The following is a 72,089-nucleotide window of genomic DNA, read 5'->3' on the forward strand; positions in this document are numbered from 1 at the left end:
AAGGCTGCAGCTCTTGCACTAAGTGGTTGTTTTGCAGACTGAGCTATGACTAGGACTAGAAATGCTCAACTAATCCTGAACCAGCATCCACTGCAATAGGCTCATAAAGGAGGTGTACCAAGGAAAAGCACCAACAAACAAACGCCATTGTTCATGAGCCTTCTGCCTTGACGCCTACTGTTTTCTTCTGGTAAAGTGGGCCGGACCAAGTGAAGCCAGAAACCTCCTTTTGCCTAGAAGCGGTGCCCTGAGGTCTGGACAAGTTCTCCAGTTTGGGCTTTTAAAATCCCCACAACGGGCTTCCCTGGTGGCGCAGTGGTTGAGACTCCTCCTGCCGATGCAGGGGACGCGGGTTCGTGCCCCGGTCCGGGAAGATCCCACGTGTCGCGGAGCGGCTGGACCCGTGAGCCATGGCCGCTGAGCCTGCGCTCCGCAACGGGAGAGGCCACAACAGTGAGAGGCCCGCGTACCGCAAAAAAAAAAAAAAAAAAAAAAAATCCCCACAAGTCTGAAGAAGCATTCTTAGAGGTCTTCAAGTTCTCAACAAGAACTTCTTGATTTTGAGTTTCCAGTTCAATAATGATTATAAAAATTAATATAAACATATTTGGGATTAACTTCGTGACCTCCTTAAAATTCAGTACTGCCCAGCAGTGCCAGTGTTGTCTTTGTTTCCAGTTTCCAGTCACATTGGTAGCAAGTAGTACTTTGTTGTCATGAGCTAATGAGGGGGGGGGTGGGGAACAGAAAACATATGCAGTAGAAGTGATTCTCCAGGTGGAGTACTCCTAAGCACTCCAGTAATGCTGGAGTACTTAGGTAATACAGTACAGTAAGTCGCTAGGTAGATAGTATTTCAAATGCTAAGGTAATTCTAAGGTAATACTAATAGCCATCAGGAAGAAAGAGCTGCATCCTGCTTTCATAAATGACAAGACAAATCTATCTCGGTCAGAAATGCCCCCAGGGGAGAACTCAGAAGACACAGGCAAGGCAAGCAGGAGAAAATGTGAAGAGCACAGGGGTGGCTGATGGGTTCTGGCTAACAGCATCAGAAGCTAAAGTACACAGGGGGAGAGGAAGCCAGAGTTCTGGATGGAACAGAGGATGAGAGAAGAAGTGCTTGGGAGGCCTTAATACAGAGCAAGAACTCTGTCCTAAAGAAAGTCCTTCGTGAAGGTAGGATTTAACTTGATTTTTTTTTCTCTGAGCTTCTGCGTTCTTAGGGGTTCTGTTGCTTGCAATCCATAATACCTAGATTTGAGTTGTTTTTCTTACAATACATTTGTAAGGCTAAGGTAACCTTTATTATTAGGCTAGAAGACTTTCGTGATTTGTCAGGTTCTGCTTGTGTAACAAGGAAAAGCATCCACCTCAACAGCATCCCCAGGACAACACTAAATTTGTTCATTTACTCACAATATGTTTACTGGCCATCTTTTCCATGCTAGCCACTAGGATATAGTCGAGAACAAAACTGGCTCAGTCCCTGCCCCCATGCAGCTCTCTGCAGTCTAGTACTCTAATGATCACTGGACCACGCTTAAAGGTGTAAAATCTCCTCCCCATCCTGACACTGCATTTATGTCTTAAGTAAAATAATGAAATAGATGCCAATGTACTGGCAAGGTCTGTTCTCTGGTAGGTCCCTCCGCATTCACCTGGTTCCTGTTCCAGCAGCAGCAGCAGCAGCACCTGGGAGCTTTTAAAAAGGCAGAATCCAGGTCCCATCTCAGATCCTCCCCATCCGAACCTGCATTCTGATTCCCAAGTAATCCACGTTCACAGCAATATTTGAGAAGCACGGTTCTCTAAGACAGTTCTAAGAGAAACGGCTGCCTTTTATCCATGAAGGTAAATCTGCAAATATTTTATATGTATTTTTTCAAAAAAAAATTTAGATTTGATCATAGTTTCTCTGGATGAGCCCTATTTCAATGGTCTCCGGCTGGCCAAAAAAAGCATGTCTGGTAATAATCTAAAAATAAATTCCCAAGTTCCCTTTAGAACTTCTGCATTTCTCATACTTGGTTTTTTACTTTTACTTCCAAACAGCCTAATGAAGGGAAAAAAGTCTCGATTGCTGTGACTTTTCTTGAAAACGTTATGAAACCTTCAACCCTGGAATTCACATATTTAGAATATTTATTAAGATTGTCTAAAATAATAATCATAAAGCTGATTTACCAATAAAATCTCACATTTGAATCCTTAAAAATTAAGAATGTAACTATCACAAAAGTCTTCTACCAATTGTATTAAAGGTATATATTCCTTTGTATCAACTGTAAAGATAATCAAGGGAATTCATCAGAACTTTATATATATTTTTGTTGCTGGGCGGGGGGATTGGATGAGAAAGAGAGAAACTTTGTTCACCGAACAATGTTAAATAAAATTACTTTAGGACTCTCCCTGCACAATCAAACAACAAGGAAAGTAAGAATTGTTTGGAAAACACTTTGCCAGTTCTATGCCCTTCACTACTTTAATCTCCCACTACTCTTCTGCCTCATGGCTTTCCCCCTACTACTTGTCCAATCATCTGAAAGCCTTTCCCTTCTCACTCACTGGTTGTCTAAATCTCTGATTCCCCAACTTTATTTTCCTTCTTTCCTGGACTTCTACCACTAGCACTCTTATATAGCCAGCATCTCACTACTATCCCACACTTTAATACATTCAACCTTGTCATTTTTGCTGCCAAAATGTTAGGCTCTTAAAGACATTAAGTTAAATTTAAAATATATTTTTTATATTTATAAATTAAATACATTAGATTAGAGATACAAGAAAATTCTGGGCACATAATAGATGCCCAATAAAAATGCATTTGTTGATTGGTCAACTAGGTAAAAACTCCACTTGCATCGAATGAACAAGGATATGAAAAAGTCTTCACATCACTTAATTTAAATGAAGCTGAAAATTATTAGAATTAATAAGATTCACAATGAACACCTGGCCTAAGGTTAAGAAATTTAGGGGTTTCACAGTATTTGGTTAACTCTTTTTTTGTTCAGTTTCCCCTTCAAATTAGCTAAAGAACTAAAACAATTTAGGAAAGGTTGTTTTCAAAATGTTTCTGTACCCACAAATCTTATCAGTATTAGTAACAACCTTATGAGCACAATCAAATGGGAGCTATAAATAAAAGGAACACGGTGTAACAAGAATTCACAGGCACATGCTGACCTCTAAGAAGACACAGCGCAACTTGAAACTTTGTCTACACATGACTCCACAGTTGACCCCCAAAAGCCCCAAATTAATTTTAAAGTTCCCCATCCTCTGTTGTCTTTTTGATAGATTATACATCTTATGCTAAATCTTCAAAGTCCATTAAAAGTCCCATCTCTTCCAGCAAGCTCTCTTCTGCTCCTAAAGATAACTACCACCCCTCTCTTCTACAAACCACAATTAAATTAAGATTTTAAACTACTTTAAAGAGTATTTGTTCTCATAAATGCTTTGGGTTTAGGTCTCATATTTTTAAAACTTTGTTATATCTATACAGAGCTAGGCACATAGGCACACAGGAAAAATTTGCTAGTCAAATAGAATAATTCTAGATATAGTGACTAAAGAAAAGTGATTATTTGCTCATACGTAGTAGGATAGGAGGTTTGGGGAGTGAATTAAAGTCCTGAACAATAAAGGTGAAGATTGGGGAACGTTGGATAAAAATGACAAGTGATTTTGTATCTCACAAATGTTTGGGGCCATACATTTTTCTGAAAGTAGTCGGGCATGAATTGAAGATGCATATATGAACACCCCATCTTCTATGTTGAAGCATCGGCTCTAAGGAGAAGGCAAATGATGTCTCCTTGCAGAACAGATTGAGAGAGTCTAATAAGTTCAGCTCAGAGTTACACCTCTCCTAAATCAGATGCCAAATCCTTTCACATCAGCCAGTCCTCATAAGCCATAAAACAGCGGTCAGTCTATCAAACAGGATGGAAGAATTTTTAAAGTTCCTGGAATAACTGTCATTCTGGGTATATATTTTTTCTTGTCCTACGGGAAAACAACACAGGAACCAATTCTATTCGAAAACCATCACATTCCAAATTTCATCACAGTCAACTCATTCTTAGCACACAGACATGTCCCATATACCTCACCCCACCTCCACTCCCCAGTTCCCAGTGATTAAAAAAAAAAAAAAAAAAAAAAGAACACCCAAGTCCTGCTGACGTCAATGGTGTACTTGCGTGCAAAGATAGTCTTGTGGATGGATTGAAGACAGTGGTGTTGTAACTTTTCTTAAGGCCTCAGTTATTCAAAGAAACCTCACTTCTAAGGGGAAGTGTCAGAAAGCCCAGAACTCTATTTCAAGGAAAAGGCAGCAAGTAAATCTTAAAATAACTGAATGTGTTTCAAAGTACGTTCTTAAACTGAAAGTTGACGTTCATGTCTTGGCAATGTCCTAAACCTCATAGTAAAAAAAATGGTAATCATACCTCCTTAGGGGGGAAATAAAAGGCGAAGAAAAAAAAAGCATAAATAAGAAGAGAATCACAAGGATCCACAATTTTTTATATTGGGGATTTTTTTCCTTTGTTTCTTCAACATTTTACTTATGTGAAATACCGTCTATGAATCTAGGTTCTCACAGAGTCTCCTGAATAATCAGAAAATTAGTACTGGACATTCAGATATCTACAAAGAGCCACTTGCTCAAAATAATAAATTAGTATTTATTAAGAAATAAAAATGTCACGTTGGACTTTGTGCTACATGATGGGGGATGGTGAGTATCTAAAAAAACTAAAGAGAGATATTCTTGCTCTCAAACATTCACAGTCTACTATGAGGAACAAGTATATATATATATATGTGTGTGTGTGTATATATATATATATATTTTTTTTTAACATCTTTATTGGAGTATAATTGCTTTACAATGGTGTGTTAGTTTCGGCTTTATAACAAAGTGAATAAGTTCTACATATACATATATGTATGTATGTATATATGTGTATGTATATATGTGTCTCCCTCCCATCCTCCCTATCCCACCCCTCTAGGTGGTCACAAAGCACGGAGCTGATCTCCCTGTGCTATGCGACCGCTTCTCACTAGCTACCTATTTTATGTGGTATGTATGTCCATGCCACTCTCTCACTTCGTCCTAGCTTACCCTTCCCCCTCCTCCCCGTGTCCTCAAGTCCATTCTCTACATCTGTGTCTTTATTCCAGTCCTGCCCCTAGGTTCATCAGAACTTTTTTTTTTTTTTAGATTCCATATGTATGTGTTAGCATATGGTATTTATTTTTCTCTTTCTGACTTACTTCACTCTGTATGACAGACTCTAGGTCCATCCACCTCACTACAAATACCTCAATTTCATTTCTTTTTATGGCTGAGTAATATTCCATTGTATATACGTGCCACATCTTCTTTATCCATTCATCTGTCGATGGACACTTAGGTTGCTTCCATGTCCTGGCTATTGTAAATAGAGCTGCAATGAATATCATGGTACATGACTCTTTCTGAATTATGGTTTTCTCAGGGTATATGCCCAGGAGTGGGATTGCTGGGTCGTATGGTAGTTCTATTTGTAGTTTTTTAAGGAACCTCCAAACTGTTCTCCATAGTGGCTGTATCAATTTACATTCCCACCAGCAGTGCAAGAGGATTCCCTTTTCTCCACACCCTCTCCAGCATTTATTGTTTGTAGATTTTTTGATGATGGCCATTCTAACTGGTATGAGGTGATACCTCATTATAGTTTTGATTTGCATTTCTCTAATGATTAGTGATGTTGAGCATCCTTTCATCTGTTTGTTGGCAATCTGTATATCTTCTTTGGAGAAATGTCTATTTAGGTCTTCTGCCCATTTTTGGATTGGGTTGTTTGTTTTTTTGATATTGAGCTGCATGAGCTGCTTGTAAATTTTGGAGATTAGTCCTTTGTCAGTTGCTTCATTTGCAAATATTTTCTCCCATTCTAAAGGTTGTCTTTTGGTCTTGTTTATGGTTTCGTTTGCTGTGCAGAAGCTTTTAAGTTTCATTAGGTCCCATTTGTTTATTTTTGTTTTTATTTCCATTTCTCTAGGAGGTGGGTCAAAAAGGATCTTGGTGTGATTGATGTCATAGAGTGTTCTGCCTATGTTTTCCTGTAAGAGTTTGATAGTGTCTGGCCTTACATTTAGGTCTTTAATCCATTTTGAGTTTATTTTTGTGTATGGTGTTAGGGAGTGTTCTAATTTAATACTTTTACATGTAGCTGTCCAGTTTTCCCAGCACTGCTTATTGAAGAGGCTGTCTTTTCTCCACTGTATATTCTTGCCTCCTTTGTCAAAAATAAGGTGACCATATGTTTGCGAGTTTATCTCTGGGCTTTCTATTCTAGGAACAGGTATATAGTCTGCCTTCTTGTTAATTCAAAAACATTTGCTACGAACCAGATATGTAGTATGAAATACTTGAATGAAGCTTTAAACATCAGTCGACCAATAAAAAGTAATGAAAGTTACAGCCAATCCCAAGTGCATTCTAAGAAACATGAGCAGAGGTTAGTGGGTATCTGGGAGCAGGAGTGGATTCCTCAAGAAAACAGTTTATTTGGCCCACCCTTAAGACTATTTGTTTCTTGCACTCTACCCCATTATAGACAACAGGCTGGGAAAACATGTCTGTGACTTGGAACTGTTTTCATTTACAAAACTCTATCAACCAGAAGTTCAAAATAAGAGTGGACTTCTTTTCCAATTTCTATGTGAAAGAGGAATCCTTTCATTCCAGGAAAGAGTGTTATCCAAGTGAGTCACAAAATTGTTGCTTTGACACACTTCCAGATTTGTGGTTGTTAAAAGCAACTTTCAAGCAGAAAATGCTGTCTAATTGTCAAGTAGCTGCCCCTCGGAGTATTTTCTGAAGTGTAGGGTACAGATCAGCTGACCAGTTTACTTCAATTCATCTCAATTCCATAAACGATATGTAAAGATCTGTTCTCAGGGCTGACGTGCCACATGAAAAATGAAGACAGAGCCTCCGCTCCCGTCTCCCCGGTGGACTCACTTCTACACAGAACCTCGTTAGCGCCCTCACACAGCAGGGACACACCAACCAATCTGGTTATCTTAGCCTCTCTAGCTTGCTTTCTTCATGCATAAAAAATACCATTAGAGGGGGATGTTGATAACAGGGGAGGCTATGCACGTGTGGGGACTTAGGGGAAATCTCTAACCTTCAGCTAATTTTGCTCTGCACCTAAAACTGCTCTACAAAATAAAATCTGTTTTTAAAATGCCATTAGATGAGCTAAGTGTTTTTATTCATCATTTGAATTTTACTGCTTTGGTCTTAAAGGATTAACCCACCTACATGGGTGTTATCTTTTCTCTGAATGCTCAGAGAGTTTATCTAGAACTTTCACCAGACTTTGGCCTTCTCTACCCTTCCTGCTCGCTGTTTTCAGGCTAGTGCTAGTGCTGTGTCTGTGTGTTCACTGTCCATCTCCTCCATTAGAACATAAGCTGCAAGAAGTCAGGGCCTCTGTTTTCTTCACCGTGATAGCCCCAGAGCTTGGCACAGCGCCTGCTACCGAGTAAGTACAGAGTTAACCCAGCAAAGTGAATGAATAAATTGTTGGAGAATGAAGCACAGAGCCACCCTTCCAGACTCTGCTCTCCGGGGGCAGGGTGCCTATCGAATGATTCTCTAAAACCTGCAAAATACGCACTAGGGATTCAGTAATTGTGCCATGTATCAGTGAATTGAATCACAGCATCTTGCGTCGGTCTAACCGTACACAGACGCCCTTCTGCAGCATCCCATATGGACGATCGATCATTCAGCCTCTCCTGGATGCTGCCAGTGAGGGAGGCTCAGTACTTCCACCACAATTTCTACCTTTATGTTAACAGAACAAATGAAAAAGAATTAATGATATCTTTATCCAAATATGGTGCTGTTCAGATACATTAAAAGACATGATCCTTGCCTCCCTAAAGGTGCCCTTTTCTAGCAGAGTATCATCACTGAGCCCAAGCTGATGACCACTCTGGGTGTCCCTTGTATGAGTGGATAACCTAAGGCAGCGTCCTTCACAATGTGTACCTCCGAATCCTCTTCGAGGCTCAGAAAAATACAAATGCCAAGACTCCTCTTCTGACCCTCCGAATCAGAGTATCTGGGGGAGGGCTCTGGGTAGACATATTTAGCTAACCAGGACTGAAAAAACACTAAGATAAGGACATTTTTAGTTTCAGGTTCAAGAAAGAAGGACGTTGGTGGCAGAGATCCTTAAATCTTGAGTAGGAGAGAAAAGGTTTGAAGACATTTCTTTGCCCTTCTCCCGAGATGCTTTGGGCGCCCATGAGGACAGCGGAGGCAGAGGTGGGAAAGTTGAGAGATCGGGGACTGGGGACATTGTGACAGACGGAGGGAAGCCAGCATGCTGATGCAGCACATACGTTTGGGGGGAGGTCGGCAGCAGCTGCAGCCACCAGGGAGACAGGCAGGGGACTCAGAACAGCCAGAGGCCACAAGGGGACTGTGGTTGACAGATGGACTTGAACACATGGCAGACACCCTGCTGGGGACTTCCAGACTGGTTTGGGGAGGAGAACGCTGCAGGGAGAGTCATTCTTTCATCTAAAACATATTTGCTGAGCACCTACTATTCCCCAGGCACTGTTGGAAGGTCGGTTACAGGAGAGAGTGGGAATAAACATAGAATCAAGCGCAGGAAATGCGAGTTCTAAAGGCTCATGGGACTGTCAGGGGCTCTGCCTAGTAAAGTCCTGAGGCATTAGGACTGCAATTTAAATAGCTAATGTCAAATCAGATACACAGAGATCCAAAAAAAAGTTACTGTTAGTGAACTAAGCCAGACAGAGAAAGACAAATACTCTATGTTATCCCGTATATGTGAAATCTAAAAAACGAAACAAACGAATATAGATAACAAAACAGAAACAGATTCACAGATACAGAGAACAAACTAGAGGTTACCCGTGGGGAGAGGGAAGGGGGCGGGGGCAAGATAGGGGTATGGGATTAAGAGATACAAACTCCTATGTATAAAATAGATAAGCAGCAAAGATATATTATACAGCACGGGGAAATTTGGCCTTGTTTTGTAATAACTTAAAATGGAATACAACCTATAAAAATAGTGAATCTCTGTGTTGTACACCCAAAACTAACCTAATATTGTAAATCAACTAGACTTCAATTTTTAAAAAATAGATACACATAAAGAGATCAAGAGGCTCTTTGTCGTCCTAGCTTCTTACTTAAAGAAAAGGGAAATCACTTTTTGGCCTCCCTGTATTTTTTGAGAAAGGTACACATGCACAGCAAACGCCGGCACCTTCTCTGGGACACCAGGTATCACCTCTACACGGAGCTGAACTCTGCTCGTTTCCCACTCTGCCCCACAGCGCTCGGGAGAATGTCAAGTGGGGTGCGGCCTCCCCTTTGTTCTGGCCACAGCTGTCTCTGCGGGGATGACCCTCTACCAGCCCAGGGTAACGGTCTTGCCCCTAACTGCTCACGAAAAGCTATGAAAGGCGAAACAGGCTGCCACATGAACACGATGCTCTTTAATTACAAGGTCACCCCCCCCTCCGCCACCCAGTGGAAGGAAGGCCAGCAGACAGGCCAACACATTCCAATTATGCTAATACACCTGGTAAACATCAATTTTTTTTATTCTGAGATTAAAGAGAGCCCGTATCCTCACAGCACTCCTGAGACGACCGTGCATCTCAGGGCTGTTGCCAGTGCTACTGGGGAAACAGGATTTCCTTTGGTTAAAATAGACTTTTACAAAAACAACAGCCTCGAGTCTGGAGGTGGTCAAATGTGACTTCCACTGCAGGCTGTCCAAAATTTCAGTCACAGTTCTCAAAAAGCTTTCAAGAAGGACGGAGTTCGTATTCTCAGAGGAAACTGATTAGCCTCCCCTGTTGTCTTCCAGCCTTTTCCCCAACCACATAGAGCCTGTGGTCGGTTCCCTTGGTTAAGCCTGGTAGTGGTGGGCCTGGAGGCTGAAGTCTGGTTGCCGTGTGGGTAACCCGCCTTCACTCAGTGTCAGCTCCTCCTGGGCCACACACACACACGGATGGAACTAACTCAGCCACATTCTCGGGTCCAGGTCAGCTAGGGACCAGTGGCCTGAATGTGCCAGGTGAATTGTCTGGGTCCCCAGCCACTGGTTCCAAGCTAATCTGAGGAGAGGTGGTAATGAGATTGAAGAAACCCATGCATATGCCTTTCTGAGAGCAGGCCTTCTGGTGGGTCACCATCGTACGACAAAAAAATGTCCTTGAAATTCCTGATTCTCTATTACAAATAAATGTTGGAACAAAGAAACTCCCAAAGGAATAGGTTTTCGATTTGAACCAGTAAAACTCAACTCCTATAAGATGAAAAATCCTACTGAGTGCAAACAACTCCACGTTACAGCAGTAGCTGTTTATGGTCTGCTGAACAGTTGCAGGCAAATCAGTCTTTATAAGGGCATCACAGTTTCAACACCTAGGAGAGTTCAACACACAGAGAAGACAGGCAGCGAATCCTTGAAAACTCTCCTCTGCTGGCATGGACATTCACTTCTAATTTCTCCATCACATTCATTTGAATTTTTGCATATCAGTCCCTCAAAGAGAGTGTTCATGCTACATATTGGGGGAAATTATGCCTTAAGGATCCCTCTACAAAACACAGTCTCTCTGAGATCGTGGAAGGAGGTGATGAGTACCAGTGACTCTTCCACTTCAGGGGCTCTTCCAGCACAACTCCAAGATACTTGGGGTCTACTTGAGCGCTCAAAAGGCAGGAAGCGGGCAAGGTGGTCCTGAGAAGAGACAAACCTGGCTACATCCTCCTGCCTGCCCTCCCCCTCCAACCCACCGTGGGCTTTATACAGATTCAAGTGAAGATCACGGGGAGCACTGAAGGGCAGGTCAGTCAGAACGGCACTGCACAGTGAGAGTGAGAAACGAAAGGCAGGGTCCGTTCCCCACACGTCCCACATTTGGGTGAGGGAGAGCACGACAAGGCGGGGTGATTTAGGCTCACTGTTGGTACCCGGGAAGCCAGAGCATTCATTGCTTTATGCACTCAGTAAACACCCTGCCTACCTAGCTATGATGCAACAGGCACTGGGGTGAGTGCTGGGGTTGGAAATGCGAGTTGGACAAAGCCCTCAGCCTCAAGCTGCTGAGAGTCTGGTACAACAAGTACGCAAGGAAACACATTCAAAAATAAACAATATAAAAGTTCATCATACGGGGCTTCCCTGGTGGCGCAGTGGTTGAGAGTCCGCCTGCCGATGCAGGGGACGCGGGTTCGTGCCCCGGTCCGGGAAGATCCCACGTGCCGCGGAGCGGCTGGGCCCGTGAGCCACGGCCGCTGAGCCTGCGCGTCAGGAGCCTGTGCTCCACAACGGGAGAGGCCACAACAGCGAGAGGCCCGCGTACCACAAAAAAAAAAAAAAAAAAATGTTCATCATAACATGATGTGAAGAGAATACAGAATACAGAGATGGAATAAAGGAGCAAATGATTACCTTGACCTGGGTGGGAGCAGAGTGCTCAGGGGAGGGGGGAGGGGGAGGGCAGTTGTCTAGGCTTTGGTGACATGAGCTAGACCCTAAAAAATAAAAAAAGAAACCCATCAAGGAGAAATGAGAAAATAAAATTCTAAGCAGGGGGAACGATCTGTGGAAAGGCACAGGCGTGTATGATAGCATGGCGCACTCGGGCAACACCGGGGCCTTCAGGATGGCTAACGGTGCTGAGGGTAGAGGCAGGAAGCCAGGCCGTGTGGACCTTTGAACCCCAGGCTAAAGGATCTCAACTCCATCCCATACTCTTGGGGGAGCCACGGAAAGCTGGGGGGTGGGCAACAGAGTCACTTAATCGGCAATGTGTTTTACAAAGATCACTCTGGCTGAAGAGGAGAGCACAGATCAGAGGAAAGCCAGACTGAATTAAATGGGAAGTTATGGCTCAGGTTCAGAGGGGAGCAACGGGGGCTTGCACTAGGGCAGTGGCCATGGAGATGGAGAAAACAAGAGGGGTGGGAGCCAAGTTTAGGAATCAAGTTTATGAGGTTGAATCATGACAGGATTTAAGGAATGAGGAGGAGGAACTACATCTAGAATGACTCCTGGGTTCTTGGGTGCTGGAAAATGAACACAGGAGAGAAGTTTTGAGGAGTGTGTTGGATGATGAGTTGAGATTGGAATATTTTGAGTTTTAGGTTCCTGTGGCTTGTGCAAGCTTGAAATGTAGGAGAGAGGTCAATGCTGAGTAAATATCTCAGAGACTCATCTCTTCCAAAATTGGGCAAAGCCTCAGCACAGAGGCACCCAGGATATATTTTTTAATTAGAGAAGAGTATAGTGAAAAAGTGTAATAGGAATGAGAATGCCAAAGGAATACTAAAGATGAAGAGACTGTCACTCACGGACATGGTAAATCTCAAATTTACTGTATTTGAGTATAAGTACCAAATTCTCATTGTCTAGTAAACTTGGTGAACCTCTTCTAGGTAAAAAAAATATATATCTTTTCTCCCTTTTCCTTAAACTTTATGTGGAAATCACTGCATTAAGCGTGGCAAGTGACCTCATTTCCAATTCCAAATCTGTTTTTACTCTTCATAAAAACTGCAAGTGATGCTTCTGAGAAGAAATGGATAAGCATTTTAAGGCCTGCCTTCTTCTATGAAATCCAGCCCAGATCAAACTTTTTTTTTTTTTACTAGAAATTTCTAATACATTACAAAGACTCATATTTCTTTAAATAGAAAATAAAAGTCCACTTTCCCATCACTTAGATCAGAAAGACTGCTTCTTGTTTGCTGGGGGGTTTTTATAGTTGCAGCTTAAATTCAGGATGATTTTTACGAGGCAGGGAAGACGTACATCCCTCTGCAAAAAGAGGAACTTTCACAATTAGTGAAAACCAAGAGTGCTGATACAAGGGGCTGGGGGAAAATGATGTGACCACAGCAGCGCGGCGAAGGGAAGCGTAGCCCCAGCCGCCTTTCCCAGCCCGCATGCTGGTCCCACACATGCCCCCATGCTTACGGATGCTCCTCCGTGGCCTCCATCTGATTCCCGAAGCAGGTACCACGATAAAGAGCCAAATGCCTGTCTTTGCTTCTAATACTGAAACCAGCTGTGTTTATCCCTCCCTGACTGCCTCACCTTCTGACTGCCCTCGTAGCCTGCACAGAAAAACTGTCTGCGGGCCAGACAGGCAACCTTTCAGCTTCACGGAGCACGTAATTTCTTAATAGCAAACGCCTTCTGTAGGCTTGTTTTCGAAAACTGCAAGTACCAGTAGAAGCCACGGTGATATATAAAAGGATGTTCTCCTCTTAGAAGGAGAAACTTCAAAGCAATCCCTGACATGCCAGAATTCACTGCTTTTCCAGTAAATATTATCTATTTTGGCCAGAGAATTCTAGGTTTGGGGATAAATTCAAAGATGAAGAGCCTGTGTTTGGTGTAGCCTTTCTATTTATATTCTAAGCTGGAAACGTCATCCACTGGGTATGTATAACCTCACAAGGCGGCCGCTCAGAGGGAGTAGAGCAAAAGCTCACTTTGACTTCGCTGACCCTGTCCTTGAAAAGCCATCAGCAAGCATGCAGGCAGGCCCATTGCAGGTGCTGTAGTGATGGATGCAAGAAGCGGGGGTGGAGGGAAGTCTGTGCTCCAAGGAGTGTTCACCTCACAGGAGAAGGGCAGGCACCCTTGTAGAAAGGAAGGATAAGGGATTTGATGCATAACTTTTTAAGATGTAAAAATACTGTAAAATAATTGCTATACTAATTATGAGTACTTTGTATATAGTTGTTATAGAATGTACTTAAGGAATTACACGGGTTTTTGGCTTGTGTGTGTTTTGTGTGTGGGTTTGCTTAATTTGTGCCTCAATTTTCATTCATAAGATGTCCTTTCTGTCCCCAGCCTGGGCTCCAGTTTCACCATCTTTCACATGCTCACCACAATCTTCCCCATAAGCTTCACCAACAGCTCAGTTGGACCACTGCTACTGACACAATGTACCTTTCATTCTGCAGAGAATCAACCTCAGCAAAGCCATGAACATCTTTTTTGGTATTTTTGATGAGAGGAGGGGGATAAAATTGTTCACTCTATGACTTAGGGATCTCACCTGGGGCAGCTCTAACTCTTTACCTCTTCATGATCATAACAAGCATGTCACGCAATCTCTTCTCTACCATATGCAAAATAAACTCTCAAGATTTCTGACACAAAGGAATTCATGAGCCAACCAGATCCAAGGCAGTAAAGAGACAGCATCTAGAGGAACAAAATGGAGGGAAAATGTAGACAGAACCTTGACGCTGATTGCAATAACTGAGATTTAATTGGGCTGAACACAGGATGAGAAGTTAGAGACACGGACAGGTATTTGAATCCCACTTTGCCATTGACTCACACAGCAGCTGCTCGTGTCCCCTTTGCCTCAATCCCTCCATGGTGTCATTTAAATCACCTACCCATCTAGGACACACAAAGTTAGCCACTTTTCTTGGACCAAGTTTTCTTTGTGGTTGGTGTGAAAAGCAGCATTCTTGGGAATATCTACTTCTTAGGAGAAAACTTAAGTCTCCAGTCCTCTTAGTGTCCAAAGACTAGGGTCATCTGTCAACAGATGCCCAGAGGCCCCTTGACCATCCCTGAGCCCCCTAAGCCTAGACAATTTTTTTTCAGCTAAGAAAGTCTGGCTGGGGGTTCCAGATTGAATCTCACAGGTATCAGTCCTTGACGGAGCCACTGCGGGTTCGGAGCTTAGTCTTCAGAAACTAAGCTGCAATCAGCTGAGCCGGTGGCAGCCCTTCTGGAGGCAATGGGCTCATGCTACCCAAACCCACACAAGAGCAACGGTTCCAGCAGCACACAAATGAACTGATGAGCTGGGAGGCCTGAGTGCACACATCTGTGGAGTTTGCCTTTTCCTGGTTGGGTCAGTCATGCAGTAGGTCCATGAGGGAACTCCTGCTTAGTGAGCTCCACTTTCCATCAGGAGCAGCTGCTCGTTGTCAAGGACTAGCTCCTGCTGGAAACACTCTTAGAGACTGCTCCTCTCTTCCCAGGAAGCTTTCTATACCAAGAACTGAGGCTGACTGCCCTGAAATCGAACACATTCTTATCCAACTACAGCTGGATGGACTTCTTCCTTGGCTTGCTTTTTCCTGGCCCTTGTACCTAGCACACCCTTCTATTGCAGGCTAACAATTAGTCAAATTGAAATGCAGCTGAGTAGTGCACACTTTCTTAACATGCTCCCTTTCTGGCTTTTGCTGATAACATCCTAGGATCAGCGGCAGCATTTTAACAAACCATCTCTTAAGGTAATCTCCTTCATTTTCTGTTGATCCTTTCCAGCTTTCGTTTCACAGGACAGGTTTTCTCACCAGGGCCCCAAATTCTGAGAGTCTGCCTTCAGAGCCTGCTACTTCCCAAGAGATTGTCTGTGCAGACATGCCCCTTGGGTGTCTCTGAAACAGAATCAAAACAGGTCTGACATGTGTCACACGCAACTAGGCATCCTTGAATAAGCTACACTGTGTAACAAGAGAAATCAGACCCACCAAGGCTATAGTTAGCTTTTTCTCGGTAAAGAATGCTACACTGCAGTATACCAACAGTATACTGTCCTTGGGAACAGTAAAGAATGTTCCCAAAGGACAGTCTTTGGAAAAATTGATTCAACTGATTAAAAAACTAAGCAACTGTTAAAAATATATATTCCCTGTTCCCCATACCAAACCTACAAATATTACAATCTCTTTGGTAAGATCCAAGAGTCTGTATTTTTATTTTAACTTTCCTAGGCATTTCTTCTTTCTTTTTTTTAGCTAGAATCTCAGTTCTGCTATTACTTAGGGACATATACTGGGGAAGTTACTAAATCTCTTTGAGCCTTGGTTTCCTTCTCTGTAAAATGTTTATAATACCCACACCTTAGGGTCTTTGTGAAGAATAAATGAGATGATATGAGGGAACTACCAGACACAAAGTAGGCACCTTAGACTTGGTAGCTATCAACAACAATAATAAAAGAGCAATGCAAACGAGAATGGCCTTGCATCTGGAGCAGGAAGGAAACCAGGAGGGACTGAGCAACACTGGGTCACACACTGAGGGGCAGATGCTCCTGAAGGTGCTCGGATACCATTCATCCCAACAGGCAGACACAGCATCCAAGTGCAGGCCCAGCTGTCAGCACGAGAAGCCCAACGGGAAAGAGCAGGGATGTCTTGGGACATCCCAGGGAGAAGTTCTTGGGCCTAGAAGGAGGAACCTAGAAGCAAGGAATCCAAAAGCCTCAGAAATCCAGGCCAACATGCAGCCTCAAAGAAGCAGGCAGCCACGTAATCTGGCAATCCCACTTCTGGGTTTATATCCAAAGGAAATAAAAACACAGTCTCAAAGAGGTATCTGCTCTTCCATGTACACTGCAGCATTATCCACAATAGCCAAGATATGAAACAACCTAAATATCTGTCAGATGAACGGGTAAAGAATATATGATGATATATATGCACACATATTACACATGTATACATATTCAGCCATAAAAAAGGAGATTCTGCCATTTGTGACAAAATGGATGAACCTGAAGGACATTATGCTAAGTGAAATAAGCCAGACACACAAAGACAGATTTCACATGACCTCACTTATATCTGGAATCTAAAAAAAAACAGGTTGAACTCATAGTTACAGAGAGTAGAATTGCAAGAGACTGGGGGATGGAAGGAAAAGGGAGATATTGATCACGACACAAACTTTCAAATATATGGACTGATTGACGTTAAGGATCAAAGTGTAGGGACTTCTCTGGTGGTCCAGTGGTTAAGAAACCGCCTTCCAATGCAGGGAACGTGGGTTTGATCCCTGGTCGGGGAAATAAGATCCCACATGCTGCGGGGCAACTAAGCCTGCGTGCTCTGGAGCCTGAGCCACAACTAGAGAGAAGCCCGTGTGCCGCAACTAAGACCCGGTGCATCCAACTAAATAAATAAATTTTTTTTTAATGAAGAAGAATCAAAGTGTAGAATAAAGGCAATACCTGGGGGGCAGGGGGTGGGGGAGGAAAGAAATTGGTGAGGGAGAGTAAGAGGTACAAACTTCCAGCTGAAAAATAAATGAGTCACAGTTATAAAATGTACTGTGTGGGGAATATAGTCAATATCAAAGTAATATCTTTTTGATGACATGTCGTAACTAGACGTGTGATGATCATTTTCAAATGTATAGGAAAAAAATCACTATGCTGTGTAACGGGAGCTAACATTGTGATGTAAGTCAATTATACTTCAAAACCAAACGAACTTACAAACTTGTAGAAAAAGAGATCATATCTGTGGTTCCCACAGGCAGGAGTGGGAGGAAGGGGAACTGAATGAAGGCGGTCAAGATAGGTACAAACCACCAGCTATAAGATAAATAAGTACTGAGGATGTCATATACAACATGACTAATACAGTTAACACTGCTGTATGTTATATATGAAAGTTAAGAGAGTAAATCCTTAGAGTTCTCAGCACAAAACAAAATGTTTTTTCTATTTCTTTATTTACTTATTATTGGCTGCATTGGGTCTTCCTTGCTGTGTGCGAGCTTTCTCTAGTTGCAACGAGCAGGGGCTACTCTTCGTTGCAGCATGTGGGCTTCTCATTGTGGTGGCTTCTCTTGCTGCGGAGCCGGGCTTCAGTAGTTGCAGCACAGGGGCTCAGCAGTTGTGGGCACGGGCTTAGCTGCTCCACAGCATGTGGGATCTTCCCAGACCAGGGCTCAAACCCACATCCCCTGCATTGGCAGGCGGATTCTTAACCACCGCGCCACCAGGGAAGCCCTCTATTTCTTTAATTTTGTATCTATATGAGATGCTGAATGGCCACTAAACTTACTGTGATGAGAATTCCCTGGCAGTCCAGTGGTTGGGACTCCTCTTTCTCACTGCCGAGGGCCCCGGGTTCAATCCCTGGTCGGGGAACTAAGATCCTACAAGCTGCGTGGTGCAGCTGAACACATAAATAAATAAATAAGCAAACTTATTGTGATAATCATTTCATGACGTATGTAAGTCAAATCGTTATGCTGTACACCTAAATTTATACAGTGCTGTATGCCAACTATATCTCACTAAAACTGGGAAGAAGTAAATAGATAAGTCCAATACCCATACTCACCATTGTATGTAGTTTGCTTTTAGTTACAAAATTTTTAGAATTTCTTTCCCTAAAACATTCATAGCAGGGCTTCCCTGGTGGCGCAGTGGTTGAGAATCTGCCTGCTAATGCAGGGGACACGGGTTCGAGCCCCGGTCTGGGAAGATCCCACATGCCACGGGGCAACCAAGCCGGTGAGCCACAATTACTGAGCCTGCACGTCTGGAGCCTGTGCTCCGCAACAAGAGAGGCCGCGATAGTGAGAGGCCCGCGCACCGAGATGAAGAGTGGCCCCCACTTGCCACAACTAGAGAAAGCCCTCGCACAGAAACGAAGACCCAACACAGCAAAAATACATAAATAAATTAATAAACTCCTACCCCCAACATCTTCTTTAAAAAAAAAAACAAAACATTCACAGCAGAGGTATTCATTTCACTTGCCTATTTCACCTCTAAATACCACCACAGTTACTGGGATTACGTGAGGTAAAGGAATAAACCCAATGGTAATTAACCCAACATGGCTATCTGGAAATCTGATAGGAAAGTTACCTACAGCCATGTCTTACAAAGTGCTTAAAAGCTCAACCTGAGACCTAAAATACATAAATTTCAAAGACCTACTGTACAGTAAGGTTACTATAGTTAATAATGTATTACACACTGGAAATCTGCTAAGAGGCCAAATCTCAAGTAGTCTCACTACACCAAAAAAAAAAAAAAAACTATGGGAGGTGATGGATATGTTAATTAATCTGATTGTGGAAATCATTTTACAACGTGTACATATATCAAATCATCACATTGTATACCTTAAATATATACAATTTTTATTTTTCAAAAATACAAAAATCAAAACAAAACCAAAAAAAAAAAAAAAGTAGGCAGTCAAGCCTGGGTGACCCTATTAGGATTCCATAGCAGGATTCCAGTTCCTTAAGACAGAACAGAGGACTGTGGAGTAGGCTTTTTCCAAAGACAGAGACTGTGGTGTAGGCTTTTTACAAAGAATAGGGCAGAAGCCCAGATATCAAAACTCAAGATAAGTGACCCCCCAGAGGACAGGGCCTAGAGCCCGATCAATTTCTTCAGAGAGCGTCGCCCTACGTTTTTGTCATAAATTGGTCTGACTCAGGCAAAAGCCACAGTATGACTACAGCAGCTGAAACAGTGGGGCTGGATGGACCCAGGTGGCAAGTCACTGGGGTCGTCACCCTGCAGGGGCAGCTGGCAGAGCTAAGCTCCTCATCCTGACCAGTGCAGCAGGGTGGGGGGCGGCGGGGGGGCCAGAGGGCAGGTGAGAGTCATGTGATGGGAGAAAATAAAGGACTTTTCTCTCCTGGGATATCAGAGCCTTAAAGCGTTTCTTCATCTGGGGAGGGAAAGGCAAAAAGCCACACCGACATGCTGTCTAGGGAAAAACAGAAGAACTAAACTGTCAGGAGGATGGGCCACGTGACAAACGGGGTGGCACCTGCTGAAAGGTATGAGGCAGACACAAGAGGGGATCACAGAACAAGAAAGCAGGTACTAAGTGAAAGTGATCAGGAGCTGGGGGTGGAGGGCACAGGAGACTGAGGGGCCTCCGAGCCTTTGGGAGGACCAGAGAAGAGGGCGGAGAATATAAAAAAAGAATTGTGAGCTATGTTCTGGAACACTCTCAAATGTTAGCAAGAGGGTTAGACAAAGATGAGAATTCCTGTCTGTGCTTCTTGTAACACAGCACTTTGAGACTGGACCACGTGGGTCCCGGCTGTCCTATGGCTGCGGTTGGCAGGAGGGGCGGCGCTGAACAAACAGCGTAGCCCGGCAAGACCTCTCCCGTTATCACATCTCGAGAGTGAGAGCCGCATGTGTGGGGGAAAAAAGAGCCAGGCGCCCCTGCTAAAGCCTCCTGGGCTGGCAAGGCCCAACCCACCCAATCTCAGCTCGCCCCAAAGTGCCGGCCACACCCCAGGTCTGGTCATGCTCAGTCCTGTTGCACAACCCCTTCCGTTTCCCCCATACTAGGTGTCCTCATGCCTGAGAGCCAGCTAAGCGCCCGTCCTCCCCAGAAGGGAAGTCTGAGCGCTGCTAACCTCAACCTGAACATGAACCTGGCCCAGCCTTTGTCCACTTCCCCCCACCAGCAGCTTCCAGCCTTGGCTTCACTCACCATTTTATTCATGCCCTCATTCCAGCAACCCCTGGAGACTCCAGGAGGTGCCCCCCTCACCCAAGAGCACATGCCGCAGCAAGGTGATTCTGCCTCAGTCAAACAACTAATCAACCAGGAAACCCAACTCCAGACCCAATGGAGAAAACAAAGGAAAAGGAGATAAACTATTCCAGAGGGCAGATTCATTCAATGTGGTAAAGGAAGGGGGAGGATGTAGGCTACACCAGAATCCCGGGTTCTCAACCGGACCACACACACCAGATTCGAGGCAAGAAGAGTAATTCTAGGTCTCACTCACTGAGTGGCAGAGATGCTGTTAATTTCCTGAGTTGTTCACGCAGAGAGCAGCTTAAGTCCTCAGCAGCAGCGGCAGTTGGCGACAGGGAACCTGCTGTGAGGGATAAAGATGGCAAGGTCTGAGCGCCAGGGACTGGAATGAGCAGAGGTCAAGGAGGTCAATCCCAGGGAGAAGATGCAGGAGTGGGGCGGGATGTTGGACAGAAGGGGAGAGACGTGATATTTGTCAAGCACCTACCAATTGAAAGGGCACTATGAGATGCTTCACATATGTCATCCACGTTCCTTCTTGCAATAACTCTGGGAAGCGTCTCCATGTCACAGCGGACGTGCCTGGGCCTCAGTTTCTCCTAAGTTGAAGCTAAGGAGCGATGGGGCTTAGATTTGAACACCTGTGTGTCTCATTCTACATCCTGGGCGTGTTCCTACAGCACCAGTGAGCATGAACCAGACACCACAGAGCAACACAGGATCTGGCCCCAACGTGTGCCTTGGGTGAAACCAAATGACATCTGAGATCTATGTCAAAAATCACCTGGGCGGGGGGTGGGGGTGGGGGGTGAGTGGGAGGAGAGCAGAAACCAGACTGGCCACGTGTTCATAACGGTTGAGGCCAGAGGATGGCTGAGCCCGAGGCTCAGTGTACTATCCTCTCTATTTTGGTACATGTTTGAAATTTTCCATAACATAAAACAAACTCTCTGCTAACAGAGAACAGGCAAGTTAACACACCATTTCCTCTGGCTTTACCCATCACTAGACGCTTGCTCTTTGGTCTGGGGCTTCCTTTTGGTTATGAAACCGAATATTCGCTTTACCGAAGAATTCTCACACTTTCCTAGGAATTTGCTTCTGGGGGGGGGTAAGCACACACAGTAGGCATAGTTCCACTGAAGAGGACACTTTTAGGAATTTCTTGTTCCATGAAAATAAGAAACTTAAGAGCTTTCTCTCATTATACTATTAAGGGGGGAAAAAAACAGGATATAAAACCACATCTGAATCATAAAATGGACTGGATATAAATACATATAGAGAAGAAGGAAATGCAGTAACATGAAAACCATGGAGTTAACTTTCTGAATTTTACAAACTTGACAATGAACAGGCGTTCGTTTTGGGAAAATATTTTAGAGAAAGTTGGTTTTTTTAATGGGCTTTAGGGAAACAGAACTGGACTAATTAAACTCTTTGGTCTACAACACTGTGTTGTCATTGGTCTAGCAGTACTTTTCCAATAATTAGTATTGAGAGGCTACTATTAACAGCTATCGTGTGCCAGGCAATGCATAGGTTATTTCTAATCTTTACAACAATCCTGCAGATTGGAAGATTTTGCACTGATTTCGAACTCAGATCTGCTGGTTCTGAAGCCTGTCTTGCTCTATCACACCTGACCTCCTGCTTCTTCAGCTCTTCCATTCTAGAGTGAAGAAACACCAGCAGCAGATCCCTGGAAAAGTTAGGACTAGAGGTTTACACCTCCAACTGTGGCTTGGGTTCTCCTATGCTGTCATGACCCGTATTGCCCAGTAGTCAGGGTCTGGCCAGGATGGAGCTGATTAATCACCACCTGGCCAACAAGACAGACTAGACTAGCCTGTTCTTCCTTCCTCTGAGCTGACAGACTGTAATCCCAGCACCCTACTCTATGAATGGATGACTTCTGATTTATACTGGAATATGACCATTCTCTCCAAATAATACTCATATAACAATTTCCCTATGATTTAGTTATAGGGCCTTGGACGGGAGAACACTATTTCATTAAAGGGGGAAATGGGCCAAGATTACCTCTCCTTCCCTATGACAGCAGAAGCCATGACCTGGTAACCATGGTGAAGTACAGAGAGGGGAAAAGGTGCCTCTAAGGAGGCTGGGGGCAGACGCTGAAGCCAGGGGAAAGTTGGGAATCTGAGCCAGACGCTAAAAGAGGTTTCAGACAACGGTCTGGATGGGCTACTGGTGCTGGCAGCCTCTTGAGGTGACAGGGCAGGTTGGCCTGTTTGCAACTGGCCATCAAAGAAATGATCCAGGGCTTCCCTGGTGGCGCAGTGGTTGAGAATCCGCCTGCCGATGCAGGAGACACGGGTTCGTGCCCTGGTCCGGGAAGATCCCACATGCCGCGGAGCAACTAAGCCCGTGAGCCATGGCCGCTGAGCCTGTGCGTCCGGAGCCTGTGCTCCGCAACGGGAGAGGCCACAACAGTGAGAGGCCCGCATACCGCAAAAAAAAAAAAAAAAAAGAAAAAAAAAAAGAAATGATCCAGTCAGCAAGCCAGGTCTGGAAGTTCACAGCCTGGGAGCTGTCGTGAGAGCCACTTTCTTCTAGGTCTCCCAACCCTCCATCTGAGAGACGGTGAGGCCTGAAGCAAACCCAATTCATTTTCCTGTCGGTGAAACGTGGAGACACCTGCTCCCTGACAGGAAGGTGTCTTGTTCTATGAAGTGTGTTGAGCAACTCAATAAAATGTATTATATACACAGTTCTATTTTATAACAAATTCCCCTAGAAATGGCCAAATCATTTCCCCTGGTAACTAATGCTGCCCACCGCACACCAATTCCCCGGTGGTAGGTTAACCACTGTGGCAGCACAGCTGTGCACAAGCCGTGCGGCCTCTCACACCTAACTGGTTCCCAGCGGGCGCTCGGCTAGATCTGTTTCCCAGGCAGTCTGAGACTTGGTTGTTGTGTGCTGCCGATTCTTGGTCTCTTCTTTGTTCTACTCAAATTACAACAACCAAAAGTAATACATCCACCCTTCACAGCCTCCTCGATTATAAGAATAGGTAGGGATCCGATGTGGGAGGGGAAAAAAAAAAAAAAAAAAGCCCAGGAAATTATTCAGAATCACTTTCTTCTGGAAAAGAAATGGAGATCTAAGGAGGTGGTGTATCTTATAGAAAAAAATCATCCACCTTTGCAAAACAAGAGTAAACCAGGCTTGAGTGGGATAGAAATTACTTCCTACAAAACAGTTATTGCTGAAGACACTGACGCCTGAGTCTCTGAGAGTGGGCAAGGAGGGAGACTTCAGCAAAAGGATTAAAGTAACTCATTGGTCACTGAGAATGATAGGGTCACATCACAGCCACTGTGGCCCCAATCGTCAGGCTATTTGGCTGACTTAGTCTTAGCAGCTGTCTGCCCTTTGCAGGCTTCCCAGGTAGCTGAATGACTTCCATTCCCTTTGGGCTACATGGATTTGATCATCTCAACTTGTATTTGGCTGTGATCCCAAACACTAATCCTGAAATCTACAGTGCCTTAAGATAATTAAAATAAAGAAGACATTTGAGGCTTAGGGATTCCTGCTTTCTGCTATTTTTGCCCAAGAAAGTGTTGCCTGCTCTATTTTTAAGGGGCAGGGCATTTTCTAAAACATCTAAGGTGACTTAAAGGACTAGGCATCAGTTTTGGTTTGATTTTACATTTTAATGATTCAAAAATTACTAGTCATGAAAAGAATCAGTAGCCCTGTATGAAGTGATTTTACCTTCAAAAGCACCTTTGTGTACAGTGGTTTTGGTTTATGTGGGTCTTCTGTTTTTGTTTTGGGGTTTTTTTTTTTAGTATAAAGGGAAAATGGTGGGGAAAATACATATTGTATTTTATCAAACCCCAAATGTGAAAAATAGTTTAAAAGACTGCTGACGCAATTGCAGCTGGGCTCATTGAAGCCTAATTAAAATGCCAGTAACACATGATCCTGCCCAGAAGTGCTGACTACCGCCAGGCAGAAACCAGGGCCATTTGGCTGTACAATATTAATAACAACAGCAGCCAGAACATTATCATAAATGTTTTGAGTGAAGCCCCCAACCTCTATTTCAAGGTTTACAAAAATCTATGATTTTCCAGGCAGTGGTAACCACAGAGAAACCAGACTTAATTACAGAATAAGAAACCAGCAACTGAACATATGGCTTAGACTAATGGACTGCTCAATCACTATGATTCAATCCTTCATTCACTGTTCTGGCAATGCATTAGAAGCCGGGGATACAAAATTAGAATAAGGTTATGATCCATGATCTCAAGAAGGTCAAAGTCAGAGGGCTAAAAATCTTGGACTTAAATCTTATGTTTTCTGAGTGACCAAAAAAGCTGGTAGAGAAGTGAATGACAAATTAACTCCAGAGAGAAAGACAACATGAATGGCTGACTAGAAGATATAGGAAAGAGTTATATATAAATCCCTCTGCTGAATACTATGAGAAGATAGTTGAGTAAATAGAGATGATGCCATCATTCAAAGGTATATAGTGCCCAATATACCTGGCATTAGACTGGTAGCAGTTAAAACACATTTTGTCTCAGACCTAACAATAATAGTGTGCTGAAATAGTGTCTACTCCATGCCACACACTATCCTAAGTACTTTACATACATTAACTCATCTAATCCTCAAAACAACCCCATGAAGTAAATACCATTATCATCCCCATTTTACAGATGAGGAAACTGAGAGGAGAGCAATACATCCAAGCTTATTCAGCTAATAAGTGATGGAGCCAGGATTGGAACCAAGGCAACCTGGCTTTATAGACTGTATTCTCAATTACTTTGTTATACCTCTTCTCTATAAAAATGGTTATGTTAAAAACAAAGGAACCAGGGCTTCCCTGGTGGCGCAGTGGTTGAGAGTCAGCTTGCCAATGCAGGGGACACGGGTTCGTGTCCCGGTCCGGGAAGATCCCACATGCCGCGGAGCAGCTGGGCCCGTGAGCCACGGCCGCTGAACCTGCGCGTCTGGAGCTTGTGCTTCGCAACGGGAGAGGCAACAACAGTGAGAGGCCCGCATACCGCAAAAAAAAAAAACCAACCAACAAACAAACAAAAATACATCCAAAACCAAAGGAACCGTACATAAACACTGTACCCTAGTTGCTAAATTTGTTTCTCATGGGGGTACAGGTTAACAATTCTGTGACTGCTTTACATTTATGCTGTGGTTGAACAAATATTAAATGGACAGTGGAAGCCAGGTTTCCTACTATTGGAGAAGGGGTTACAGATAAGCAAGAACGACTAGAATGAACCCTACAGTGCTGTATTACAGTCAGAGACACCAGTATAAACACATGTTTAGCTTAATGTATATATACAGATGTTTAGATACAGAAATAATTATAGATATGTGTTTATACAGCTAATACACACACATTATTCCCAGCTCTGTTTGCTGACAGGGCCCAGAAGCAATGGGGCCCAAGAAGAAATGAGCACACCCAGCACCAAGATCTTGGTTTCTAAATACCATTTTCCCATTAAAGGAACCAGGGTTCTTCAAAGAAATGGCTATTTCTGGGAGTGGGGCAGGGAAAACACAAGATATACCTGCAGCATCTTGTGGTATCAGAAAAGAGAGATGTGTTCAAAAAAATAAAAGGATGGAGGCATATCAAAGGGATACAGGAACCAACCTGAAAGAGCTCCCATGGTCAAAGATGGAATAATTTAAGCAACAAAATAAATAGCATCCTATAGGATTATAATCCACAGTAGAAAATAAATACACGAGTCCACACGGATATAAGCAAATGATTAAATAAATAGATGGGTGAAAAGAGACAAATCTTCCTTATAGAAGAATTCTTAATAATGTATGCAGATACTCTTCATTCCAGCAGGTACAGCTTATCCCCTCCCTCTTTGGGAATGCGCTATCCTTAGTGACTCACTTCCAAAGAATACAGTGGAGAAGTGGAAAAATAATACCTTTACAGTGGAGAGATCTGCCCACAAACGCTACCTTAACCAAGTGATGAAGGTTAAGATCCTCTGTGATATGCTGTGGGTATCATGTACCCTGCCATATGATGTGACAAGGACACTCCACTTCTGTGGTATTCTTTCTAAAAAACCATAACACTAGTTTTTAATCATGAGAAAACATCAAGCCAACCCAGACTGGGGGACACTCTATAGGGTATCTAGCCAGTGCTCCTCAATACAGTAAGACTGTCAAAGTCCTAAACAACAAGGAAAGACTGAGGAATTGTCACAGACCAGAGGAGACCGTGGAGACATGTGTAAACGCAGTGTGGTTCCCTGGATTGAATTCTGGAACAGAAAGAGGGCATTCATGGAAAAAACTGGTAAAAGTCAAATAAAGTCTAGAGTTAGGTTTCTTCATTTTGACAAATATACCACGGTAATGTAAGATATTAACATTAGGAGAACTGGTGATGGGCATACAGGAACTCTCTGTGCTATCTTTGCAGCTTCTCTGTAAATATAAAATTTTTCCAAAATAAAGAGTTTAATAAATTACTTTATTCGAAAATAGGCAATCTATGCAAAATAAGTAAAAGAGCAATCATGTATCATGCCAGTGAAAGGAAGCTAGAAATAAGAGCATAACAATTTTCACGTTAATGTCAGTTTTCTGCTACCTAGCACTACTGATAGGACTGTTATTCCTTAATTCTTCATAAGGTATTGTATTCTGGGGGGAACACTAAACCCATCCAAGCTCATTCCATTCACAAACGCTTACTGGGTACATAAGTGCCAGGCACTGTCCTAGGCACTAGAGATGCACTGGTGGACAAGACATGCTTCCTTTGTCCAAAGAACATCTTGCTTCATTGAAGAGAGAGATCTAAGTCAACACAAAATAAAACACAGCATGATAAGCCCTGACTAAGAGGTAATTTTAAGATGGTAGGGGCACACCCAGGAGGAGCATCTGACCGTTTCAGTGCCAAGGCACCATGGAGGACAGAGACGGTCTCCTGGAAGAGTCCATGAATAATCTAAGTGTCTTATGGCCATCACAAGGACCCCTGGTGATGGTGATATACACCAACCTCCTGTCAGCATAAAGTGCATTTGGGAAATACAAATTTAATTATGCCACCTCTTCCTGAAACCCTTCAAAGGCTTTTCATTACTCCAAGCTCCTCACCGTGTGGGATGGGTAATTTGATATGCTAACTTGGCTAGGTTATAATACCCAGTAATTACCCACTAACTGAGGTGGGTTTTTAAAATATTTTTAAATTTCTTTTTAATTTTTAGTTTTTGGCCATGCCGTGCGGCATGTGGGATCTTAGCTCCCTGACCAGGGATCGGATCCACACCCCCTACAGTGGAAGTGCAGAGTCTTAACCACTGGACCACCAGGGAAGTCCTAATTGAGGTGTTATTGTGAAGACATTTTTAGACGTGCTTAACGTCTACAGTCAAATTTAAGTAAAGGAAATTCCTTGATAAAGTAGTGGGCCTCATGCAATCAGTCGAAGGCCTTCAGAGAAAAAAACCAGTTTCTCAGAAAAGAAGAAACTCTTGGGACTTCCCTGGCCATCCAGTAGTTAAGACGCCACACTTCCACTGCAGGGGGCGCAGGTTCAACCCCCAGTCAGGGAACTAAGATCCCGCATGCATGACACCGTGAGGCGGGCACGGCCATAAAAAGGAAGAAGAAATGCTGCCTCAAGATTTCAGCATCATCTCCTGCCTGAGTTGGTGGCCACCTGCCTGCCTGCCTGACTGACCTACAGACTTCAGACTTGCCAGCTCTCTTTATGTAAATATATTTCATATATGGGGTTATATTATATATAGGATATTATATAGAGAATTATATATATGTAGGATATATATTATATATAAAATAGGATATGCATTATACATCTCTTATTGATTCTGTCTGTATTATGTATATATATATATATATATGTTGAAGACATATATATATGTTGAAGACATATATATCTTCTCTTGGTTCTGTTTCTCTGGAGAACCCTAACTGACACACCATGGTCATGGTCTCCAGGCTTCATGTAGTCTGGCTCTTACTCTCCTCATCAGCCACGCCTTCCCCCCCATGCCTTTCACACTGTCTCTTCTACTCACACTGGCCTTTTCTCATCCTGAGTCCTTTCAACTCTTTCTGTCCCCTCCTTCCACAGGCTGCTCTCTCTGTCTGGGTCACTCTCCCTTCTTTTCCTGATTGACACCTACTCATGCCTCAGACCTCAGCTCAACTGCTGCTTCCTCAGGGAAGCAGACCCATCATCAGACCCACTTAGTAAGCCTTCAGAGCACCTCACAGCTCTCCTGAGTAGCTGGACAAATTGCCACTTCAGGCCTCCTTACACGTAAGCTCCATGAAAGCAGGAATGATGGCTGGTTTTGCTCTTTTTTTGTAATTATATTCCCTAGGACAGTGCTTGGGGCATGAAAGTTTCTCAACGAGTATTTGTTTAATGAATGTCAACACAGGTGTTCGAAGAGCAGAAAACTGCCCCTCTCCATAGCCACAGCCTCTGAAGTTCTCACAGGTAGAATCCAGTGACACAGTCCTCTTGACAACTCATCAAGCTGAAACTCAAGGTCAAAAAAAAAAAAAGGGGAACTTGGAAAGGCAGTCAAAACAGGCAGAAGGAAGGGGCTTTACTTGCTGGAGACAGAAATGTCTCTGCAGATGGGCTGGAGGTGGTCAGTGCGGCTGCAGCCTCAAGCTGACACTGATTTCTCCAAAAATGCCACCTGCCTCTTCACCCAAACTGGGCTTTATACAATCACATTTCCCACTTATTACCAACTGCCAAATGTCGAAACTCTCATACGCACCTTTTTTAAGTCTTAAGAGAAATAAACTCTAGCCTATTAAAGAAGAAAAGAAAATGAAGATATGTTCTTTCCAGACTTCTTTTAATAAAAAAGGTTCAAACCTAAAAAGAAATTTTCCCCAAGTTTAAGTGCTAAGATTTTATTAGGAGGTACATTCCGAAGGCAGCAAGGGTGAGGGGAAAGGCAAAGGAAAGCAAATGATATACGCAAATGATCATTACATTTCTTCTTTAGGTTATTTTTACCCTGAGTTACCTGTACTGGACAAGCTGGCAAATTTCCCAAAACATCAGGCCACTGGGTCACGTTTCTATAGGCAGTAACTACAGCTGATGCCTCAACTCATATATGTGACAATTTTAAAGCAGATCTTCAAATTTACTGACATTTTTCCTAGTGACACATGGGGTCTATATCCCCTGCTTCTGAATCTGGGAAGTTTGTGATTCACTTGTATCCAATAATATGTGTTGAAGTGCTGCCGAGTGACTCCAGGGCTTGCTCATGGATAACAATACAGTTCTACCTTATTCACAGGGACAGTTATCAGTGGAGCCCTGAGCCAACAGGTAGGAAGTGTGACTTTCCTAAGGCTGCCACGCTATGAGGAAGCCAAGCCACAGAGGAAGGAGGCATGAAGGTGCTCCATTTGGCAGTAATGGTCTTCAAGTCCTCCTCTCCCAGGTGCCAGATATGTGAGTGAACATGTTCTCAGATGACTCTAGTCCCCAGCTGTCGAGCCAACCCCAGACTTTGAATCTTCTCAGCTGAGGCCTCAGACATGGGGGAGGGGAGGGCACAAACAAGTCACCCCCACTGTTCCCTTTCTGAATTCCTGCCCCCAAAGCATACACACGCTGGTATTGCATTACACTACTGTGGTTGAAGGGGTGTTTGTTATGGAGCAAGGGCAACCCGAACAATATAGAAAAATGGGAGTTATTTCTTAGATGTCAAAACAGGTATCTAACTTTCCTCCACAGGAGTCAAAACCCATCAACAGCTTTTACCTCTGACAAATCTCTCAAATGTAAACAAGCCAAATAAACAAATAAAAGCTGCCCTCGGCCTTTCATGAAAGGAGTAGATTTCAAGCAGAGAGATACTTACTCAGAGAGAGAAAAGAATTGTCTTTGAGAAGGGAAGTGCTCAGTCAATGTTTGATGAATGAAGAAAGGAATGGCTCAAAGAACCATGAAATGTTTAGGTGAGGATGTCGCACAGGGCAAAGGATCATTTTCCAAGATCAATGGCAATCTCAGTCCCCAGTTCAAAACATTCAGTCCCCCAGAAATTTCTAGGGCTTTTCCTTGTGTTCCCTTCCTGTAATATTTAATGGCATTTATCAACAAGCAAATCACATGCCGAGGATGTGTACTTGTATATGACACATTTTCTGTTGCAAAACTGAGCTGGATAACAAACACCTTGAATGACAGAAAGAATCAAAATTATTTTGACAAGCTGGAGTAATGAAGCAAGATAAATATTAGTGGCTGAAGTAACCTTATCCTAGAGGGCAGCTGAAGAGACTGTGCAAGGACTTCAGAGTCTTTGGGGGAAGGGTTGGACTCACCCTGAAGATGATAGGAAGCTATGGAATACTTTAGAATAGGGAAGCACTGTGATAAAACACAGTGTTTTAGAGGATTAATTCAACATCTCTTTATGTGATGAAGTCAAGGGAGAACAAATAGAAGGAAGAAAGGCCACTTAGCACTTAGGAGACATTTGCAGTCCCACAACAATAAAAAATATATGGGTCTGAGCTAGTATGACCATGGCATGAGGAAAAGAGGGGCAGCAGTGATTCAGTGGCACCACCGGGAAGACTTGGGCAGCTGATGGGGTACCGAGAGTACAGGTGAAGGAAGAGTCAAAGAAGATTCAGAGGCCTGGAGGGAGAGGTCAGTAGAGCTGATGGAAACAGAAAAAAATGGAGGAGAAAGTACGCTTGGAGAAGAGGAAAAAGAGCTCAGTAGGAACCCATGGCCTCTGAGATGGTGCTAGAAGGACATTTAGGTAAAAAGAGCCAATGGATAATAGGAGACCTTGGATTAAGGTTTAGGGAAAGAGACAGGCCTAGAGAAGTAGATCTGGGACTCACCAGCCTGCAGATGATCCCTAAAGCCATGAATGAATTCCCATAATGCGCCATGTTAGACTCTGTTAAATCTTTGGTCTTTACGGCATATTATAGCTCAGAATGAAATATTCTGAAAATATACTACATCTTTGTCATGTAGTGGGCTGCATAATTAGGTCAACCACAGCACAGCCATTTTATTGACCTTTTAATAATTAAGAAACAAAAATAGAAATTGCCAAGAGTACCAAAATATGAATTTGTTTTGACTCCCAATATATTGGGTTGGCCAAAAAGTTCGTTCAGGTTTTTCCCTACAATGTTATGGAAAAACCCAAATGAACTTTTTGGCCAACCCAATATTTTGAACTATTCTTCCTACTCACTTCAACTGACAGGATTGGCCCCCGAAATTAAGAACCATTTTTAATGCCTTTAAAGAATATCTGGGTGGGCTACTATCCCTTTGGCTCTCCACTTGAATAAACTGTAAGAACTCCAAGAGCTTGTGTAGAGCCAAAAAGAACCGAAGAATGTGCAGCTGGAGGTATCAGCTGTGCATGTCGAGTTCTAGCCAAAATAACTCCCCAGGGTGTCCAGCTGTAGAGGGAGAAAGAAAAAGAGAAGAAAGACAGTAATTCAGTCGCGGAAGTTAACAGTGGCTGAAGATTCGAGTTGGCCACAGAGCACTCTTACAGTTGGGTACCAGAAGACATGCTGCTGCCACATTTGGGTAACTTACAGAGCGAACATCTGTCTGTGACCATCTGTCTGCAAGCATGCTGGGGGTCAGAGGCACAGTGAAATATAGACCTGAAAGTGGAATGAGATAAGATAAGGAGAGGAAAAAATGTAAGGCATCTAACTGATTTCACCTAGAAAAAGACAGCCAGTTGAAAGAAAGTGTGGACGAGGTCTTCTTAAATAAATTATGACTCAGCAAGTGCCATTTTATCTGTCTAAGAAAATAATTACAGGAAAGCAATGTTTCCTGAAAAGAGTCTCTTCCTGAAAAAGCCCGTTTGGAATAGCGACAGAGGTTTCTGGCAGATGGAGGGTAGCACTGCATGACTTCTGGGGATGACCTGGCCCAACCTCAGTCAGGTACAGAACTGAGACATTAAAACCAAGCCCTTCTAGAAAGCACTGAAACCTGCTTTCCTCGGCCTCCATGACATCTACCATATTTCATGTGTGGATGGTCCTCTGACCACTCACTTTTACAGGTTTTTCTTCCTCTGCTTGTTTCTTAATCCCAGAGCTCCTCTGGGCTCTAAACCCTCCTCTCTCCCCTCTCAAACACTCCCCTTAGGGCATCTCATCAGCTCTGTTGGCCTTAGAGTCATTCATGTATTGATGACTGTCAGATATTTACTCTTACCCAGACCTTTTGTCTGAGCTCAGACCTGGACAGCAACTGCATACTGCATATCTCCTCTCGGGCATTTTACAAACTCAACTTGTCTGAAATTGAACCCATGACTCCTGGAGACTCATGCCTTCTCTACTGCTTCCTATGGGTAAATAGCCCCTCCACTGTCAGGTTACCCAAGTTGGCCACCTGGGAATCCTTATTTGAATGCTCTTTTCCTTGGCCCGCACTTCACCCACACACCAGTGGCCCACATTAACCCACCACTCTCCCACCCCCTTTCCCTTAGCCTAGACTCAGGAACCACTATCTTTCATTTCATTATCACAACAGCCTTCTGAGTTGTCTTCCTGTCTGTGATCTGGACTCTGCCCTATTTCATCTCCATTCCATTCTCAAGCACTCACTCCAAAACAAATCCCATCACCTCATTTCTTCAGCCTGAAACTCTTCAGTGGGTTACTTCTGTTTTTAGGATTAGGTCCAAAGCTGTTAATACGATCTGCATAATTTGGCCCATCCCATCTTCTTACCCCTCATCATTGCCTCCAAGTCCAGCCATGCTGAGTTTTTTCTAGTTCCTTGAACCCACCAAGTTCTCCTTCAACGACAGACTTTTGTATATGCTGCCTGGCATTCTCTTCTCCCTTTCTTTGTCACACAATGACTATTCCTCCTTCAGGTCCCAGTTTAGACAAAACTTCCCCTGACAAGCCTTCCCTGTCCGGTCCAGTCTGTGTTAGGTGGCCCGCAGTGAACTCCCAAACACTACTTTTCCCCAGCAAATCACACTCTACTGTTAATGCCCACTTGTATGCCTTTATCTTCCACTAGACCTTGAGCTCAATGAGGGCAGGTAGCATGCCTGTTTTGTGAGCAGTTGTATGTCCAGCACCCAGCCCAGCATTATTATATATTGAATATGTAAATGATTCCATGAAATATGGGGTCTGTAGGCCCTCTGATCAGCCATGAAACACTGCTAGGTCTATGTCAAACAACGTCCTCTCAGATTATTAGAAAGATTTTCAAAGTTCCTTTGTCTAAGATGAGCCTGGCAGCTGGAACATTCATCCAGGAACATTCATTCCCTGATGTGTGGCCAACAGAAGTCTACTGAAGGATACTCAGCTGCAGCTCACTGCCAAGCTCCTACTCCAAGCACAGAACAGTCTCTTCAATTCCAACAAGGGACATCAAGGAAAAAAAGAATCTTTCCTTTGGTGCCAGGAGCCTAGGAAGGCAGAACATAAAGCAGAAAATTCTAGATGGACTCAGAGTCTTCCTAGAGAAGATTGTATTGGACTGTCCCCTAAATCAGTGGTTTCAAAACTTGAATCAGAATCACCTGGACAGCTTGTCAAAGCACAGATGTCTGAGCCTGACCCCCAGAGTTTCTGATTCAGTAAGTCTGGGATCGGACCAGAGAATTTGCATTTCTAACAAGTTTCCAGGTGATACTGATGCTGCTGATCTGGAGACCACAACCTTGAGAACCACTGCACGAAACATCTGAGTCACCTCTTAATCACACAATCATAAGATAAGTAGCCTCCCCCTGTGCTGGGGGAGGAGAGGCACTCTTCCTAAACCCCTAGAGAGGAAGATCTCACTGCTGGGAAGCGAGTGGGGAAACTTGCCTAAGGATTCAAGAAATCAGAAAAATGAAAATTCCAATCCCTTCTGCACTGAGGTTGAAGGCTACTAGAACCACTCTGATAATTTAAGACAGTTCAAATTATAATAATTCTTCAAGAAAAGGACATCAAGGGGCCTCGTGGTGGAAGTGCCTACCAAGCAGTCATTCACGGGGCACAGGAAAGAGCTCCAAACATAGGTCTGTCCCCTTAGTGTGTACACACACCCAACCCACAAAGATTGGCTCAGAGCTGCCTAATGAGAGTCAGCACCAAACAACTGTTGAAACTGTTAGATCAGAGACCTTCTGGGGCTGCCAAACTGATAGGCAGTAAGTCTGGGGCTTCTGGTGGCCATTGCCCCAGAGGGAAGACTGTGGCAGAGAATAACACCAACACTGAAGAAAACTCAGGCAAGAAAGGACAGAGATAGACTCCTGATAACATTGTCTGAATCTAGCAGGGCCTGAAGTTCAGTATCATTGAACTTGAGCTGAGTTTCTGTCACTTGCAACTGAAAGAGTCTTGACTGATGGAATTCTACTAGCAAACCAACACGTTGCTCTGGTCTAGGATGTTTAAGTAACCATCTGTTCTAGCAGTTTCTCTGGAGATAGACAGAACTTCCAGGCCTACAGCTTTGCCAGCCCCTCTGGGATTCTACTGATAAAATTGTTCCTAACAAATCACTGCTTTAGCATAGCACTTAGCCTCATCACTGCTTACTTGCCTTCATTCTCTCCTCTGCGAGCTCCCTGAATATATACTCTTTATAACAGTTTTCTTGATTGCCAGGCAAAGCAGCTGGCTTACAGGTACTCAATCTGCAAACAGCATTTAAATGAAAAATAACAAATTTGGGTCAGATTAGTTTGATGAATGAAAGAAAAAAAGGAGAGGAAGACAAGGCACGTTGGAAGGAATACTAAACTAAAACCGGTACTAACTCACAAAGGTGAGCTCCTAAAGTCAGGTAAACCTTCACTCGACTCCAGAATATTTCTAACTGAATCCCAACTCCTACTAACAGCTTCAGCATTTTTCTTTTCTTTGAAAAAACCATTATGGAGGAGGGGGTGCCAGAGAATGACAGTTGAGATGGTGACTCCCACATAAGTCAACTTCCTCTTCCCCAAATCAGTTTCCAGAAACTGCCACATCATTCACTGAGAACCCCCTGGCTTCCAACTTAAAGGAAAGTCTCAGACGTCTGGGGCACAGACAACAGCAGCCCTCCTCTGGTGGCTTTCAACGATAAACAGCTTTCTGCCAGAGCTCTCACCAACCCTGAACTCATGGAAAAGAATTACTACAGAACCCAGGAAAGAGCTGGAAGCGTACCCGGCACAGGGTTTGTCACTCACATCTCATATTAAATGTGCCTTTTGCCTCCTAAGGAGTCTACCAGAATCCCTGGGCACAGCTGTGGTCACGGACGCTCCATCCAACAACTGGACCCGAGAAGTGACCCATCTTTCTGACATCAAGAGACCTGCCATGGAAGAAAAACAGAAACGACACAGATGGAGCTGCCTTTTCAAATCCTTGTGAATGTCATGAGATTAGCAGCTTTCCTCTGAGTCGGCCTCAAAGACATCCTTTACAATTGTTCATAAGCTAGCTCAGGGATAGGCAGTGAAATTCACTCAAATAAAAACATAACCTCAAACATCCAAAACAGCTGGTGGAAACTGTGACTGTTTTAGAGGAGCGGACTTATCTAGCTGAGTCAAAACAAGTGTGAGCGCTTCAAACAGGCACGAGATCAGAAACAAAATTAGGTGTTTATTGAGTGCTGTCCTTCTTGATTTTTTTCCTCCCTTGCCAGACGTGAGTCTCCACTTTAGCTTCATCCCGACAAGGAATAAAATCCTTTATGATATCAGAACTGACATTTTTGGAAATATATTTTAAAGTAATTTTTTTTTCTGATTATAAAAGTAGTACATGTTCTTTGGAGAAAATTTAGGAAACACAGAAAAACCACAAATCAGAAAATAAAAATCACCTGTAATCACATTGCTACTCTTTCCATTTTGTTCTTTTTGACTTTGGTTTTTCATACACATACATACACCTCGTAATTTTAAATATATATAATCATTATTACAATGCCTTTTTTTTTTTTTTTTTTTTGTGGTATGCGGGCCTCTCACTGCTGTGGCCTCTCCCGTTGCGGAGCACAGGCTCCGGACGCGCAGGCTCAGTGGCCATGGCTCACGGGCCCAGCCGCTCCGCGGCATGTGGGATCTTCCCGGACCGGGGCACGAACCCGCGTCCCCTGCATCGGCAGGCGGATTCTCAACCACTGCGCCACCAGGGAAGCCCAAAATGACTCCTTTTGATCCTGATTTTTCATCTAGTCCATTATAACCATTTCCCCAAGTCACTGATATATTCTTTCACACATATTTATGCCTGCATATGAACACCATAAATTACTGAGCTAATGCCAATTGTAGACATTTAGGGTACTTCTAATTCCACGCTATTGTAAACAGTGCTGTGACGGATATCCTTGTTGATAAATCTTTGCACACGTTCATACTTAGAAAACTTACTCTTTCAGAGCACTGAAATTCAGGATGTAAAAGGGATGGTAATTGGCACTGAAGGAGTGTAAGCCCCTTTCTCCCTGTGAGTTTCTGCCGATTGTCTTCTTTTGCATATTTTCAGACAAGTTAGCTACTTTTAGAACCTGTAGGCCTTCCTGGTCTCATAGAAGCCTTGTTTTCAGTCAAGTTAATGGTCTCCAGTTTGCAGTGCAGAAACATCGAAATAACTGTTTCTTAAACGTATGGCAAGAAATGAAGGCAAATAAATATTAGAAAAGATTACCAAAAATAGAGAAAAGTAACTCCAGCAAAAGAGGTTATAAGACTGGGCTATTCAAAACTTTGTCTTCCAGAAAACTGTCAAATGTAGATGATTTGTAGCAGGTTTTACAACAGAAGGGAACTAGCTAAAATTTTCCACTTTCTTATTTTTCCTATTTTCTGATCGCAAGAGTGAAATGAAACATTCCTAAGGAGAAGGCTCTTTTTTTTTTTCTTTTGCGGTATTCGGGCCTCTCACTGTTGTGGCTTCTCCCGTTGCGGAGCACAGGCTCAGGCTCAGCGGCCATGGCTCACGGGCCCAGCCGCTCCGCGGCACGTGGAATCTTCCACGGACCGGGGCACGAACCCACGTCCCCCGCATCGGCAGGCGGACTCTCAACCACTGCGCCACCAGGGAAGCTCAGGAGAAAACTCTTAACTGGCATTATTATCTCTTATTTGAGATTTACTGCCAACATCGAACAATTGCTTCTGTATTGGCACAAGCCATTCTGTCACTCGCCATTGGGGGATGAATCACTCCCCGTGAAATATCATTCCAGAATTTGGATAACAGAAGTTTGCCTCCAGCCAAAAGCTCAACAAATGCTGGCAAAATTTAGGAAAATCATTATCATGAAAGGCTGCCATGGTTTCAAAGAGCATCTCTTAGTATTTACTGCACTCTATGACCTCTAAAAAAAAGTGCAAGCAACTTCATGCACACACACAGCCCCTGCCAGTTTCACTTAAAAGTCTCATTCTCTTCATCACCACTGAGTGGAATTAAAAACAGTTGGTCAAGCTCCACTAATCGACAGCTGCTTGCAATTAGATGAAGCATTTAAAGCCATTCTCTTAACTACCTTCCCAACTGCCTAAGCATTCAGCATGAGCAATACACCGTGATAATTTGCCAGAATGTTTAACTTATCTCCATCTCTAGTGGTTTCTATACCTTCCTTATTTTCTCCAGTCTTCCCACACACTGTCTGACTCTTCCAGTTCCTCTTGTTAAATTAGGGGTATACAGAGAAGAGATTATACAAAACCAGGTCGAGCTGCTTTGTGCTAAGATGGAAAATTCTACCCAGGCAACTATTAGAGGGCAGAGTAAGTCTTGATGTTTCTCAAAGGGAAGAGAAAAGATGCCCTTTTTCTTCTTTTTTTTAAACAATGAACCGGAAAGGTCACTGTCATTTTTCTCATCAAGGATGATGAAGAAAAATAACAGTTCCTGGGCTTTTGTAAGCTCTTTCCAATTCTCATAACTCATAAACATTAATTTTGGATTAGGGAGAAAATGCACAGATCACTTTATTCCATTTTTTCCTTTACAAACTGGGCATTAAGAGTCGAGATGCTTTTCCCAAGATCGCAGAAAAAAGTGGCAGAGCATGGCCCAAATCCAACTCCCTGACCCTCAGTCAGTCCAGATGGCTTTCTGCTACTTCAGTTCCCTTCGCTAAAGAGGAAGCCTTCCAACTCTTCTAGAAGGAGGCAGGGGCCAGCAAGGCTACACCACTTGCCCAGTCCAAGGGGTAGAGCAGCTGTCCTCCCAAACCTCTCCAGCCAGGAACCCACCCTGGGGCCTGAAGTAGAAAAAACCAACCAAACAAACAAACAAAAAACCCAGAGATGATATGGCTTCACCTGTGTAATCATCCTTCTCACTCCCCCACCTAAATAAGAACCCCACAAACTTAACCACATTCATGGTCACATAACTATGTTTTTTCTCTGTCTCACGCTCCCTGATCTGATCGCCATCCCACACTCACCTGACCTGTTGTGCGGTAAAGGGGGCGGGAGGGGAATGCAAGGGATATTGGAGGAAGGGAGGAGAGAAGAAGCGAGAGAGACGAAAGGCAATCAGCACAAGGGAGCAGTTACCTACCCAAAATTCAAGAAGCGGAGTGAGAGTCGAGACAAGAATGGGAGCCCTCACGCCCCGGACTGCAGGCCCACAGCCCTGGCTTTTCCTGTCTCTGCTCTTCTAGAGGCTAATCCCCTTTTTCCAAGAAAACTCCTCCCCACATCCCCACCTGGTCCACTCCTCCAGACAGTCATGGAACCTTCCTTCTGTACCTGAGGACAATTCACTCCTATTTAATGACGTAAATATGAGTTAATAGTTAATTAATTCATATTAAACTCATATTTCCATTATACTTACAGCAGAGAGTTATCTTTATATTTTTTCTGCTTCAAAGTATTTCTGTTGATCATTTTATGTTCTGTTTTATAGAGATAGATAGATAGATTCCTGTTACATATAGAAAGTTAGATATAGATACATAAATAAAGATAGAGCTATAAAGAGAGATTGAGATACTTTTTTTTTTTTTTTTTTTTTTTTTTGCAGTATGCGGGCCTCTCACTGTAGTGGCCTCTCCCGTTGCGGAGCACAGGCTCCGGACGCGCAGGCCCAGCGGCCATGGCTCACGGGCTTAGTTGCTCCGCGGCATGTGGGATCTTCCCGGACCAGGGCACGAACCCGTGTCTCCTGCATCGGCAGGCGGATTCTCAACCACTGCGCCACCAGGGAAGCCCGAGATACATTTTTTAAAGTTTTTCTGTGGCCGTAAATGTTCTAAGTGTCAAAAAATACTATCCTGGCTCTTTCCCATCTTGCAAGATGGTGGATGAAAGAACAGAGAAGCTGGATATAAGGAGAAGAAACCTGACGCCAAGGAGGCTGATGCCAGGGCAAGGTTAAGAAGCATAACCTCAAGGCCAAAAACACCTCAGAAGGGGAAACCCCACCACAACCAAAACCCCATCCTAGTCAGCGGAATTGGCAGCTTTTCCCCATCTGCTATGTGTTTCAGCAAGGCCATGGCGAAGAGGAAGCAATGGGCAGCTACATTTAAGGTTGAAAAGAAAGAGACATTTCTTCCTTGGGGGGGTGGGGTGCCAGAAATGGTGGGACCCGAGTGGATAAGCTTCACAGAATGCCTGGATACTGTTCTACTGAAGATGTGCCTTGAACGCAGGTGAGCCACAAAAGAAAACCTTTCCGTCAGATGTAAGGAAGCTGCGAGCTAGCATCACTCCCACCACCGTTCTGAGCCACCTCGCTGGCCGCCACAGAGGCATGGCGGTGGTTTTCCCGAAGCAGCTGAGCAATAGCATATGCTGCTTGTGACTGGACCTCAATCGAGTTCCTCTGCCGGAACACACCAGAAATGTGTCCTCTCCACCAAAACTGGTGAGTGGTGTGGAAATCCCAAAACATCTCCCTAAGGCTTATTTCAGGAGGAAGCAGCTTTGTAAAGCCTAGGCAACAGGAAGGTAACACCTTCGACGCAGAGAAAGGGAAATCCAAGCTCACAGAGCAGAGCAAGGTTGACCTGAGAGCCCTGGACTCACAAACTCTGCGAAGAAATCAAAGCTGTCCCTCAGCGCTAGGGCTACCTCTGTTCTGTTTTCTCTCTCAAATTGGTGTTCTAAATTTCTTACAAAGAACCTAATTAAATAACTGAGACGTTTCCCCAAACAAATATAATTCTGGTTGGTGTAGGTATTACGTTTATCACAAGTATAAAGCTGGTCAACATAACATAATTATAAATCGTGTAGATAATTATTAAATATATACAATGTATCAGAAATGAATCTCTTAATGAATTCAATGACCCTGTTTTGTATCCCAGTTAACTCATGTATCTATGATTTGATAGTACTTAATGCTAAATTATGACAGTTTTCAGAGTCGATTCTTTTTCTAATTTTTGATTTTTATAGAGGTGAGAGAAAGTGCTTGTTTTATCCACCTAAATAAATAGAGGAAAGGAAAGTTTTGTTATAGCAATGACACAAAATGCTAGTCTCCTTTCCAGTTATACATCAAAATAACAAAGTGATCCATCACCAAAAATAATTTTTAATGCCCTGCCGCTGACAGCTTACTTAGGGCCTCCTTCACCTTTGTTGAAAGCCGAGAACTAGAGACCAATTGCCTTGAGGACAGATTTTGTTTTTATTCCATGATAAGAGTCTTTTACTTTTTCAACACCAAGGTTTTTTGGGGTCTTGTTTTTTTTGAGTTTTTTAATTGAGTTATTTTATCTTTTTCAGTTATATTTTGAGTTATTCCTTGTTTTATCCCCCAAGTGATTTTTACACCCTAGCACAAGATACCCTAGCAAGATTCACTAGGAGATAAGTTTGCCCTTTATTCATAAAGAGGTAGAAAAGGTAAATAAGTACTACCAAAATACTGGCCCTTGGGTAGATCCATTTTAGGAGAGCACAAAGGAAGATGATTCTCTTAACAGTACATGTGCCCGCATACCCCTTAGAAAGTCTTCATGCTATCCGGGAATGTGCACAATCCCAATTTGAATGTCACTGGACTAAAGACACCACATGATCTAGTCCCTACCTACTTTCCCAGTCTCTATTCAAATCCTTCTCTTGCTTATGTTTTTATTTTTATTATTTATTTATTTATTTATTTTTGGCTGTGTTGGGTCTTCGTTTCTGTGCGAGGGCTTTCTCTAGTTGTGGCAAGCGGGGGCCACTCTTCATCGCGGTGCGCCAGCCTCTGACTATCGCGGCCTCTCTTGTTGTGGAGCACAGGCTCCAGACGCGCAGGCTCAGTAATTGTGGTTCACGGGCCCAGCCGCTCCACGGCATGTGGGACCTTCCCGGACCGGGGCACGAACCCACGTCCCCTGCACTGGCAGGCAGATTCTCAACCACTGTGCCACCAGGGAAGCCCATCTTGCTTATGTTTTTAGCTCCTCTGGTTTATTGATGTGATGTTCCTGCTGCCTGAAAGCTATTTTCTCAGACATCATCTCTGACTATCCAATATATAATAGGTTTCCCAGTTTCTCTTTCTCTCTTAGTTCTCTTCTCTTTCCTAACACTTAATCACAAACTGCTATCAGATATTTATTTGTATTTATTTAAGTAGCCCGCTAGACCAGTGTCTAATGTGGTCCCCTACCAGAATCTTTAGCATCAATTGAGAACTGGATAGAAATGCAAATTCCCAGGCCCCGCCCCAGATGCAATGAATGAGAAACTCTGAAGCAATCTGTATTTTAGGTATTTCTGATGCTGCTAAAGTTTGAGAACCACTGTATTGGGTCATCATCTCCATGAAGAAAGAGCCTATGTCAGTTTTCTTCATCACTATATACCCAGGACTTTGCCCAGTGGCTGGTACATGAGATGCTCCATAAATATATATTGTTGAATAAACTCAAATAAGACAAAAGCTTGCCCACAATAAGAAACACATATATTAAATATATGGAAATAGGGACTTCCCTGGTGGCACAGTAGTTAAGAATCCACCTGCCAATGCAGGGGACACAGCTTCGAGCCCTGGTCCGGGTAGATCCCGCATGCCACAGAGCAGCTAAGCCCATGAGCCACAACTACTGAGCCTGCGCTCTAGAGCCTGCGAGCCACAACTGCTGAGCCCATGTGCCACAACTACTGAAGCCTGCGTGCCTAGAGCCTGTACTCCACAAGAGAAGCCACTGCAATGAGAAGCCCGCACACCACAACAAAGAGTAGCCCCCGCTCGCTGCAACTAGAGAAAGCCCATGCACAGCAACGATGACCCAACACAGCCCTAAATAAATAAATAAATAAATAAATAAATAAATAAATAAATAAATTATATATATATATATATATATATACATTTCACAAAATAATACCCTTACTACATGCCATGGACTCCAAACATTCTCCATCCTATTCTATTTGTTTTCCTCCTTTTTTTTCTGGTAAGAGGACCCCCAAATTTATTTCATACTCTGCTAATGGGTCTTATGTGCAGTTTGAAAACCCTAGTCACTAAGGCTGTTCTAAAGAAATCCACACTTACGGCCTTGTTCCTCTTTTAATCTGGAATTCCCTTCCCTCCCATCTCCTCACACCCAAGTCGCACTGACTCTTCAAGGCCCACCTCTCAGAGCGGATTTCTCTGTTGTGAAGGTAATCTTTCCCTCTTTTAAATTCCCACCGTATTTTCTCTGCACTCAGCTTATGCCTTTTCTTACTTGTTTCTTTTAATATACTGTTTATGGAGTATCACTTTTCCTATTAAAGTTAATCCTTCAGAGCAGAATCCATATCTGATTCATCTTTGGACTCTTCACAGCATTTAGCATATAAATTCAAATAATGTTTCCTAAGTAAACTAGACTTTCAAGGTTCCAGGGCAAAATATTTCTAAAGGAAGTAGGATTTCAATGGGTGGCTGAGAGAGGGAGGGCAGGTGAGAAAAAAGGAACCATATGGGCAAAGTTCCCACGACAGAAAAGGAAGGCTCATGCAGGCTGTGTTATGTGTGTCGCGGAGGAAAGGCAGGAAAGGCGGCGGGTGGGGTCAGATGGCAGAGCAGACTTTTCTGCAAGAAAAGGAGAACCATCACAGGTCTATGGCTGGTTTTTGTCTTTTTGTTTTAAATGACAATTTTGGTGGCAACATGTAAGTGATATAAGGGTGCAGAGGCTATGAACATGTGCCTCTCAGATCTCCTGCATATTCCAGCACATTCAGCGGCCCCCAGCTGCTGCCCCTGTGGGCCCACCACCGTGTTCATGCTGAGGACACTATTTTCCGGCTGCCCCCAACCAATCACTGGGGGAAGTAGCACTGACCCTTTCCAGTGAGACAAGGGACTCCTTCGACTTTGGCTCAAGGACTCCCATTACTTGGGTGCAATTCTTTGAAAACAAGTCACTGCAGTGTAAGCCTTCCCATGCCGTCTCCTCCTTTCTTCCAGCCAGATCTGCACTGCAGGGTGACGTTCTCCCTACCACCCCTGCCTCCTCACGTTAATCCTTCCCAAGCATTTCCCCTAAAATATTTCCTACACTGCTAATCCTGTCTTGGTGGCCACTTCTCTGGGGATATGAACCAACTGCAGAGGAGGAGATAAGATCAGAAAGGAGGTAAGAGGCAAAGAGGTAAGATGGACATGCCTGGGCATTAAAATACACATATGCCTGAAAATATACCTACGTGTTCATTAATGTATACATACACATATTGAATTACAATAGACACTCAAACTTACTGAAATTACCAAAACTGAAGGAAGGAAGAGTTCCCCTAGGAAGTCACTATTAGGAAAAAAGGCAGATCTTTCATCTTAGCAGACATAAGTCCATCTAAGGTCAGATAACACGAGACAATCTTTCACAAAACGTGAGATGCCCTGCTGACCAGAATTCTCTCGCCCTATCACGTGCTGCCAGAGAAGCTTGGACCACAAAATACAAGCAGATGTCAACACTTTCACCTTCCACTTTCTAAATATCGCTGATTGGGCCAAGTTTCATTTCACTTATTGGGCCACTTTCCATGTTAGGGGATAAGGGTTGAGAAAGGGCGAAAGAAAGCATTAGGATTCAAGTTTCATATCTGCTAAAGTAAACTGATGTTGCTTACTGCTGGGTTTCAAGAGAAAAGCTTCCCTAAATGAGCCAACAGTTGTTCAGAGGAACACGCAGACATGGGGTAGGCAAATGTTTTCTGTAAAGGGCCAGATAGTAAATATTTTTGCTTCTATGGCTCATGAGGTCTCTGCTGCAGCTACTACTCTGCTATTACAGCCCAAAAGCAGCCATTGACAATACAGAAATCACCGTGTGGCTGCATTCCAATAAAACTTTATTGACAAAAACAGACCGTGGGCCAGATTTGGCCCATAGACCATCATTTGCCAACCTCTGATATAAAGCACTAGGGCTGCTTCCCCAAAATACCCTCTTCTGGTTTGGATGTGGATGCTCCACCTGCTTTCTAATCTTTTATCTACTTACTACAAAAAGCACACAATTAAAATCTAGTTGAAAATCATCAGCTATATTAAACACCAATGCTAATAAGGGAAATGGCCATGAAACAAGCTCTGGCCTGGAGGAAAGGAGGCAAAATAGCCATCAGACTTCAACCTGAAGTTACTTTTATCTACCAGACCATTGGTCATCAAAGTGTGGTCCTTGTACCAACAGTACCAGCTGTGCCATGGAAACTGTTAGAAGTAAAAAATTCCTGAGCCCTGTCCCAGACCTACTGAATCAGAATATATGAATGGGACCCAGTGTTTTAACAAGCCCTCCAAGTTATTCTGATGCAAGTTCAAGCTTGAGAAGCATGGAGCTATGTCTGAAGCTGCCTGTGCCTCAAACTCTCCAGCAGCAAAGTAAGAATGTTGAAATCTTGTCATTTTCCCTTATTGCTAAGGTCACAAAGAGATTGCCAAGACCTAGCTGATACACACTTCAAGTGGTTCACTTACCTGAAGCCTATTAGTGCTTAAGTCAAAATACATGTTCTTTTCTTCTTCTTTGAATTTGGATCATCTGCCATTTAGAATAAAAGATTATTCAGTTCTAAATCAAGTATATATTCATAAAGATTTTCTTCAGCTTGATTTGTATATTGATCAATAGACTCCCTAGAATTGTAGAGATAAGATATACAACTTGTAATGGAGATCAGAACCCATTGGCCAAAGTCAAGATTTGTGTACCACAGGTGTGTGGAACTAGGTAGTACCCAAACCCCACCCAAGTACCTCTTTGCAGCCCTAACTTATGTGGGGACCAAGGAGAATCCTGGGGGAAATCTCAAGCCTATCTATGACTGGGCATCAGATATCAGAGACCTATCTGGGAGGCTTGGTGGGTTACAGGGGGAATGGAAATGAAGAATGAGAGGGGAACAGAAGCCAGATTTCAAGTCACCCCCTTGCCCACATGCACACACACACACACACACACACACACACACACACCAAAATAAAACTGACCATTACTAATGGAAAGTCATCTGACCCACTGGATATGGCCCTTTAGAATGCCCTTTGGAGCCTAAACAGCTGAGCAGAGTCAGGTTCTGGGTGCGGCATGGCGTATGAGCGACTTCCCCCGCAGCTCTCCTAGAGGCACACGTGCACCTAGAGATACACAGTGCCTGGGTTCACTAGGCTTGTACATGGAAAAGGCAGGCTCACTAGGGGACTTCCCTGGCGGTCCAGTGGTTAAGACTCTGTGCTTCCACTGCAGGGAGCACGGCTTCTATCCACACACGCCATGCAGCCAAAAATAATCACTAAAATTAAAAACTTTATAAAAGCTCAGTAAGTTCTATAATGTTCCAAGTTCTATAATGTTCCATGGGTCCGAGAGATTCGATCCCTGGTCGGGGAACTAAGATCTGGGCAGCCAAAAAAATAAGTAAAAAGTTTTAAAAAGCAGGCTCACTAAGTTCTACAGTGTTCCAAGTTCTATAATGAGGCACTGGCAGAACAGCAGAGGCCAGGAGTTTTGCAGTCAGGAGCACCACAGGAGCCTTTATTAGGCACCTTTTGGGGACTTCCTCAACACCTGTGGAAGTCTGTGCGAGGCCCTGGAGTTCCCAAGTGAGCCAGCTGGAGGCTGGATGCAGCAAGGTTCTGGTAACCATGTTAATGTAGTTTCATGGTACCCATAAGATGGTGAGGCTGGGGGATGTCTGACACCCTCTGTGTCCTGTATCAGATACGCTCTGCATCACCTTTCGTTTATTCCAACAATCACGACAGTGACTGGTTTTGCACAGACTCCAACAAGCCTCACCCAGGTGTAACCCAAAGGGCCTCTACTCAAGCAAGCCTCTTGCCTCCCACCCCGGGGCTCCTCTGTTGAGACTGGGGAGAGAGGCAATTAATATGCATGGGGTGAAGCTTTGACCAGTGGGGATAGGAACTGATTAGTGAATATTTCCATCTGCTTCCCACCACCACCACCAAATGGAAGGCTCTGAAACCCATTTCATTCAGCTCATCAGGAAGACCTGTGGGATCAAGTAACTAGTCACCCACAGTTGCGGTTGACTCTATACAGCAGGCTTATTTTGGGTCTCCCACCTTCTTTGTTTTGCAACTCTGTCCATTCCTGGTGATTCCTGGATTACACTCCCCACATGAATATTTGCACTTGAACCTATGGTTCAGCCTCTCCTTTCTGAGGAGTCCAGGCTAAGACAGGAATGTTTCATTTTCACGTGACTTAGAAGTAATAATACATTTGTGGTCAATATAGGACTTGTAGATCTTTCAAGACAAACAAATGGTAGTATTTTCTATTTTATATGATTTATAATAGTGTAATAATTTCATTACATTCCTCTAGCAAAGATATATTTAATAATCCTCATCTGTTTCCTTAGATTTCTAATCTTGCATTTCCAACGTACAACATACAGTGCGAGCCTTCCTATGCCGTCTCCTCCTTTCTTCCAGCCAGATCTGCACTGCAGGGTGACGTTCTCCCCACCACCCCTGCCTCCTTTTTTTTTTTTTTTTTTTTTGTGGTACATGGGCCTCTCACTGTTGTGGCCTCTCCCATTGCAGAGCACAGGCTCCGGATGCACAGGCTCAGCAGCCATGGCTCACGGGCCTAGCCACTCCCCAGCATGTGGGATCTTCCTGGACCAGGGCACGAACCTGTGTCCCCTGCATCGGCAGGCGGACTCCCAACCACTGAGGCTCCAGGGAAGCCCCCTGTCTCCTTTTTTAAAAAAAAATGCTAAATATAACCGCAGGCCAGAACTCTAAGAATTCATTAAACAATACTCTAGTGACCTGAAACAGCAGTATCAAACAAGTTGTGAAACAGACTCAAGATAGATGATGAGAAGAAATATAAGCAGAAAGAAGACAGAAAAACGACAGTCTTACTTTCAGCAAGAGAATGAGCAACTGAAGCCTCCGCTTCTACAGCTACAATGCTAAATCATCATCTTCTAAAAACCAAAGGTAAAAATGTCTTCAATCATATTTAATTTCCTAGCCTAGCTTGCCCCTCCCTCACACCACCCCCATCCACCCACGAAGGGACTTTTGCTTCTCTGAACTGGTGGTTGCTGCTTTATTCTGTTTTCTGTTTCAGGCTTTAAAACTCCCAAAGATCATTTAGATTGCAGGCAAAATTCAAGGAGAATACCTTTATTAAGGGACAGAAAATAAAGTAAGTGCAGCTGAAATTTTCAAAATAATCTATATGTTAAAACATTTCAGTACTTATTTAAAAAACAAATTCTTGGAATATGAAGGGTTGAGGATAGGGAGAAATTCCCATTTCAGATACTCTTTAATCCAAAATGGAAAAGGATGTGGGTATGGATTGATTTTTCCACCTGTGGTATCAATTTTAATGTCTTGGACATCAGTGGAAAAATAACCTTCCTTCTTTGTCATAGCTGGCATATGGAGCACCTTACAGATCTCCTCAAAGATCCCTAATGCTGCTGGACACCCCATACCATCAACCTTCAATCCTCTGCTGCCTCTGCCCAAGACCTCCCCAGGTGTGAATCAGTTTTAATTCCAGAAAATATTCTTCTGGAATAATTCTTCTTCAAAGATAAAACTTTAAGTGCTATTAAACATACCCCTCGGGACTTTTGTCATCATTAGGACAAATTCTCATCCCTTGCAGCTCTCAGGGATTGCATCCCTAAGGATAGCGTAGGCTGGCCATCTGGTCCTTTGGCCTTGAACAACCTTGTTTTGATGACATTGCATTTTGATCACAGTGATGTGATCACCCTATAAAAAAGTACCACTTTGATATTATTTCAATAAAAGGATCAATTAATTTACTGAATAAATGATTTTGTTGAACTCAAGTTACATGAACACTTCTTTCAAACTCACCTTCTCTGCCCTCACAAATGTCTCTAATAGTAACCCAGGACCCACACAGATGTGCTAAGGAAGGAAACCTCAGCTCTTTTGATTTTTCCCAGCAAAATGAAATGGCCAAAATAAATGAACCACCTAATAATCAAAAGAACACATAATACTATACTTCTCAGCTCTCAAACGTGGCTATGTTCTGGCTAACAAAAAATAAATATTATAAATATTTCAGTTTTTTCCTAAGTTTAACTATAAATACAACATGATCCCCATAAAATTCCTTCATTTTTTTTCCCTAGAGCTAGACAAATTGATTATAAAATTATTGGTTCTTCTGGGACAGGTCATTAAAAGAAGGTTTTATCCCTTTCCTCCTTCTTACTGTTAAAAGTGAGATGGCTGGGCTTCCCTGGTGGCGCAGTGGTTGAGAATCCGCCTGCCGATGCAGGAGACACGGGTTCGTGCCCTGGTCCGGGAGGATCCCGCATGCCGCGGAGCAACTAAGCCCGTGAGCCGTGGCCGCTGGGCCTGCGCGTCCGGAGCCTGTGCTCCGCAACGGGAGAGGCCACAGCAGTGAGAGGCCCACATACCGAAAAAAAAAAAAAAAAGTGAGATGGCTGAAGCTGCAGCAGCATCTCAGGCCATGAGAGGTCTTGCAGATGAATGCCACATGCTAGGATGGTTGACCAGAAAGACAGAAAGAGCTTAAGCAACTGATGATGTTAGAACCACCATACCAACAGTGAACTCCTACATTCAACCTTCTTTTACCAGAGAAAACAAATTCTTTTTAAACACATTAAGCTACTCTGTTAGGTGTTTATTAACTTTAGCTAAACCTAGTTCTACCCGATACAATACACCACTGGCCAAGTAGCCAGCTGGTAGCACACATGATTCAAAATAAGTTCCTCGTTTCTGATGTCTAAAACTCACTTTGAAATGCATCTTCCCACCCCCACAAAATAATAAGATGTAATGATAAATGGATAGAGGAATGGAGAGAGGTAGATACATACACGATAAAGTAAATGTAGCAAAATACTAATGTAGAATATAGATGGTGGGTATATGCACATTCACTATATAATTCCTTCAACAATTCATAATAAAATGCTGAAAATCCTATTGACAAGCCATCAGTACCATTTATTATGTTTTTAAAAGATATCCCTCGTAAGGAGGAGTTTTGTAGCTTCTTTTCTCTCACGAACAAGGCCCCTTCTCTTCCTGTTCTATAAACACTATTGTGGCCTTAAAGTCTTTAAAAAATAGAACTGGAAGTACTGCCAATGGGACAAACTGGGTGCAAGTAAAAATTTTAAAGGCTGTATAAACAGAAATCCATCTGGAAACATGTTTTCTCCATCAGCACAGTAAAAGCTAGAACAGAATTTCCTGATATAGATGTACTGTTTGACTCTGCAGATCCCACTGGGTACAAGAGAGAGGCCTCTTGCTCTTTAATTTAAAAGTAACTTTCACTCATAAACCGAGGCTAAGAATGTTAGAATTTCAACTCAGCTGAGCTCAGCACTAGGCAACATCCTTTTCTTCCCCTATTAACTGTCCCTCCTCTTTCCCCATCATCACAGGGACATGACTAAGGAGACAGAATTTCAGCTTGGTCTTCTGATCAACTTGAAGCATTTCTGTTGAGAGAGTAACAATTGTGGTGTTGGATCTTTTCCCATTGGTCTGTATTCTAAGCAAAGCAAGATTGGAAATGACTGCTGAACAATTCCTGGCAAGAATTCTAAAGTTTGCAGAAGCTTTGCCTGCAAACTGTCAATATAGAAGAAAAAGTCTTTTCCTATTCTCCAAGATGCAGTAAGAATAGTAAGAATGTGAATCGGGGTTGCTGAAAACAATGCCAAAACACTGATTTGGACTGTCATGTCTACTAAAAGAATCTATTCATTGGGACTAAAATGCCTTCAGAAAACGGTACAAATTTAATTCCAGAGAATTTAGCTCGGAACTCATCCAACGGTATGCATTTATTATATTTATTGAGGGATACGAGAGCAGACACAGAGCAAACTGAAGAACATAGATTCACATTGTAATCCCGTAGAGTCACTTGCTTATGACTTACTGAAAATTTCTGCTTCTGAATCAACATTTTCCAAATTTGATCTCATCTCAGAAAGAATGCTCTTACAAAGCCTGGAGAAAACATCCTCAGCTGTGTTTAACTTATTCAGGGAAGAAAAAGAGTACAATTTACATATATATTTAATTTTTGGTAGAAAATCACCCACAGTACATGGCATTTTATAGCATGGTCTTCTGGGAGAGAAACAAAGTATGGAGAAGTCAAGACATTATAGACATTGTCAGTATAAGGCAGAATATTAAGCACTTTACATGGATTATCACCCCTGATCCTCACAAAATCTTTTAAGACAGGGATGGTTATTCTTCCCATTTTATAGATGAAGAAACAGAGGCTTAGAAATGTTTACCCAAGGTCACCTGTCAGTAAGTGGTGGAGCCAACACTGGGACCCAAGTCCGTCTGATGCCAGAGTCTGGTTTCTTAACCATCATCTGGTATTGCTGTGACCTATGAAAGTCAAGTGTCCCACAGAACACTCAGTGAGAGAGTGAGGGAGGAGGAGGGGATTGTGAGGAGGAGGAGGAGGAGGAGGGAAAAAGGAAGGAGGGACGAAGGGAGGGAGGAAGAGAAAAATCTGTCTAACATATAGGTTGGGAATATTGTAAAAGAAGCATTTAGAGGTTACAGATACGAAGTATTTCACATCAAATCTGGACGATTTCTTTGTTTCTTGCTTACTTTTTCATTCTTCATTTCTTCCTTGTTTCATTTCTTCTGGTAAAATTTTTTTAAAAAGAGGAGCAAGTACTTATATCTTAATCAATTGTGAAATTGATTCATTGTTATTGATTTAATTAAACTAATTTAAACTACCTCTTCATCCCTTCCACTTTTTCCAAATATTTATTAAACACCACTGTGTACCAGACCCTGTCATTTATATTCTACCTTCACTATAAAATAAATCCAATTTAATTTGCTTTTATAAATTAAGAGGAAAAAATATTTTAATTCTTGACACAGACTAAGACCATGAGGCACTAAGCCAAAAGGCAACAAATGAACCATCAGAATATTAAAAGTGTTGACACGAAAGAATTGGATGAAGCCTCATGTTCATGAACCAGACCAGATGTCCAGCTTGAGTGACTACTTTCCATGACCTTCACCACGAAGGACATGCCACCACTACTGATTTTTAAGGCCACTTGAGAAGGGCATTTTGTGGGAAGGAAAACAGATAAAGAGAGTGGATAGGAACCAGAGAACCAATGACCGTAGATGAGAAAAATTGAGAATATCTCATTTTCACTTTGTTTATGGCCTGGTGGCTCTGTGAGTTATGAGAAAATAGTCAAAACCTTGACTATCTTGTTCACCATTGTAGCCACAGCACTTGGCACTCTACCAGGAATACAGTAAGCACTCAATTTTAAAAATTGGTTAAATAGATAAATTAGTTAATGAATAAGCCAGAAAATGACAAAGAAGCAGTGACTCTGATAAACAACAAGGCCCTACTGTATAGCCCAGGGAACTATATTCAATATTCTATATTCAATTTCCATAATGGAAAAAAATATAAAAAAGAATATATATATATGTATAACTGAATCACTGTGCTGTACAGCAGAAATTAACACAACATTGTAAATCAACTATACTTCAATTAAATAAATAAATAAATAAAAGCAGCAGTAACTTTATTGTCTGTTATTTAACACAAAAGGAACAGCCATTCATCCAGAAAATGTTGACGACACTATATCCAATTTATGTACATCCAGAGATCTCTGACAGCCTAGAAAATCTATTATGAATCCATATCTCACAGTAACCACAATTAAAAACCACAGTAATCTATAACTCTAATGTAAGATACAGCCATAGATAAGAGATATAGAAAGGCAGCACATGGAGGGAATTACTCACTTCCTTACTTCTAAACCTGTTTGGTTTCATAAAGAGATTTAGTAATCCTCAAGATATGTCATACCCATGAGGGAACCTTCCTCTTGGAAAGATCACCTTGTTGGTTTCTGTTAAATGACCCCATCAACCACTGCCTTCCAAGCATCCTGAATCAAGAAATGATTGTGAAATGTGGGGAAATCTTATTTAGCTCAAATCATAAGGCCCTAAAGCCCTCACCAATAGTCACGATATTTAGTATGATCAAGTGTAATGGGGAAAGCAAATATTCTGCTCAGTTTTCTTCATTGATGTCACCTGTTTCTCTTCCTACCTCAACCTAAGGGGGTCTTATTTAATAGAGTCATAATAGTTCAATGTAAAAAACAATTAGAATGTGTAAAAAACAATTAGAACATGTCAAAATGACAATATATTTCAGTAGCCATTTTTATTCAAGCCTTTTGAGTCCCTCAGCACACATTTGTTCCCTGTCTTAACAACAATCCTCAGGAGCCATTGAGAGTAATCGCCCTGGAGCCACTCTGTCACAACTAGAGAAAAGTCAAGATATGACCCAAAGGAGCAAAAGAAGAACAAGGCTCAATGGAAGTGAGAAAGCACATCTGAAAGGGACACAGAGTAGAGGGACCTGGCATGGAACACAGGGTCCCTGAGAAAAACAAATGGATGAGCAGAGCTAAAATGGGTTATAAAGAATTTGAGTCTTGATATGGTGATAACAGAGAATAATAGTACCCAGATAAAACATGAAGAAAGCGGTATATAGATGCATAAGAGAAAAAAAGGAAGCAAAGAGACAAATTAAATACAATGTCAGAGTAATCCAAACTTAGGTGATGGAGACCTTGGCTAGAGATGTGGTCATAGAAAAGTCAAGAAGGGACCAGATTAAAGGCTCACCAGACTGTGTGTCCTTGGAGCTGCATGTTTCTGGCACCACCATGCACAACACATTTATGGTGAATGAATGGAATGAAGAATGAGAAGAAGAAGAAAAGTGACAGGTTCAGTAGCTATAGGATGGCTCTAAGTATTTACTTCAAAGGATAAGAAAAGGAGAAGTACCTGTGACAAGTTAGAGAAGCATGGCACTTGGCCATGGGATTGGTGTAACAGTGGGAACTCCAAGTGGAGCTGCCCAACATGCAGTCAGCAATATGGCAATTCAGGCCATGACAGAATCAGGACTGGAGATGGAAGTTTAGAGGTGCGATCTAATGGCTGGCAAGTAAGTGAGATCATAAGAAAGAAGCTGAGGACAAGGAACAGAGCTTTAGGTACATTAGGAAAGGGAACTAACAAAGGGGACTGAGGAGAAGAACTAAGAAGATGTCGTTTCACAATTTTGGTGGAGAAAGTTTCAAGGAATGGTTTGTGGCATAATGAGGACTCAGACCTGAGGGTGTGGGACGCTGAACCTGAGCCCTGGCTCTGCCAGAAGCTTACTTTGTGACCTGGGCAAATGTCCAAACCTGCGTGGCCTCCATGTCATAATCTGCAAGTGGTCTCTGGGGGTTATGGCAGTTCTCAGATTCCCTGGAATTCTGAGGACTAAAGGTGTCAGAGATCAGGACGGATGAAATGAGGAAAAGAGAGTGGTAATTAATCTCAAAGCAAAAGTGTCTCCATTAAGGCCAGAAACCAACAGGCAAGGACTGAGAGAAAAGAACAGATAGGACTTCAAGACTCTGCAAACAAATACACATGCCCAAAAGAGCAGCAAGGTCAAAGGGAGATTTGTTTTGATGATAGGACAGACTAGAGTTTGTTGAAGCCAAGGAGAAGAGAGATTAAAGGAGAAAATTTGAGACAAGGTCATAGAAAAGATGAGGAAGAATGGGATCCAAAGTATAAGTAGATAAAAATGAAAGAACATTTTTGTTCCTGGGGTGCTAAGGAGAATGGTGCCATATAAGTACTATGAGGGCAAAATTTTTGGAATAGAGACTATTTATACCTAGATCTAAGTCTCTTTACAACATAGTCGGAAAAGGAGGCAAATCTTTGTACTAGTTATCTTTTGCATTATTACAAATTACCCCAAAAACCTGTGGTTTAAAACAACAAAAATTATAGTTGATAAGAGGCAGGAATCCAGAAACATCTCAGCTTGGTTGTTATGGCTCAGGCTCTCTCATGAGACATGTAGTCGTGATGTTTCCCTAGGCTGCAATCGTCTGAAGATTTGACTGGGCTGGAAAATCCATTTCTGAGATGGCTAACTTAACATGGTTGTTGGCTGGAGGCCTCAGTTCCTTGTCATGTGTACCTTTTCTCATGCCATGTCACCTGACTTCCCCCCAGAGCAAGTGATACAAGAGAGTAACCAACATGGAAGTTGCAATGTCTTTTATGACCTAGTCTCCAAAGTGACCCAGTCACTTCTACCATATTCTATTTGTTAGAAAAGAGTTACTTGGAATTCTCTGGTAGTCCAGTGGTCTAGAATCCACCTTGTAATGCAGGGGACACAGGTTTGATCCCTGGTCAGGGAACCAGGATCCCATATGCCGTGGGGCAACTAAACCCACACGCCACAACTAGAGAGCCTGTGTGCTTCAACTACAGAGCCCACTGCTCTGGAGCCAATGCGCCACAACTACAGAAGCCCACATGTTCTGGAGCCTGTGCACCATAACTACTGAGCCCGCAAGCCACAACTAGAGAGAAGCCCACACACCACAACTAGAGAGAACCCCACGCACCACAACAAAAGATCCTGTGTGCAACAACTAAGACCCGATGCAGCCAAAAAACAAATAAATAAATATTTTTTTTTAAAGAAGAGAGTTACTAAGTCCAGCTCACTCTCAGGGGAAGGGGAATTAGGCTCCACTTCTTGAAGGGAGGAGTATAAATTACATGTGGACAAATTTTAAAACCACCACAGTCTTCAAAGTCCATGTGGATTAGGAGGAGGATTGGCAATTTAGAAAACAGTAGCTATAACATATCCATTGAAGGGGTATTCTAGGGGTTATTTAGTATAGATTAAAAGGTTCCCAAAATGGTTACACTAATGCTACAACAACAACAAAATGGCCTTTTACAAAAAGTAAAAGTAATGGTATGACTTTATACCAGGAAGAATGCTATTGTTATCAGACAGAGTAAAAGCTCAAAAAGAACCCATAAAAGGTCATAAAAGGTAAGAAACTAAAACCACACCAGATACACCAGACACACTTGTCCTCTCTAGAGTTAGGGAGGAAACACTGATGCATGCACAAGATCTGGCACATGGCTATGCTCACTGCAGTGGTCAACAAACTCCAATTTGGGCCCTTAACCAATTGGGTAGGAAAGTTCCTGGGCTGTTTGCCTCAGTGCTCTCAGTTCCACTGAATTAATTATCCCCTGAAAGCAATTTAGAGCAAGAATCATGTTGTTATTATTATTGTTGTTGTTTATTTTAGTATCCCCAATGTTAGTGTAACATCTGGAGGAAGAAAAGCATAGAGAACACATAAATATCTATTTGATGAAAATATGTCTGGATGGATGGATGGATGGATAGATGGATGGATAGATGGATGGATGAAACTAGTTCAAATAGAGAAGCCAGTGTATGTTATTTCCCTTTATGCACTTTGAATGCTTAGATTTTAATGGGACAAGAAGGTATTGAACTCATTTCTTCTTAAACTTGGAAATATTGGTAGTTTACAAAGGATCATATAGCATACCATGTGGTAGCCAAATATGCATTCTAATATAGGAAACAATTAGCAAATGTATTAAGGATGCTATTATGTTGAATAATTAACAAAGTTATTTGTTAAATTTTTAGTTTTTTCCTTGGTTTTTTGTTTTGTTTTGTTTTTCTTTTGTTTTGTTTTGTTTTCATTTTTGTTTTTTGGCTGCATTGGGTCTTCGTTACTGCGTGCAGGCTTTCTCCAGTTGTGGTGAGCAGGGACTACTCTTCATTACGGTGCACAGGCTTCTCATTGCAGTGGCTTCTCTTGTTGCTGAGCACCGGCTCTAGGCGCACAGGCTTCAGTAGTTGTGGCTCATGGGCTCTGAGCGCAGGCTCAGTAGTTGTGGTGCACGGGCTTAGTTGCTCCACAGCATGTGGGATCTTCCCAGACCGGGGCTCGGACCCGTGTTCCCTGCATTGACAGGCGGATTCTTAACCACTGCACCACCAGGGAAGCCCCTTCGTGTATTTTTTAATTGAATGATTTATTTATCTTTAATTTTCTTCTGCCTGTCACTACTATTTAATGATAAATGTGTACAATGGATATGCTTGAACTTAACATATTTTCAGAAAGGAGGAACACAGACTCAATTAAAACTTCCTTAATCTAATTATTTTAAGGTTATCTATCTTACTTTAATTAAAACCTGATTTTAAACCCATGTTTATCAAAAATAAATACATGAACAAGAAAACCAGTTAGAATACTAGCTAAATTCTTCCCACTTACAGATAGCTCAGGTGTGTATTTTGACACATAAGAGATATTATTTCTCCCTTTTCATAAAAATATAATAAACTTATATCTAAGCATATATTTAATTTTGTTGAGGATCTGTTGTAAATAAATTGGATATTGTACTGGAAATAAAGAGCATATGAATGTCTTTATCTGGGTGAAAAAAAATAGAAATAACTGGTGGATAGCTAAAAGAGTTGTTCAGGTCCATTTTTAACATGGCTATAACTTTTCTGCACATTTTAGTGTATAATGTGGAACAACGTTAAGTTAAATAAGATTACAAGCAAGTGGGATGTTTGTTGCTTGTTTTAGTATTAACTTTATTGTACCCTTATTCTAACTTAATATTATACTCGTGTTTGAAACTTATTATACACATGGAAATGTATAATGTATCACATAATGAAATAGGAAATGTATATAAATGGGAATTATGTAGGGTGGTGTAAATATCAACATGTCAAATGGTCTTAAGAAAGAAATGCATATTCTGCTCTGAACTTTTATAGAAAACGATTTAATTTTCTACTTTTATACAAATCAACTTCAATCATTTCTAAACACTAGGAAATGAAATGTTGTATTCTTTATAATGGAAGGGGGAAAGAGTTAAAGCTTGAAGAAATTTGAATAAAAATTCATCTCCTAGACGCTTCTAAGTAATTCTTCAATGTGGCAAATGGTGAAATAGAAGGAAAGACTATTACCTCCTCACTATGAGCAAGAATGGGCTGACAACTGTGACTGTTTTCATAAGTGGGCACTGATTTCACTGGATTTCTCTAGTAAATATCAGACATCCTAACAAAAACACCAGGGTATAATAAACAACTCTAAGTCCATTCCCAAGGTCTACAACATGAGCAAGGATCCAGAGACTTCAGGTCCTGGCCCTACTTCGAGACGGCCAGGGAGAAATTCCCCATATGCCCACAGTGTGAGTGTCTGGGTATCTGTTGGCGGAAGTGGGGATTACACTCAGTGGTGTGCTGGAATCAGATCTACGGTCTCTCAAGAGCCAACCGTGTGTGTGTACCTCTTCCCAACTCCACACTCAGGGATGCTGTACTGGTAGCTTGAAATGGGCCAAGTGGGAATATTTATACCACAAAAGTTGGTAAACCCTACAAATCAGGGCTTTTTATCCAGAGAGCCAGCTGTTGAACATTTATAGGCATTCCACGGATTAATCACAAGTCAACTCGTCCCTACAGAAAAGCCAGTGAGCGGTGCTTGTGCCACAGCTCCCCGGTGCAGTGATCCTGGGAAGATTATCTTCTTCAATTCCCAAATTTCCAGTAGATATCAACTCCCTTGTGAAAACACATTGGGCTATAACTATGAATTACTTAATCTAAATGTCTGAGTTATTGACTGTGCTGATCCCATTGTCAAAGTCAATCAGATGTCACTGGATTCAAATTTTGAGTCCTTAGCAGCAGAGAGACAGAAAAGTATAAGTTGTGACTGTCCCACACAGTACCTAGAATTACTTTACTTTCCATCAATGTTTATTGAAATGAATTGCCCAGACAACAGCAGTTATAGATGAAAGAGAAGTAAGCGGCATGGGATGAAAATAGAGGAAGAGGTGACAACTAGCAACCCAGCGGCACCAGTTGCATCAGCTGGGATGTGCATTCCTAAAGACCGCATTCCAGACTATAGAGTGAAACAGATGGCCTGACTCCTCTCCATTCTGTTTCTCTAAGCTGGCACTAACAGTAAAGATGACTGTACTTGATAAATTCATTTCCCCTCCCGATCTGCTCTCCGCCTCTCTTCACCCTGCTCTGTGCCCCAGAAATTGACCATAGACTGCATCAATTAAGGCTCCTTTGTCATCTGGCTTCAGGAAAGGAAAGTGGGGAGGAGAGGGAGATCAGAGCCTTTGGTCCTGGTTCTTTTCCTCCACCAAAAGGTGGCTGCATCCCTCCACCAAGGATCACAGTTCTTGGGCAGCCCCTCCTTGAAGGTCCCCAATTCCAGTTCCAAAACCCCATCCTTCCATTGCTCCTTTAAGCCTTGCATGAAAGCAATGCCCGGCCGAGACAGCTCCAGCATACCACACCAACGCTTGTGGGCTGCCTGACACCTCGCCAAGAGCTTTTAGTTGTCCATTTATTATGTTCTCTTCCTATTACTCAATTTGAGCAAACCGTCTATTTCCTGCTGGGACGCTGACTGATACAACAGTGTTGGAAACTCTAGAAAAACCACTAAACACCACCAGATTATTGCCTTCCCTAATGCCTCTGCTGCCCTCCACATGACTCTGTGCTGCACAAAACTCTCGTGCTTTCAGACTCATCTAAAATATCATGCAGGGCTTCCCTGGTGGCGCAGCGGTTGAGAGTCCGCCTGCCAATGCAGGGGACACGGGTTCGTGCCCCGGTCCGGGAAGATCCCACATGCCATGCGGAGCGGCTGGGCCCGTGAGCCATGGCCGCTGAGCCTGTGCGTCCGGAGCCTGTGCTCTGCAACGGGAGAGGCCACAGCAGTGAGAGGCCCACGTACCACAAAAATAAATAAATAAATAAATAAAATATCATGCAAACGATTCACAAGAACTCAGGGAGCCCCTGTCCCACACCCAGCACCATCCCGGACACTGTGTCCCAGGTTACCTATAAGGGGATCAAAGTGGTCAACTTTTTTGCCAAGAGGGGTGAGGTGTAGGGGAGGGATGGACTGGGAGTTTGGGATTAGCAGATGCAAACTATTTTACACAGACTGGGTAAATGTTTAACAAGTTCCTACTGTATAGCACAAGGAACTATATTCCATACCCCATGATAAACCATAATGGAAAAGAATATGAAAAATAATGTACATATATGTATAACTGAATCATTTTGCTGTACAGCAGAAATTAACACGTTGTAAATCAAATATACTTCAATAAAATCATTTATAAAAAAAAAATTGGTCAACTTTTCACTTTTCCAAGTTGAACTTGGAAGACTGATCTAATTTGGAGCCTGATCTAATATCTCCCATAGAGCTGTACAGGTGTACATGACTACATTAACTTTGATATTATTTTATTCCCCATACCAAAGTCCTATATTTCGGTAAGGGATAGTTACCAAAAAGAAAATACACGAAGCCCCACCTCCTTTATAGCGTCAGAATAAGGCCAGAACAGAACTGGTAGCAGAGAGCACACTGACCTCCAAAATGTCATACACTTAAGTCTAAACTCAATGGGAGAACTGTACCCACCTCACTATTCTCACACAGAACCATCCTTGAAGCCTGAATGATAAGAGCTAGTATTTTTTTATTACTTCCTATAGGACAGACCTTGTGCTGAGCGCTCCACCTGGACTGTCTCATTCCACACTCTAAATTGCTCTTCGAAACAAACGTACTGCATTAGTACTCCCACTTTACAGATGATGAAACTGAAGCTCACAGGTTATGGTCCTGGTCCAAGCTCACACAGCTGGTAACGAGATGCGATTTGAAGGCAGGCAGCCTGCTTCTAGAATCCAGGCTCCTACCCACTCACTGCACCAGAATTCAGGCTGGGGTCAAGAAACTGCTGGTGATTGGAAAATCTTATGTTTGAGGGGACAGTTTTAAAGAAGAAGGAAAAACCTTCGATTTTCCTGCAAAATATTCTCTTTTTTTTTTCCCTTTGAAATCTTCAAGGTTACCCACTCAGATCTGGGAGCTGGGGCGGGGATGTGGGTGAGAGGAGTGTTCTATATATTATTTTTGTGCTCTGGACAGAATGTTTTCTTGGCTTCAAGCTCTGCTCTCCCCACACTCTGCAGGGTTCTCAAAGTTCACACACTTCCAGAAGTCCCTATTGTCCTGGCTCCTTAAAGGCTCTGCCCAAGGCCATAAAGCATTTATTCCTGTAGTTCCTTCTAATTGACAAAGGCAAAAACAATGATTTCAATGAATGTTTTACCTACACTCTCTTTTGTGATATTCCAGGTATGCAACAATTAATAGAAGAAGTTCCCCAGGGTGTTCTAACTATAAACTTCTTTCCACAGATGTGGAAGGAAATGGTCTATTTCACAGAAGAGTATTTTGTAAAACTCAAATGTCAAATGGAGCTGAAAATGAGTTCAATTATTTTACCTAGTCCTTTCCTTGTCCTTGGAACACCAGCATATCAAACTAGAACTTCAGATAATGCCCATCAGCCACTTCCTCTGGTGGCCAGTTTGGGTTTAAGATTAGAAATTCATTGGAACTAGCAACCGTCCTTTTGGGTTTCTAGGAACACTGCCATATCGATTGTCATCTGCTCCTTTTTAACTCTCCAAAAAGCTGAATGTCCTGTTTCGTTTTCTCCCCAACTCTAAGGATTGGGGTATTAACAGTGTATTTGTTTGCTAGGGTTGTCACAGACTGGGTGGCTTAAACAACAGAAATTTATTTTCTCACAGCTGGATACTAAAATTCCAAGATCAAGGTGTTGCAGGGTTGGTTCCTCTTGAGGCCTTGAGGTGAGAGAAGGACCAGTTCCAGGCCTGTCTCTTTGGCGTATGGCTGGCTGCCTTCTCTCCGTATCTTCAAACTGTTTTCCCTCTGGACATGTCTGTCTCAAAATTTCCTTTTCTTATAAGAACACTAGTTGTATTGGTTACAGTCCACTCTAATGACCTCATTTTAACTGAATGACCTCTGTAAAGACCCTGTCTCCAATTACAATGATATTCTGCACTACTTGGTGTTCGGACTTCAACATATTTTGGAACTTTGAATTTTGGGGGAGACATAATTTAGCCTATAACAATCAGTGTGTGACCTACAATCAGTGTACTGTCCTTTTCATATCAACCTGCTGGTACTTAATGTAAAAAAAGAAAAAAAAAATCCAAAGAACACATCTGTTTTTGACAAATAAAACCCCTTACATTTCAAAAACAGCAGCTACCCCACCCCACCCTGACTGAAGACTTTTAAAACTTGTTTTGTTTTGTTTTCAAAAAGAAAAGAGGAGGGGCTTCCCTGGTGGCGCAGTGGTTGAGAATCCGCCTGCCGATGCAGGAGACACGGGTTCGTGCCCCGGTCCGGGAAGATCCCACATGCCGCGGAGCAACTAAGCCCGTGAGCCATGGCCGCTGAGCCTGTGCGTCCGGAGCCTGCGCTCCGCAACGGGAGAGGCCACAACAGTGAGAGGCCCGCATACCGAAAAAAAAAAAAAAAAAAAAAAAAAAAAATTCAACAAAAAGAAAAGAGGAAAGGGGGGTGAAAACAGCTTATTGAGAAAGCTTAGATTTTAAAACAAGTCCACCTAACAGAGCTTAGAAATTCCCACCTGAATACCCTCATTCTATCACTTATGATTCTGGGGGCTGCCCTGCCAGTCTGCCTCTGCTTTTTTTTTTTAATTACTGTTTTTCACTGTTTAGAACATTCATTGTTGTGGTTTTCTTTTTATGTATTCCTCAGGGAAAATTTTCCAAATTGGGTTTTTCTTCCTATATTTATCTTTCCCATGGCTTTGGATGATGTCCATGTGGGCAGGTTTAGTTGGAGAGAACAAGATAAGGGCAATACAATCACCACACTCCAGCAAAAGCAAATGAGCTTCCTTTCATAACATTTTTCCTTGAGTACCATATTTCTTACTTTAAAAGAGAAAGAGAAAGTTCCTGTTAATGCAAGAAACATTTCTTACTGGCCTATCCACTTTGTCATCCCCTTCAATTCCAACCACTACAAAATACACATTAAAAAAGGTGGTCGGGCTTCCCTGGTGGCGCAGTGGTTGAGAATCCGCCTGCCGATGCAGGGGACACGGGTTCGTGCCCCGGTCCTGGAAGATCCCACATGCCGCGGAGCAACTGGGCCCGTGAGCCATGGCCACTGAGCCTGCGCGTCGGGAGCCTGTGCTCCGCACCGGGAGAGGCCACAACAGTGAGAGGCCCGTGTAGCGCAAAAAAAAAAGGTGGCCAAATGGGAGCTCAATATACGTGCATGAGCTGAATAAGTGTCTTTATCTATGTATTTTATTTTACAGAACTGGTAGGCTAATGATTCAATAGCAGAACGTAGTGATTCAAACACTAAGTAGTTTATATAACCTGCAAGAAGTCATTCCTTATCTACACCTCATATTTCTTATCAATAAAATTTGAGTTATATCACCCAAGATACTTATTTTATAGATTTCAGGTGAAAAAAGAAAGATAATATATGTTTTAGAAAAAGAAATGTCCATTGACAGAGGAATGGATAAAGAAGATGTGGTACATATATACAATGGATTATTACTCAGCCATAAAAAAGAACAAAATAATGCCATTTATGCCAACATGGATGGGCCTGGAGATTATCGTACTAAGTGAAGTAAGTCAGACAGAGAAAGACAAATATCATATGAGATCACTCATACATGGAATCTAAATTTTTTAAAATGATACAAATGGGGCTTCCCTGGTGGCGCAGTGGTTGAGAGTCCACCTGCCGATGCAGGGGACACGGGTTCGTGCCCCGGTCCGGGAAGATCCCACATGCCGCGGAGCAGCTGGGCCCGTGAGCCATGGCCACTAAGCCTGTGCCTCCAGAGCCTGTGCTCTGCAATGGGAGAGGCCACAACAGTGAGAGGCCCGTGTACCACCAAAAAAAGAAAAAAAAGATACAAATGAATTTATTTACAAAACAAAAACAGACTCAGATATCGAAACCAAACTTATGGTTACCAAAGGGGAAACGCTGTGGCAGGGGTCGGGGGATAAATCAGAAGGGGATTAACATTCACACACTACTATATATAAGCCATATAACTAACAAGGACCTACTGTACAGCACAGGGAACTCTACTCAATATTCTATGATAATCTGCATGAGAAAAGAATCTGAAAAAGAATGAATATATGTATTTGTATAACTGAATCACTTTGCTGTACACCTGAAACTAACACATGGTAGATCAACTATACTCCAATAAAATTTTTTTTAAAGGAATAAGCTATTTTCAGCTTACAGATGGGCTCTATTCCAAAATAGACATTGACAACTAAATTACTGGGAACTTGGATCACATTTTCCCAGGAAAAACAATATGGCAAAGGGGGTTGGGTTTGCAGGCACCCCCAAGGGAGCCTGAGCATCCCATAAGCAGGTGAAGTGCAGAGCTAATGTCGTCCTAGAATACAATCAGTGCCCTTTTGATATTCATGGGAAAGTAAGTCCATGTTCTGGTGAGGGCTTATCAGGAGTTCTTCTGGGTCACAGGGACAAAGGGCACCTCTGGGATATATGTTATCTGTAGTTAAAGTGCCTCTGCACCTCCTACGCATTCAACTCAACAAGAAACTCTAAGAAGGGCGGAAGAAGGGAGTCTCTAGGCCTACAGGAAGGGGCGTCTTAGAAGCAGAAGAGAATTGGGACTTGACAGCCTCAAGGAGATAAAAAGGAGAAAACTGGAATAAAGGAATCAGGAGGCATGGGCTGTGGGGAAGAGGTCTTAAAACCACTTGTCCAGAGGAGCTGATGAAGATTGGGGGCAGTAGGTGCTGATATATGGAGCTGCCAGTGTACGCAGTATTCTAAATCAGGCTCACAGCCAAGTTTGTAAACAAGTAAGCCAGCCATATATATATATATATATATATATATATATGCATATATGTGTGTATATACTTTTTTTTTCCTAATTTAACAGAACACTTGTACACTTAGAGTATTCGAAAGCTGACATGAAGGCAATGGTGAAATGTAGTCCTCAAGATGAATGATACCTTTTTGCGGCACTGGAGGACAAGTATCTGCTTAGCATTGTCCAGGGTGTAACAGAAGCCACACCAGAACCTCATTAATCGTTTCAGAATGAATGAATAAATATAAGAAACAAGAGCTGGATAATGAAGCCAGAGGTCAGAAAAAGCCATGGATATCCACTTTAACTGAAATAGAGTTGTTACATTGTAAATACAGTTAAATGTCCATCAGTAGGAGAAATACCATGCAGCTTTTTTAAAAATAAAGAGACTCTATAAGTGCTGATCTGAAATATATATGTGTGTATACACACATATATATACAGATTTAAAGTATATTGCTAAGGGATAAAGGTAAGGGGCCAAACAGTATACGTTTTTGTTATTTTTTTTCTCTGTACGCGGGCCTCTCACTGTTGTGGCCTCTCCCGTTGCGGAGCACAGACTCCGGACGCGCAGGCTCAGCGGCCATGGCTCACGGGCCCAGCCGCTCCGCGGCATGTGGGATCTTCCCGGACCGGGGCACGAACCCGTGTCCCCTGCATCGGCAGGCGGACTCTCAACCACTGCGCCACCAGGGAAGCCCCGGTATATGTTTTAAAGAACAGTGACATAGTCCTATATAAATATATATATATATATACTTGCTATATAACAAGATTTCTAAAAAGATATCAGCTGTGGCTGCCTCAGAGGAGGGGAAGATGAATTGAGTAAAAGGCTGAAAGACAAACCTTACTGTTTTATCCTTCTATGCTGTTTAATTTTTTATCACAATAAGAATGACTTTTTTCATTTTTTATTGCAGTAACATATACGTAACATAGAATTTACCATTTTTAAGTGTGCAGTTCAGTGGCATTAAGTACACTCACTCTGTTGTACAATCATCACCACCATCCATCTCCAGGTGAACAGAGAAAAGCTGAAACTCTACCCACTAAACAATAACACCCCACTCCCCCTTCCCCCAGATTGACTTAAGTTCATAACTTAAGAGACTAACATAGGGAAACTCTTTCCACACGAAACAGCCATGCTAAATTCACTGCTAACAGTGCTACCTTTAGAAGTGATAAACATACTTAATCATTTATGATAGATACAATTTGATAATAAATCCATGCTGTGAAATCAGACTAACAAACAGGTTTTGTAGGTTCTGTTGAAATAATAATCAGACTCTTTCTGAAACAGGAAATTCCGTAACACAATACCAGACTGAGTATTCATCTGTATACAATTAATGTATGCAATTTATTAATCATCCCCGATGGGGTTTTTTTCCCGCCTCCTAACTGTTCTGACTCCTGATCATTGCCACATCCAAGCGTTTGGGACTCTGAAAACACCACAAAACCGAAGTATCAGTATGCTAATACATGCTCAATGCTGCACTCACCCTTCCCAGACTCTTTTCCCCTACGCTTTTCCTAGTTACATGCCAACAATGAGTCCATCCAGAGGGCAAAGATATTTTATTTACACAAATGTGTGTCAATTTGCTCTGAAAGGAGGGACACTATACAACACATGCAATGCGTGTTCAGGCACCACTTGAGAGGGAAAGGCTAGCCAGATGCAGGAGCAGGCAGGCTGGGTGGGTGTACCAAGGGTAGGAGGTATGACAGCGGAAGGGACTGTCCAGATGTCCAGAGGTCCAGATGTCAGGAGCACAGCCAGGGGCATCTGGCACACAGATCTGGGGGGTACAAGGAGCCAAGATGTGGCTGAGGGTCAAGAGAACGGAGAAGAGAAAGCTTAGCATCCAGAGGTCTGCACTGTGGAGCCGCCTTTGGACAGTGAGTTGTTTGCTTCATTCTGATCTACAACACATTACTCAACCAGTCTCACTACTAAGACAAGAATATGATGTAACTTTTCTCAGGATATTTTGTTCTTTTTTTTTTTTTTTTTTTTTTTTTGCAGTATGCAGGCCTGTCACTGCTGTGGCCTCTCCCGTTGCGGAGCACAGGCTCCGGACGCGCGGGCTCAGCGGCCATGGCTCACAGGCCCAGCTGCTCCGCGGCATGTGGGATCTTCCCGGACCGGGGCACAAACCTGCGTCCCCTGCATCGGCAGGCAGACTCCCAACCACTGCGCCACCAGGGAAGCCCGGGATATTTTGTTCTTGATGTGTCTGCTAGATATGGAGCTAAAGGAAATTAGACTTAGGACCTCCCAGTTTATAAAGACAAAACCACCTACCTGAGCATTTTCATCTATCTAGTTACTGCCCAAGAGAGCAACTAAGAAAAATGAATGCAAAGCCAATGACATTAGCCACGCATAGAAGTGGGCAGTGAGCAGGAAATGTGAGACTGAGGAATTGTGAGGTGTCCAAAAGCAATATGGTTAGGATGTGTGACCTCAGGGAAGCATGTCCAGGATGAGATTACAGTTAAGAAAGTTGAAAACTAAACACTTGTATTGAGAAAGTGTCCAGAAAGATTATTACAGCTGGAGGAAAATTATCTGTAAAGAGTCTGCAAAAGTAATGACAATAATAAGAAGAACAGGAGGTAACCATTTCCTGAGTGTAGTCCTCTGTGGCAGGCATCATTCTAAGTGTTCAGCATATGTTAACTCACTAATCCTTACAGTACCCTAAGAGGTCAGGAATGTGAGTATCCTTCCCACTTACAGATGAGGAAGATGAGAGAAAAATCACAGACGGCTGGGTTCAAGACTTAGATGAACAAGCACATAAAAGGGAGATGATGGTAATTTAAGGAGCAATAAATGGAGAGGAGTATCCTACAAATTTTTGCCTAGAACTTAGATTCCTCACCGGGTTTCAAGAGCTTATTTTAATTGAAGATAGATTCAACAAATATGCATAGAGCATACCTCCACGTCCCAAGCCACATGCTGGGATCTGTGGACATACAGGCAAACTAGACCTTAAAATCTCACTTTCCACAGACCTCAAGAAGTTCACATTCTACAGAGTTTGTTTCTGTTTCTTTCTCCTCTCAAGACCAGGAGATAATAGTATACAATACATAAATTCTTCCTGAATTGACTTAAATTTTGGTAATTTCAGGTCAGTGAGATAACCAAAGAGTTTGCAGATGTACTCAACCACCTGATTCTGTAACGCATTATTTCTATGCATGTTTCCACCAAGTTCTAATAGAAAAAGGTTTAGTAAGGGAATAAAGGTCAAGGAAGGGAAAAAAAATTGAGTGTAATCTTAAGAATTTACAAATATCCCAGAGACCTGTCTTCCACATAAATTTCCCCTAACCTAGTCTTTTACATATGAAAACTAGACAGATTCTGCTGCCCAATACAGAAAGTCTAAGGCAGGTCTTCGGGTAAGTGTTTTAGTGAATGCTTTTCCTCTCACTACTACTAAAGGTACTATCTTTAGATCCATTAATAATAATTCCTAACCCCCCTACACTGCTGGTGGGAATGAAATTGGTGAAGCCACTATGGAAAATAGTATGAAGGTTTCCTAAAATACTACAAATAGAGTTACCAAATGACCCAGCAATCCCACTCCTGGGTATATATCTGGAAAAGATGAAAACCCTAATTCAGAAAGATACAGGCACCACAATGTTCATAGCAGCAATATTTACAATGGCCAAGACATGGAAGCCACCCAAATATCCATCAACAGATGAATGGATAAAGATGCTGCACATATATAAAATGGAGTATTACTCAGCCATAAAAAAGAATGAAATATTGACATTTGCAGCAGCATGGATGGACCTAGAGAATATCATACTAAGTGAAGTAAGTGAAACAGAGAAAGATAAATATTATATGATATCACGTATATGTAGAATCTAAAAATAATACAAGTGAATTTACTTATAAGACAGAAACAGACTCACAGATATAGAAAATAAACTTATGGTTACCAAAGGGGAAAGGGGGTGGGAGAGGGATAAATTAGGAGTATGGGATTAAAATATACACACTACTATATATAAAATAGAAAAACAACAAGGATTTACTGTGTAGCACAGGGAACTATATTCACTATCTTATAATAACCTATAATGGAAAATAATGTTTAAAAATATATATGTATATATACATATATATGTATATATGTGTATGTATATATGTATATATACATATGAATATGTATATATGTATATGTACATATACATATATCTATATATATGTATATGTACATATGCATATATACATATGAATATGTATTTATGTATATGTACATATACATATAGAGAGAACTAAACCACTTTGCTGTACACCTGAAACACAATATTGTAAATCAACTATACTTCAATTAAAAAATTAAAAATACTAATAGTAATAATTCCTATAATGTTAAGGGCATGTATTTTGGAGTCAGGAGGTCTCAACAGGAGTCCCAGTTCAACCAGTGAGTAGTTCTGTAAATTTCTCATTTCAATTTCCTCATTTGTAAAACGCACATGATCATAATAATACCAACAGTGACTAACCCTCACAAGAGTACTGTAAGCATTGTTTTCTATATAGAGTAAACTATTAGTATTTGAAGATAACATTACTAACAGCATTAAAAAAAAAAAAAAAGGCAGGTAAAATCACAGGCAGCATTCCACTTTCCTTTTCAGCGCGGAAGCAAGTAAACAGTGTCCTCTGGCTTATCAGGAGCAGAAGCTTAAAGAACTTGTTGGCTTCCTGCTGCCCCACTTCTTTGCACTATCCTGGTGCTTGAAGAGTGTTTGTTAGAAGCATAGATGCTGTTACGGCTACTGGGGTTGTATTATCAGAAAATGTCCTTCAAGAGAGCCAACTGCTGAGGAAACTTATGAAGAATCAGCGCCTGAAAATCTTAGAGCACTCTACACTTGGATGAAAACACTCATGGCTCAGACTGGACTTGGTAGTGTTAGGAAGCCCATCCTCACCACTAGAGCCACACTGTGATTTTGTGGGCCCCTTCCTCCATAAAACAAAAACAAAATACAACATTAAAATCACATTTTGAGTCAGCTTCCCTGGTGGCGCAGTGGTTGAGAGTCCACCTGCCGATGCAGGGGACGCGGGTTCGTGCCCCGGTCCGGGGGGATCCCACGTGCCGCGGAGCGGCTGGGCCCGTGAGCCATGGCCGCTGAGCCTGCGCGTCCGGAGCCTGTGCTCCGCAACGGGAGAGGCCACAGCAGTGAGAGGCCCGCGTACGGAAAAAAAAAAAAAAAAAAAAATCACATTTTGGGAATTACCTAGTGCTCCAGTGGTTAGGACTCCGTGCTTTCACTGCCATGGGCCTGGGTTCAATCCCTGGTCAGGGAACTAAGATCCCACAAGCCATGTGGCACGGCCTAAATAAATAAATAAAATCACATTTTATGACTACATTGGTAGAAAGATAGATATAATCTGGGCAGTATTATTATATATTCATCATTATTATAGCATTTGTTTCTCTTAAAAGAAATTAAAATCCTAAAAGTATTGTGGGCTCTAGACACCCGGCCGGCTGTGTCAAACGGACAAGTTGGTCCTGCCCACTGATGCAGGTGTCCAGCATTGGACCCCGGTCACCTTTCCAGTGATCTCTGCACACACACACCCCTACCCCACTCTGCTCTCATTCACTCTATTCCAGCCCACCTGGCTCTCCTTCTAGTCCTCCAACACTCTCAGCATATTCCCATCCCAGTGCCTGAGCCCTCAGGGGTCCCTTGGCCTGGAATCCCCTTCCCCAGATCTTCACATGTCACTCAGGCCTCAGCACAACTGTATCCACCTCAGAGAGGCCTTTCCTGATCACCCAGCCACTCCCCATCCCATTACCCTATTGTAGTTTCTTTTTGGTGCTTACAACAGTCTGAAAAGTCTCATTTCTTTATCAGTCGTTGGCCTCTCATGCCAGCAAGATATAAAGGATATGAGTTATATGAGGGCAGGGACTTGAGCTGCCTTTTTCATCCTCATATCCCCCCAGTGCCCCTGGTCTACGGTGAGCCCTCAGTAAACATTTAAGGGATAAGTGAGTGAGTGGAGAGGCTGCAGAGGTTTTTCAGCTCACTCAGCAAAAGTGGGAACAAAACAGAGTGTGTCTGCCCCTTTGTTCTTTTTTTTTTTTTTTTTTGCGGTACATGGGCCTCTCACTGTTGTGGCCTCTCCCGTTGCGGAGCACAGGCTCCGGACACGCAGGCTCAGCAGCCATGGCTCACGGGCCTAGCTGCTCCGTGGCATATGGGATCTTTCCAGACCGGGGCACGAACCCGCATCCCCTGCATCGGCAGGTGGACTCTAAACCACTGCGCCACCAGGGAAGCCCTGCCCCTTTGTTCTTTTGTCTTTATAAATAAGAAGCCTCCAGCAGACTAGGACAGGCACTTTGAGGAGTTAGTGTCCAGCATTGCAGGGAGAGGAGGAAGAAGGAGGCAAGCACTTCTTCACTTACCACCAGACAAGACTCACAGGAGAGCACAGGACCTCCCCACAGCTGCATTCTCAGGTTCCTTTAAGAAAATTCATTCAACAAATATCTGTTGAAGGCCTGCAATGGGTCAGCCACCATCTAGGAAGAAATGGATTTGTTTCTACCCTTAAAGGATGTAATAAAAAGGCAACCAAACAGAACGCTGAAGACTAGAAAGCACCTTGAAAGGACATATACATGGATTCCACTCCTTCCCTTCAGGCAGGACCCTGGACATTGTTAAGGACTCAGAGAAGAGTGGTCTTAGGGACATGGTATCGTTTGTTCGTTGGCCAGCATGCTTCCTTTTGTAACAGTACATCTATATTTTTGAGGAGATTATCTCTCCCCCATTATATGTAAATTTGGTGGCAATCTCATTCAAAGTCCCCTTCTGTCCTCTTCTCTGAGAAAAGGAACGGTCATGTGACACAAACAGAGCCAATCAGACTTTCTCCAGAGGGTTGAATCTTACCAAAGTGACTCAAAGAGTTGGGGGGCGGTGGGGGGGGTAGTAGTGGCAGGGAATTGAAGCGTTCATTTATTCCAATAGTGACACCTTCAAAAAACCATGGGTTAATTCCTACTTTCAAGAACCCCAGGAATACCCTAGTGTCCTTCTTTTCCAAGCCCTGTTCGCCAATGTTCCTGGATTTTGTGAACTGCCTATTAAATACTTTTCTGTTTAAGGAAGCCAGAGTCATTCCTGGGAAGCCCCCTGACTAGTGGGAAAGATGTGGACTGGAGTCATTAGA

The 72,089-nt window shown here is 42.7% G+C and overlaps 1 pseudogene; it reads left to right on the top strand.

Moving 5' to 3' along the window:
• The first annotated feature begins 16,089 nt into the window (after nucleotides 1–16,089).
• On the top strand, nucleotides 16,090–40,593 carry LOC131767793 (large ribosomal subunit protein eL6-like; annotated as a pseudogene).
• Nucleotides 40,594–72,089: the final 31,496 nt, after the last annotated feature.

This window comes from Kogia breviceps, chromosome 13, assembly GCF_026419965.1.
Source record: "Kogia breviceps isolate mKogBre1 chromosome 13, mKogBre1 haplotype 1, whole genome shotgun sequence".
In the NCBI taxonomy this organism is placed as follows: domain Eukaryota; kingdom Metazoa; phylum Chordata; class Mammalia; order Artiodactyla; family Physeteridae; genus Kogia; species Kogia breviceps.